The sequence below is a fragment of the Natator depressus genome, chromosome 20 (genome assembly GCF_965152275.1).
Source record: "Natator depressus isolate rNatDep1 chromosome 20, rNatDep2.hap1, whole genome shotgun sequence".
Taxonomy (NCBI): Eukaryota; Metazoa; Chordata; order Testudines; family Cheloniidae; genus Natator; species Natator depressus.
In genome coordinates, this window is record NC_134253.1 from 17,323,547 (window position 1) to 17,385,425 (window position 61,879).

At 53.0% G+C, this 61,879-nt stretch overlaps 1 protein-coding gene across 4 annotated transcripts; it reads left to right on the forward strand.

Annotated features, from left to right (window-relative positions):
- Nucleotides 1–433: 433 nt before the first annotated feature.
- On the forward strand, nucleotides 434–21,383 carry LOC141974821 (ultra-long-chain fatty acid omega-hydroxylase-like). 4 transcript variants are annotated; one of them, XM_074934811.1, is made up of 13 exons: nucleotides 434–495; nucleotides 2,684–2,939; nucleotides 4,323–4,467; nucleotides 11,702–11,755; nucleotides 13,794–13,921; nucleotides 15,108–15,229; nucleotides 16,597–16,864; nucleotides 17,501–17,567; nucleotides 17,996–18,125; nucleotides 18,592–18,725; nucleotides 18,857–18,921; nucleotides 19,422–19,504; nucleotides 19,833–21,383. In XM_074934811.1, the coding sequence occupies exons 2-13, from the start codon at nucleotides 2,685–2,687 to the stop codon at nucleotides 20,035–20,037; spliced, it is 1,656 nt and encodes a 551-aa protein (XP_074790912.1). In that variant the 5' UTR covers nucleotides 434–495; nucleotide 2,684; the 3' UTR covers nucleotides 20,038–21,383. The 4 variants fall into 4 exon arrangements, with proteins under 4 accessions (XP_074790912.1, XP_074790911.1, XP_074790913.1 ...); XM_074934810.1 differs by lacking the exon at nucleotides 434–495 and adding an exon at nucleotides 734–966; XM_074934812.1 differs by lacking the exon at nucleotides 434–495 and adding an exon at nucleotides 734–966 and having other exon boundaries at nucleotides 2,684–2,906.
- Nucleotides 21,384–61,879: the final 40,496 nt, after the last annotated feature.

Genomic DNA, 61,879 nt, shown 5'->3' on the forward strand with positions numbered 1-61,879 from the left:
GGCTTTCCCCTCCCGCTTCCGGCCAGCTGCAGAGGCCCTGAGCACCAGGCTGGGCTCCCTGCCCCCTCGCCAGAGGGACAAGGGCCCCTGGCTGGCACCAGCATAGCGCTGCGGCCTCTGGAGTCGCTATGGGGAGAGCTGGGGAGGGGCAGCGGCACAGGTGCCCCCCGGGTGGAACCGGGCAGACAAATCAGCTGGTGATACAAGAGCAGAGGTGGTTCCCGGGCCCTGCGGGCTGGGGTGTGAGCTGCAGTCCCCGCTCTCTGGAGCTGGCGGGCTGGGCTCTGCCGGTGCTGGAGCCAAGCGACGGCCCCGGGCTGCGGCCGCTCGGAGCCACACCCCGACCCGCGCGGACCCCCGATAGGGGGCGATCGTGTCCCAGCCTGGAGCCCATCACCCACGGAGCCGAGCCGAGCCCCTCCTCTGGCCCCGCCTGGCTATGAAGGCCGCTCCCGGAGCTTAGCCCGTGAGTCCCAGCGTCCGTGCCCGGCCCAGGTGAGCGGAGCGCCTGGTTCGTCCCCTGCCCGGGCTGGGCTGGGCTCTGCATGGTCCAGACCCCCGCTCGGTGTCAGCGGGGCTTCCCGTGAGCCGGGATCCTGGCAGCAGCGAATGCCCCGGGCTGGGAGGGGGAGCCGGGAGCCGGGGGTGGGGGGCAGGGGGCGGGGGCCTGTTGGCGGGGCGGCAGCAGAGGTGCCCCATAACTGTTGAGGGCGCGGAGCGATGCAAAGGCTCTGGGGCACGCAGCGGGGCTCGGGGCAGGCGCGCCGGAGACAAAGGCGTTTTGGTTTCCGGAGCGGCTTTGCACGCCGTGCTATGGAGTCTCAGCTGGGGACCGGTCTTGCAGGCAGCTGCTTGAGGTTACAGCCCACCGCGACGGGGAAGTCCCTCCTTGGCTGCACCAGACTTGTCAGGCTGTAGGACCCAAGGGAAAGGCTGCTGCAGCTGGTGTCCAGGGAGCTCTGGCAGGTAAGGAAGCCAGGGCCTGGGGAAGACCGGCTTTGTGGTAGGTAGACAGGTGGGGAATGGCCGTTGTGCCCCCCAGGAGAGCCCAGCCCCAGCTGTGTGATGGGGGGAGACGGGCAGGAGCTGGAGGCTCCGGGAGTAAAAGCTTGGAGCCAGCTGTGTGCAGGAGGGTCCGGGAGAGGCTCTAGCTGGGCGGGAACCGCCCTGAGCCTGCAGGCAGCTGGGGCAAGGTCCAGCTCTGTGCGGCAGCCTTGAGCCATCTCTGTGCAGGGGGAAGGGCAGGAAAGGAGCTAGCTGTGCCAGGGAGGTGCTGGGCACGGAGGGCTAGAGCCAGCTGTATGCGGAGGGAGCAGGAGCCGGGAAGAGGTGCGAGCACTAGCCACTCTGCAGCATGGTCGAGGGAGCCAGCACCCTGCTGCCAAGTACCTTGCCCTGCCCGCCCAGGGGAAGCTCATGGCAGTTTTGCAGAGCCCAGGCCTGTGTGAGGAGGGGGAGAAGTTGGCAGCGAGTCTCATACACCAGCCAGCCCCAGCCTGTGCCCTGGGGAAGAGCCAGTTGGCTCCGGTGGATATAAGCCCTGGTAGAAGTCTTGGGGGGAGAGGGGGACATGTGACCCTGTGTGACCCCCCCCCCCACACACACGCTGCCTCTGGGGAGCAGAAAGAGCTATTGGCTGTGTGGGGGAGCGCGGGGGGTTAGGAGCAGGAAGGGTTATTGGCTGGCTAAGGGGGCTGGGTTCTCTCCTGGCTCACACACAAAATCATAGAAGATTAGGGTTGGAAGAGACCTCGGGAGGTCATCTAGTCCAACCCCCTGCTCAAAGTAGGACCAACCCCAACTAAATCATCCCAGCCAAGGCTTTGTCAAGCTGGGCCTTAAAAACCTTGAAGGATGGAGATTCCACCATCTCCCTAGAGAACCCATTCCAGTGCTTTACCACCCCCCTTAGTGAAATAGTGTTTCTTAATATCCAGCCTAGACCTCCCCCACTGCAACTTGAGACCATTGCTTCTTGTTCTGTCATCTGCTACCACTGAGAACAGCCGAGCTCCATCCTCTTTAGAATCCCCCTTCGGGTAGTTGAAGGCTGCTATCAAAACCCCCCTCACTCTTCTCTTCTGCAGACTAAACAAGCCCAGTTCCCTCAGCCTCTCCGCGTAAGTCAGGTGCCCCAGCCCTCTAATCATTTTCATTGCCCGCCGCTGGACTCTCTCAAATTTGTCCACATCCTTTCTGAGGTGGGGGGCCCAAAACTGGATGCAGTACTCCAGGTGTGGCCTCACCAGTGCCGAATAGAGGGGAATAATCACTTCCCTCGATCTGCTGGCAGTGCTTCTACTAATGCACCTGCTGGCAGTGCTCCTACCAATATGCCGTTGGCCTTCTTGGCAACAAGGGCACACTGCTGACTCATATCCAGCTTCTCATCCACTGTAATCCCCAGGTCCTTTTCTGCAGAACTGCTGCTTAGCCAGTTGGTTCCCTAGCCTGTAGCGGTGCATGGGATTCCTCCTTCCTAAGTGCAGGACTCTGCACTTGTCCTTGTTGAACCTCATCAGATTTCCTTTGGCCCAATCCTCCAATTAGTCTAGGTCACTCTGGACCCTTCCCTACCCTCCAGCGTATCTACCTCTCAGCAGCTCAGTAACGTACATACAGCTTGTAACAAAGGAACCCAGTGGCAGTTCACCCGCGGTTACAGCCCGGTCTTTCCCCACAGGATGCTACTGCTCACGGACTGGGTGCTGGAGCTGCTGAGCATGGAGCGGACCCCCTTCTGCGCCTACACCGTCTCCGCCCTGCTCCTTGCTCTGCTGGCCCTGCTCTTCCGCACCCTCCTGCAACTTGGGAGATCCTGGCACCGCTACTATGTGACCTGCCAGCGGCTGCGCTGCTTCCCGGAGCCCCCACGTCGCAACTGGCTGCTGGGACACTTGGGGACGGTAGGTGTCATGTCCCGTGGGGGCGAGAAGGGGGTGAGTGTCTTCTCTCCCCTCTTACTCCTTGTTGCCACTGACACGTGGCTTGACCCCTGCTGGGAGGAGCCACCCTTGCCCACCCCAAGGGAGGGGCTGGTAGAATAGCCCCTGAGAGGGCTGGGGGCAGGTGACCCTGCTGGTTCAAGCCTCTCCCTCTCTCCCAGGTGAAGGGCTTTGGCCCCAGCTGGTGCTGGCAAGGGGAGCATGGCATGGCAGGTTGCTCAGGGCGCCGTGCTCACTGCAGCTGCATGACACATGGGAATGGGGTTGGGACCGAGCAGGGGTAGGAGACGAGGGTCCTGGGACAGCTCCACCAGGTTCTCAGCACACGCCCTGTCTGGCACCAGAGTGAGCAGCGTCTGAACTCAGTCAGACTTCCTGACCCAACAAGGCGGGCCTGAGCTGGAGGCAGAGGCATTGGCCACACTGCTGCTCCCCATCCTGCTGTGGGTGGGGCCCTTCCTATGGTTGCTGGCTCTGATGCACCCCCGATACGGCAGGGCCCTGGGATCCATCTCTGGCACTGGATGGGGCAGGTGGGATGCCGGCCCACATGCAGAGTGAGACAGGGGTGCAAATGGCCCCCTAACCACTCAGTGCCCTGCACTCAAATGCCACATTCTCCAGGCAGGGCCCCAGGCTCAGCGTGGGATGTGCCCTGGTGGGTGTCTCTGGGTGCTGGTGCCCAGACACTTGCCCAGTGGCAGGGGCTCTAAGGGAACCAATCCATAGAAGCATCTCTGCTCACCACTGGCCCCTGCCATGCTCCCTGGCCCAGCCCCGTGACACCCCTGCCAGCCAGCTGCACCCCAATGGCTCTGCCTGCATTGGTGGTAAGTGGCCCCTGGGCCTGTTCGGCCGCCTTTGCTGTGGAGCAGGGAGGGTTATAAAGCCCCTGGCAGGATGGCCCCACCTGGGGTAGCTTTGGCAAGGGCATAGCCAATCACCATGTGCTGTGACATCGGGCATTGCAGGAACTCTGCCCCTCAGAGCACAGAGGGACCTAGGGGACCCAACTGGCTGCTTGGAGTGAGGCATGTTTGGCCTCAGAGCAGCCACCAGCGCAGTGAGGGGAGATAGGGTTGGTGTCAGAGGGTCCCTGACACTAGGGGTCGGGTCAGTGTGTAGGTCCCTGGGGAGAGGGGCAGTCTCGGAAATGTATTGCCTGCTCCGGGGAGCATCCCCCAAGATGGATGGGATGTGAGCACTGGGCAGGAGTGAGGGTCTTGACAGATACACTTGGTGAGGCATTGCCCACGGCAGTCCTGCCTCTGATCACAGGATCCGATTCTGCCCCTGCCTGGCATGCACTGACTTGCTCAGGAGTCCCGGGTAAGATTGGGTCCCTCCTATATTAACTCTGCCCCGTCCCTCCTGCAGTTCATACCTGGTGAGGAGGGGCTGAGCCTGGTGTCCCAAACAGTGGCTACATTCTCCCAGGCCTTTGTGACATGGATGGGGCCCTTCCTGCCAGTCCTGTGCCTGGTGCACCCTGATTTCCTCAAGCCGATCACAACAGCCTCAGGTACGCTGACTTCTGGGGGTGGTGGTGAGGCTCTGAGGGTATGTCCGTACAGCACATAGACACCTGTAGCTGGCTCGGGCTCAGACTGTGGGGCTGTTACCCTGCAGTGTAGATATTCCAGCTGGAGCCTGGCCTCTGGGACCTCCTCCCTGTGGGGTCCCAGATCTTGGGCTCCAGTTGAGCCCAAATGTCTATATCTCAGATTTACAGCCCTGAGTCCGAGTCAGCTGACATGGGCAGGTCACGGGTGTCTACATGCACTATAGACACAACTTGTGGGGCCAGAGATGGGAAACACCAGCTGGGCCCCTCTAGCCCGTGACCTCGGAACCTAAGCAGGACTGGCCCCAGCAATCTGTTCTCCAGGGCCCTGGCCAGGCTAGCTGTGAACATCCCAAGGGACAGGGCTCCCAGCCAGGCCCTTACCCCCAGTGTGACATCATGGTGGTATGAAGGCTTTGCTGACTTCCCCAGGGCAGGGCTGGGAGCCAGTCACCTGAGACCCTGCAGAGCAGCCCGACCAGAGCCCTGGGGAAGGCACCAGAGGGGACAATCCGCCTGGGGAGCTAATGGCCGTCTCCCTGCAATAGCTCCCCAGGGTCCGCACTGTCCAGCCTGGGTTTCCCTCTGCTCCAGGTCAACCCCCCAGCCCCATGGGTTACAACCCTCGTGTTCTCATACATAATCAGTGCAGGCCCCTTGGCTCAACTGACTCGCTCCTCTGCCCGGGTGAACCAATCCTTCCCTGCCACCTTGGCTGCTCTCCCCTGCGTTCTGCACTGTGTGGGCCCAGCAGCCTCTTCTGGCCTTGACCCCTGGGATTGGGTTACTGTCCAGGGGGCCCAGAGCTGAATGCAGGGTGGGTCAGGCCAGGAGGGACCATTCTGCTCCTCTAATCTGACTGCCAGTTTCACACAAGGCAGAGACCCTCCCCAGAGCTCCCTTCAGCCAGCCCCGAGCTCCTGGCTGTGCTGGAGGGAGCGTTGCAAAGGGACATTATCTTTGAAAACTCGTGGCGAACGGGGGAAGTCCCAGATGACTGGAAAAAGGCTAATGTAGTGCCAATCTTTAAAAAAGGGAAGAAGGAGGATTCTGGCCAGTTAGCCTCACCTCAGTCCCCGGAAAAATCATGGAGCAGGTCCTCAAGGAATCAATCCTGAAGCACTTACACGAGAGGAAAGTGATCAGGAACAGTCAGCATGGATTCACCAAGGGAAGGTCATACCTGACTAATCTAATCGCCTTCTATGATGAGATTACTGATTCTGTGGATGAAGGGAAAGCAGTGGATGTATTGTTTCTTGACTTTAGCAAAGCTTTTGACACGGTCTCCCACAGTATTCTTGTCAGCAAGTTAAAGAAGTATGGGCTGGATGAATGTACTATAAGGTGGGTAGCAAGTTGGCTAGATTGTCGGGCTCAACGGGTAGTGATCAATGGCTCCATGTCTAGTTGGCAGCCGGTGTCAAGTGGAGTGCCCCAGGGGTCGGTCCTGGGGCCGGTTTTGTTCAATATCTTCATAAATGATCTGGAGGATGGTGTGGATTGCCCTCTCAGCAAATTTGCGGATGATACTAAACTGGGAGGACTGGTAGATACGATACAGAGGGACCTAGACAAATTGGAGGATTGGGCCAAAAGAAACCTGATGAGGTTCAATAAGGATAAGTGCAGGGTCCTGCACTTAGGACGGAAGAACCCAATGCACAGCTACAGACTAGGGACCGAATGGCTAGGCAGCAGTTCTGCGGAAAAGGACCTAGGGGTGACAGTGGACGAGAAGCTGGATATGAGTCAGCAGTGTGCCCTTGTTGCCAAGAAGGCCAATGGCATTTTGGGATGTATAAGTAGGGACATAGCGAGCAGATCGAGGGACGTGATCGTTCCCCTCTATTCGACATTGGTGAGGCCTCATCTGGAGTACTGTGTCCAGTTTTGGGCCCCACACTACAAGAAGGATGTGGATAAATTGGAGAGAGTCCAGCGAAGGGCAACAAAAATGATTAGGGGTCTGGAACACATGACTTATGAGGAGAGGCTGAGGGAACTGGGATTGTTTAGTCTGCAGAAGAGAAGAATGAGGGGGGATTTGATAGCTGCTTTCAACTACCTGAGAGGTGGTTCCAGAGAGGATGGTTCTAGACTATTCTCAGTGGTAGAAGATGACAGGACAAGGAGTAATGGTCTCAAGTTGCAGTGGGGGAGGTTTAGGTTGGATATTAGGAAAAACTTTTTCACTAGGAGGGTGGTGAAACACTGGAATGCGTTACCTAGGGAGGTGGTAGAATCTCCTTCCTTGGAAGTTTTTAAGGTCAGGCTTGACAAAGCCTTGGCTGGGATGATTTGATTGGGGATTGGTCCTGCTTTGAGCAGGGGGTTGGACTAGATGACCTCCTGAGGTCCCTTCCAACCCTGATATTCTATGATTCTATGACAGCCCATCTCCGTGTAAAGACTCCCAGGGATGGCAAAGCCCCTGTGTCCCTGGGCCAGCTGTTCCCAGGGCTCGATCCCCTCCCTGTTAAACACTTGCACTGTGTTGCCAGTCTGAGTTCGTTCCTGCTGGATCTGACTCTGCCGCTGTCTGCTGGATGGCAGAGCCGTCTGCTGCCAGGCATCCCTGCCCATGGAGGGGCTGGTAGCTGGGATCTAGGCACCTCTTTTCCTGCTCTTGAAGAAATTAAATCCATTGGGCTCCTGTAGCCTCCCCCAGAGAGGCAGGTTTCCCAGAGCTTGAGGTGTTCTGGTGGCTCCTCCCAGACCCCTCCCCAGCTGTCGCTGTGCTATTTGAGGTGGGGGCACATTGGAGGGAGGGGCTATTGCCTCCCTGCTCCGTTGTGGGACAGCTCTGCCCAGGCAGCCCCAGGAAGCTTCAGCCTGTCTCTGGGGCCGTGCTGCAATGGAAACCCTGTCGGACAGGCTGGGCTGCGCAGCTCTACAGAATCCCCTTTTTCCCCCCGGGCGGTTCTGGATCCGCCCTGGAGTATAGGCTGCCTTAGTCCAGCTCCTCCAGCTCCCTTGATGTGACTGCTCTTGCTGCAGGCCACTGTCTGCACCAGCTCACCCTGGGCAAAGGCCGTCAACGTGCTCTGTGCAGGGAGGCAGGGGAATAAAATGGGGCCATGTAGCTGCGGGGGCCAGGTGTTTGGGGGGGGGGGGTCTACCTTGTGTCCTAGTTTGTACCAGTTCCTGTCTGGCTCTTGAGAGATTGTGTCATTTGCTGCTTTGGGGAGTCCAGCCCAGCCCCTGCCACTCTCTGGATCCAGGGGCACCCAGAAGGCTGCCATAAGGGGATGGGCAGAGTCCCACTGGGGTGTGGGCGAGGAGTGCAGGAGCAGGCAGAACGGCTCCAGGTGCTGCAGCCTGCGAGCTATTCCCTGGCACCTTTGCAAGCGGGGGAGTGGCGCCCCTGCAGCATAGCCGCCCCTGGTGCTGCCGGAGAGCCATGGACTGTCCCTCACCCCATCCAGGCCACTGAGCACGATCGGCTCCTCTCCTGGGCACAGGGCACGTGGACTGGCTGTCTCCGGCATGGAGAGCCAAAGGTCCATAGGGGGGACTGAGGCTCTCGGCTCCAGCAGCACAGTGCCTGTGGCTCCTGGGAACAGCAGCAGGAGAGACCCAGCCATGCAGGGCAGGCCTAAGGCAGCACCCAGCAGGAGCTGCTGCACAGCCAAGACCCCTCCAGCCCGGGCAGGGTGATGGCTCGGGACAGACTGGGCAGCAGGGCCAAGGGGCACTGCCTGGCTGAATTCCTCAGGGGCAGCAAGCAGAGCCACCTCCCCACTGGGGACCTGTGTCATCAGTGGTCTTGCAGGAGCAGCTGGGGCCCCTGCGGGGGAGAGGGGAGACATGCACACACTCCAGAGGCAAGGGAGTGAAGGCCAGCAATGATCAGTGACGTGGGGAGCTCGTGCTGGCCCTGTCCCCTCCCTGCCGGCCAGGGAGAGTGGCCCCGGCCAGGGCCAGTTGCCCAGTGCTCTGGTGTCTCTTGTAGCGCCAGTCACCCCCGGGGCTGAGAGGAGCCAGTGGGTGCAGCAGAGGGTGAGGGTTCTGTGCAGCTGGGCCCCCCAGCACCGCCAGCGCAGGCCCCTCTCTGGTGAGCGAGTTGCTGGAGCTGTGCGCTGCAGGGGGACGAGCGATGAGCTGAAGCCAGACTCCGAAGGAATCCAGCCCCCAGCCTGGTCGGTGCTCCCTGGCCTGGGGGCTCCTGCTCCAGCCTCTTCTGCCCCCTTGCGGAGGGGACATCTCTGTCCCCGTTAACGTACTGCTGCCACTCTTCCCAATTAGCCCTGCTCCAAGTGGCGGCTGGGCCCGCAGGGCCAAGGGCACGTGGAGCTATGCTGGGGCTTGTTTGCTCATCCCTGAACTGCTGCCCTGCAGGGTGGTTGAGAAGTGACTCTGGAAGTTTCACCAGGGCCCTGAGTCCAGAGCTAAAGCAACAAATAGAAATGCTGCCCCTCCCCGCCAGCCTGGCATCCAGCCCCACCCCGCCAGCCCTTTGCATGACTCGCTGTGCCCAGGAACCCAGTGCAGTGTGCGGGAACTATGTAAACAATCCCGTTGCTGATGCAGCAGCGGGAACAGAGTCCAGCTCCCTCCCCCAGTGCCAGGCGGGCTTGGCAGGACACAGAGAGGGGAGGTCTGGCTTTAGTCCTCAAAGCCAGCAGCTGGGTCTGAGCAATGAGCGTTGCTCCCTGGAGCAGAGTTGGATGTCACGGGGCCAGGACAGAGGTGCTTCGGGGCTCAGGAGCCCTCAGTCTCCTGCTCAGCTCAGCTGGATAGCAGAGAAGCGCAGGGCGGGGATGCAGTGCTGGGGCTGTGTGAATGCATGTAGCCAGTTCATGCCGGGGCTGAGGGCTCATGCTCGCTGCCCACTGAGCCCCCGGGTTCACCTCTGCACGGAGAATGGCTGGGAGCCGTGTTTGCAATAACACAGGGAGCCCCAAGTGGCCCCATCCAACCGACTGCCAGGTGAGGGCAGCCCCCCCTCCCCCATTAGAAATGAAGCCAGAGGCGCTCTGAGAGCAGGCAGCAGTGATTCTGTTGGGGAGCTGCCGCTCCTGCAGTGGGTTGAGTCGGGCGCTGGGCCCAGCATGTCACCCTGGCCGGAGACGTGGCCGGAGTCCCAGCTGGCCCGTGGCTAACCCATGGCTCCTCGTTGTAGGGTCAGAACACGGAGGAGGGGATGCAGTGCGTAGATGAGCTCGTCGGGCGCTACAGCCACTCCTGCCTTTGGTGGTTTGGGCCCTGGTTTCCCATTCTCCGGCTCTTCCACCCAGAGGCCGTTAAACCTGTGTTGCTGGAGTCAGGTAGTGAGGGTGGCCCCAGCGCCAGGAGTTTGTGTGCCTGTCTGTCTCTCTGTCTGTCCTGGGGCTCAGGAGGGTTGGATTCCCAGCAGGCGCCTGGAGCTCTCGATGTTACGTGTGCTGCACCCGCCATGACGGGACCTCTGGGGACATGGGCCCAGTGGTGAGAGGGCAGCTGCTCCCTAGAAAAGCCCCCGGCCAGGAGGACTGGCTGCTGAGACCAGCCCTCCTCCACGTGGCTGAGGAGGAAGCTGTTTGGCTGTCGGGGCTGGGGGAAGGTATCGGGTCTTGGGCCGAGCTCAGCTCGGCAGGTGACTGTTCATTGGGCTGCTTGTCTGGCTGGGTGCTGCCAACCCAGGGTCCTTAGTGAGTCCCCCTGGCCCCAGAGGAGTTAGGGCAGAGGCTGTAGCCATCCCTTAGCATCCTGAGAGGAGCACATCCCGCTGGCTGAAGCCCAGCAGGAGCTGCTGTCAGCCTCTGGGCCAGTGACCCATGGGAGCAAAGGTTCATTGAAGCCCTGCCGGCATCCCTGGCTGGTGATAGGCGAGTGGGGGATCTGATAGCAAACAGCTGGCTCAGGGACATCTTACGCCCTTCATCAGCTCAGTCCATGGTCCCAAAGGGGGCACGGCAGGGTTGTGGGATGAAGGGGACAATGAGGGAGGTGGTCCGGGGGAGAAACAGGTCAGGGGGAGTCATAAGGACCAAATGGCCGATGTTCTTGGGGGGGCCTATGGGGAGCAGCAGAGAGTGTGAGGCTGATACTGTTGTGGGGGTGCATGGCCGTGAGGCTAGTGGGATGTTGGGGGTGGGGGAATCTGGAGAATGGTGCAGAGAGGGGGTGGTCCTGGGGCTAGTGGTGCAGAGGGGGCAGTTTCTGCCCCTGTTGTCTCTGGCTGACCCAGGGAGAGGAGCAGCTGTGGCCAGCTCAGTCTCAGGGAGCTGGGCCTGCCAAGCCACCTTTGCCCGTCTCCCGTGCCACCCACGCGAGTGCCAGCCATTCGCACAGCCCTGCGAGGTAGGGAGTCACTGAGGTACAGAGGGGGCAGGGGACTCACACAGCATGTCCATGTAAGAGACAGGAATAGAACCCAGGAGTCCTGGCTCCCAGCCCCCTCCAGACCCTGCTGTAGCCACAGGATCCCCACTCTGCTCACAGAGCCAGGGAATACAGCTAATAAGGGAGTTTTAAAGATGCCAAGCTCTCTATTGTGAAGGCCCCACGTGACTGCCAAGCTCACGCGGTCCGTGGGTCACAGGCACTGCCCCAGGAGGAGTCTCTGTCGCGCTGCAGGCCCGGCCCAGGCTGCGGATGCTGCTTGCCCCCCGTGTCCTCCACTCGCTCAGAGCAGAGCCTGCTCTGTGTGAGGGGCCTGGTGGCTCAGCGCCTGGTCCCTGTCGTGTGGCTCCTTCACGCTGTTCACTGAGCCTGTCCTGTTGCCCCAGCAGCCGCCCTCCTGGCTGCTAGGGTGGAGCCTGGAGCAGGGTGTCCAGCAGGGTTCTGCCTTGTCTGATGGGGGCTGCTTTCACAGGGCGATGCGCCAAGGCTCCTTAGGAAACAGCCTGTGGAGCAGGCGGGCACTGGACAGACCCACATTCCTGCAGCTGCCCCTTTCCAGACCAAAAGGGGGCCCGTAGGTGCTGCAGCTCCAGCCGGGGCTCCGATAACAGTAGTCCTGCACTCCTTCCCTGTGTCCTATGCCGTGTATGTGTGTGTGAGCGCTAACGCCAGGGTGCACCCCATTACCGCCCCCCGTGCCGTGTGTGTCTGAGCACTAACACCGGGCTGCGCCCATCTCTGTTCCACTCTGCCGTGTGTGTGTGTCTCAGCACTAAACCCCAGATGTGCCGCATCTCTGCACCCCCGAGCCATGTGTGTCTCGGCACTAACCCCTGGGCCTGCCCGTCTCTGGTCTCCCCCACAGTTGCCATCGCACCCAAGGACTACCTGTTCTACGGCTTCCTGAAGCCCTGGCTGGGTGAGTGCCCTTTCTTCTGGGCTTGGATCTGCTGTGCTTGGTGTCATGGGGCCCGAACCCCAGGGGAGGGGCTTGTGGGGAATGGAGGGTGTGATGTTCCCCTCTGGTGTTATCTGGACCGATGATCAGCTAGGTCACTCCAATCCTTGACTCTGGGAGCCAGCCTTACCCTGCTCTGCTGTGACAACCCCCACTCCGGGGCTGTTCACGCACAGCCCCTGGCATGTAAGCTGCTCCTTGGTCTGTGCAACCGAGTGACACTAGCCAATATCTCTGGTTCCAGACACAACCCTAGGAACCTCCGTCTTGCAGTGTCCAGTTATGTCCGCTGCAAGCTTATGAGACTTCATCAATTTAACAAAGAAATTGATATTTACCAGGCTTGTTCTCCCAAGGGGAGTCTCTGACACACTTCAAACCAAATGCACTGCGTCAGGTAGAATAAACAAAGAGATTTATTGACTACAAAGATAGATTTAAGTGATTTATAAGTCAAAGCAAAACAAGTCGGATTTGGTCAAATGAAATGAAAGCAAAACTCATTCTAAGCTGATCTTAACACTTTTAGTGTCCTTACAAATTTAGATGCTTCTCACCACAGGCTAGCTGGTTGTCCTTCAGCCAGGCTCTCCCCTTTGATCAGCGCTTCAGTGGCTTGGTGAGGTCTGTAGATGGAGGTGGAAGAGAGAAGAAGACCATGGCAAACATCTCTCCCTTTTATCATGTTCTTTCTTCCCTCTTGGCTATGCCCCCCCACCCTGACCCTTCAGCGTCAGGTGAGCATTACCTCATCGCAGTCCCTGACTGACCAAGGGAAGGGGGATGGCTCACCAAGTTCCTACACCAAAGGCTCTTAAGCAAAGTAAGCTATCGTGGGATAAGAGGGAAGGTCCTTTCTGGATCAGTAACTGGTTAAAAGACTGGAAACAAAGGGTGGGAATAAATGGTCAGTTTTCAGAATGGAGAGAGGTAATAGTGGTGTCCCCCAGGGATCTGTACTGGGACCAGTCCCATTCAACATATTCATAAATGATCTGGAAAAGTGGGTAAACAGGTGACAGAATTTACAGATGATACAAAACCACTCAGGATAAGTCCAAAGCAGACTGCAAAGAGTTTCAAAAGGATCTCTCCAAACTGGGTGACTGGGCAACAAAATGGCAGATGAAATTCAATGCTTGATAAATGCAAAGTAACGCACATTGGAAAACATAATCCCAACTATACATAAATAATGATGGGGCCTGAATCAGCTGTTACCACTCAAGAAAGAGATCTTGGAGTCATTGTGGATAGTTATCTGAAAACATTCACACAATGTGCTGCGGCAGTCAGAGAAGCGAACTGAATGTTGGGAACCATTAGAAAAGGGAGAGATACTAATGCAGAAAAATATCATATTGTCTCTATATAAATGCATGGTACCCCCACATCTTGAATACTGCATGCAAGTGTGGTTGCGCCATCTCAAAAAAGATATATTGGACGTGGAAAAGGTTCATAAAAGGGCAACAAAAATGATTAGGGGTATGGAACAGGTTCCATATGAGGAAAGATTTTTCAGCTTGGAAAAGAGACGACAAAGGAGGGATATGGCCACTGTTGGCAGACAGGACACTGGGCTGGATGGACCATTGGGCTGATCCAGTCTGTCCATTCTTATGTCAGTGTGGAGCTGGAGCTACTCGTGCCATAGCCGTGAGCACCAGCACATGGGTGTGCCCAGGATCACACACACACGCCTTCACGTGCGCACGTACCTCTATGCACATACCACCATGCACCTGCACGTACACACACGCATGCACCTGCATGTTCATGCCCACATGTGCCCCCACAAACACACACACATATGCTTCACTCACACCCCCACCCATGCATGCATTGCACACGTGCACGCACTCTCGTGCCTGCCCAACATGCACCAGGGAGGTTGATTCTCGCTGAGCACCCCAGCTGGCTGAGACCCAGCAGGCTGGAGGGGGCCTGGGCTGCGGGATCTCTGCCAGGGCTCTGAGCTGAGTGCCTGTCATCTCAGGGGACGGTTTGCTGCTGAGCAATGGTCCGAAATGGGTGCGGCACCGGCGCATGCTGACGCCAGCCTTCCACTTCGACATCCTGAAGCCCTACGTGAAGATCTTCAGCCAGAGCACTGACATCATGCATGTGAGTAACCCCCTCCTGTCATGGCACCAAATCCATGCCTGTGCCTCTGGCCCCTCCCACGGCGCACACTGCCCTGGCACCCGCCAGCCTGCCCAGGACCCTCCCCCGCCCACGGCACACACTGCCCTGGCACCCGCCAGCCTGCCCGGGACCCTCCCCCCCCCACGGCACACACTGCCCTGGCACCCGCCAGCCTGCCCGGGACCCTCCCCCCCCCACGGCACACACTGCCCTGGCACCCTTCAAATCCCAGCCTGCCCGGGACCCTCCCCCCCCACGGCACACAGTGCCCTGGCACCATGCCACCCCCCAGCCTGCCCGTGTACCCTCCCCCCAATGGCACACACTGCCCTGGCACCTGCCAGCCTGCCTGGGACCCTCCCCCCCAAGGCATATGCTACCTTGGCATCTGCCAGCCTGCCTGGGACCCTCCCCCCCACGGCACACACTGCCCTGGCACCCTTCAACAGCCTGCCCGTGACCCTCCCCCCAATGGCACATGCTGCCCTGCCACCCCCAGCCTGCCCGTGACCCTCCCCCCATGGCACACACTGCCCTGGCACCATGCCACCCCCCAGCCTGCCCGTGTACTCTCCCCCCAATAGCACACAGTGCCCTGGCACCTGCCAGCCTGCCTGGGACCCTCCCCCCCATGGCACATGCTACCCTGGCACCTGCCAGCCTGCCTGGGACCCTCCCCCCCACGGCACACACTGCCCTGGCACCCTGCAAACCCCAGCCTGCCCATGACCCTGCCCCCATGGCACACACTGCCCTGGCACCCTGCCACCCCCAGCCTGCCCGTGACCCTCCCCCCTTGGCACACACTGCACTAGTGCCTTCCTCCCTTGGCATATGTGGAACCAGCAGCCTGCCCTCCCCATGCCTCCCCCACACCCTATGCAATATGCTGTACCATCACTACACTGTGCCTCTGGCCCTGCACCGCCCCCCAAGCATATACTGCACCAATACCCTGCCCACCCACCCGCCTGCCCACTGCTCTTTCACCTGCCCCCACCACATGCCCAGCCCTGTCACTGCACCAGTCCACTAGCCTCCTCCCCTGTCTGTTTGCCTGTCTCTGACGCTGGCTGACCCGCATTGCATGGGCACTGGGCTCCGCAGTGCTGTCCCTGCAGGCAGCTGCTCGGGGGCGGCTCTCACGGGCACTGTTCCCCCACAGGCCAAGTGGCGCCGGCTGGTGGCGTCAGGCTCCACCTCCCTGGACATGTTTGGTCAGATCAGCCTCATGGCCCTGGACAGTTTGCAGAAATGCGTCTTCGGCTACAACAGCAACTGCCAGGAGTGAGTGACGCGGGGGCAGCTCCCCCAGCAGGGCCCCGCGCTGACCCGAGGGTGGGAGCCCCCTCACTGGGGGAGGTCAGAGTGGGGAGAATGGGCTGCAGGGTCCCTCCCTCCCTCCCTTCCTGGCCTGGCCCCAGTGAGCCTGGCCAGATTCACGGAATGGGTCCCTGAACTGGAGATCCCAGGGAGGGGAGGGTGTTACTGCAGGCCTGGGCAGGGGCTCTCCAGTGGGGTGTCTGGAGGCATTGGGGGGTTGCTATAGTGGCTGCGCCAGGCCCTGGTCAGCACTGGGGGTGGAGCTCCTTCAGCTCACTGCGCGGAGGCTGGTGCTTGGTGCTTGCACTCGCAGGTCTGTCTGCTAACGCCTGTGGGGTCGGCATGGCTGTGCTGTGACTCTCTTGGGGGATGATCCTGCTGTTGCATGCCTCTCGCTGCCAGGAAGCTCCTCACCTCAGTCCCATCACCCCAGAACCCTCCTGCCCCCAGTTTATACATGTACTGCAGGGCCCTCGTCGGCAGCTTGTACCTGTTTTACTGCACTGGTGCACTTACAGACATGAGTATAATTCTTGAGGTTCAGATTTATAGCCGAGATGGAGAGCTTTGTAGAGGCAAAGAGTTCTTTCAGAAATAGTCCATTGGTTATAGTCAAGTGTTTATATTCAGGGCGGTCCAGTCAGAACTGGGATCTCAGTCCTTGTGGCTTAGGCTTCCCCTGTGTGAAGCCTCAAGCAGATCTGAGATAAACAGGATCAGGACCCAAGGGTCTTTTATACAACTCCAGGCCTTCTTTGACAGGCCGGAGTCCTTAGGCCAACAAAAGGCAATCGGGGCGACTTTGAAGTAGGTCCATCACCGGTAATTAGCTACACGAAGTAACACAAGGCAGTTGCCGGTTTTTCCACCAGTCGCAGATGATTGGCTATACATTTCAAAGAGAGAGGAATACAGCGACGATATCCTGCGTTTACAGTTCATTGATGTTCTTTTGATCTCTGAATTAACCGAATACAGCATGGACAAGGACTGTTTGATTACATTGTTGACCTCTACTAATATGTACGTAAATACCCAAAACCACAAACGTAATCTCCCCATATGTTTTTAAGGGTTCAATCTGAGTCATTTGTCCTGCAGGATGCTTAACCCTTTCTGGTCATTTGTCACCGTCCCACATTGGCTGAGCCGCAGCAGCAGTCAGAGGCACCCAAGCTTGGTCCCTTCCCCGCCGGCTGGCCCGGAGATCCCGTGGCTGGGAGATCACGCCATCGCTCTGTGGCGAGGCCCAGCCCGCGGGGATCCCCCAGCTCTGATCAGGGCGCCCCCGCCCCGGCCTGTCAGGCACATGCTGGCCTGTTGTGTTGCAGGACACCCAGTGACTACATTGCAGCCATCCTGGAGCTCAGCTCCCTGGTGGTGCGACGCCAGCACCGCCTGCTCCTGCACTGCGACTTCCTGTACCGCCTGTCACCCGACGGGCGGCGCTTCCGGCGTGCCTGCGACACCGTGCACCGCTTCACGGCCGACGTGGTGCAGCGGCGCCACCAGGCCCTGAGCCGCCTGGGCAGGGAGGCCTGGCTCAAATCCAAGCAGGGCAGGACGGTGGACTTCATTGACATCCTGCTCCTGGCCAAGGTAACATGGTGGGGGGGCCTGCCCCATGGGGGTGGGGGGAAGTCACGGATGTCCTGCGATTGGCCAAGGGGACATGGGGGGGCCTGCCCCATGGGGGTGGGGGGAGGTCACGGATGTCCTGCGATTGGCCAAGGGGACACAGCAGGAGATCATGCCCTCGGGAGCGTGGGGGTTCGTTGACGTCCAGGGCAGGGCCTGGAGTTCCCATTTGGCACTGCCAGAGAGTCCTGGGGAGCCAGGTGGAAGGTGCTGTGTGATGTCTGTCACACCAGGACTTGCCCCCCGGCCCAGCTCTCTGGGGCGGCCCAGCCAGAGCTGCCTTCCCAGCATGCTCAGCGTGGAGCGATATGAACTGCACTTGGCGACATGGGGCTGGCACCTCTGGGGAGCTCTAACACCAGAGCCAGGCTGGGCATGGGGGAAGGGGGGAGCCCACCTTGGGGCCTGGGGCTGTGGGGTAGGGCAGGGACTGCCTCTTTCCCCGGGCTGGGTGGAGGGAAGATGGCCAAGCTCACTCCACCCCAAGATGTCCCATCCTCCCAGGATCTGAAATGGGGGAGGCGTGGGCCGGTGGGGCTGGGGTCCCTGAGTCACGGGGAGCCAGGTTACCCGTCCAGCAGTGTGTGCTTTGTGCAGGATGAGGACGGCCAGGACCTGTCAGACGAGGACATTGCAGCTGAGGCCGACACCTTCATGTTTGAGGGTGAGGAGCCCCCCTGGAGAGGAGGTGGGGGGCTCTCCTGCTGACCTCACAGCCTCATGTGGGAGGATGGGGCCTCCGCAGATGACATGGCTCTGGGGGGAGGGCAGGAGAGCTGGGTTCAGTCCCTGGCTCTGAGTGACCTGGGTGTGCCTTTCTGTGAAATGGGGCTAAGACAGATCTGCCCCTGGGCACTGCCAGACAGTCCCAGCAACGGAGGAGGTGGTGGTAGTGGAGACAGATGCTCAGAGTCACCCCATTTGCCCCGCAGGCACGAGGGGCCTGGAGTTCCCAGATGGCGCTGCCAGAGAGTCATGGTGAGGAAGGCCCCGGAGGAGGTGCTGGCAGGGGGAGGGTCCCTCCAGCCCCGGACTCTCCATGGTCCCTCTCTGCCCCCGCGGCTCTCACGCTGCGCTGGCCTCTCTCTGCAGGCCACGACACCACAGCCAGCGGCCTCTCCTGGGTGCTGTATAACCTGGCCTGTCACCCCGAGTACCAGGAGCGCTGCCGGGAGGAGATCAAGGACTTAATGCGGGACAAGGAATCGGAGGAGGTTGAATGGTGAGATGGCTGCTTCAGCTGCAGTGCTGGCACTGTCCAGTGCAGTGCTGACCCCCAGTACCCCCACTTCCACACCCTTTAGTTCCAGCACAGCCCCCACCCCACCTGTGAGGGTTAGCCCAGCTGCTGCCCTCCCCTCCCCACCAGTCTATGCCTAGCACTGGGGTCCCTTCACCTCTGCCAGCCCCACAAGCTGGAGGGCTTCCCCTGCAAGATGGGCCTAGGCTGCTCCCCAGTGCCCGAGGGCCCTGCCGCTCTGGGTTTTGCATGTCCCGCCCTGGATGCCCAAGGACCCTGCCACTCAGATGTGCATGCTCCTCCCCCTCATCACAGTGTTGTTTGTCCCCACAATGCCAGCTCCATGCCTATGCGAGTCTGTCCCAGCCCCATTGTCTGGCTCATGGGCTCACACTGGGCCCCTCATGCATCCACCTCTGGGGCCAGCGCTAAGCTCTGCTCTCTGCAGGGAGGACCTGTCCCAGATGCCCTTCTCCACCATGTGCATCAAGGAGAGTCTGCGCCTGCACCCGCCCGTCACGGCTGTGTCCCGGCGCTGCACCGAGGACATCAAACTGCCTGACGGACGTGTCCTACCCAAAGGTACCAGCCTTCTTCCCTGCCCCCCAGCCAGGGGCATGGCACCGGAACTGGGCCCATAACCCCTGTGGCGCACAACCCCTCCCCTCCTTCTCCCTTTCCTCTCTCTAATGAGGCAGTTTCCTCTCTGGCAGGGAACGTCTGTCTGATCAGTATCTATGGGACACATCACAATCCTGCTGTCTGGCCGGAGCCCCAGGTACCACTGGTCACTCTGTTCTGCCCCTTTGGCTCTACTCCACCCCACGGCCACCTTCAGCGTGGCACCAGGGGGCGCTGTGCTGCAGAGAGTGGGATTGCGGGGCTTGGTAGGGGCACTGTCCCCTCGGAGTCATTGCTGACCCAATGCCCCAGCGTGGCACTAGGGGGTGCTGAAGTGCCATCAAAGTAGCAGCTTCCTATTCCCAGTGACCCTCCCCAGAGAGGAAGCTCCTCCTCCCCCCCCAGCTCGCCTAGAGGGGAGTGAGGGTTGCACCCCCATTCACACTGGGTGGGGCTGGGTCACTGAGTGCTGGGTGGAGGCAGAACCATCCCCGCTGCCAGCACATGGCCCCAGTCGGAAGCTCACTCCTGGGGAGCCTGGTGCCCAAGCTGCACCCGGAGAGGGGCTGCCTTTGCTCCCCCTTGGCTCAGGGACCAGCCCCACACCCCACCCTTCACCCTCGCTCCCCTCACCGTGCCTTGTGGTTGCTGCTCCAGGTCTATAACCCACACCGCTTCGACCCAGAGAACTCCAAGAACCAGCCCCCACTGGCCTTCATGCCCTTCTCTGCTGGACCCAGGTAACCTGCCTGCCGGGCTCAGAGCCCCTCGCCGCACGAACTGCCCCCTCCCCCAACCCCAGCTGCCCACCAGCAAGCGGCTCCCTGGCTGCAGTGAAGAATTGTGGGATACGCAGGAGGTGGCCTCTGGTCAGGGTTGGGGTCAGCTGTTATTGCTGAGGATCTGTCCCTTCTCCCACAGGGGGGTGGGCTCCCCTCAGCATCTGTCTGTCCCTGCAGGCAGTGGGCTTTGGGGTGTCTGTCTGTCCCTGCTCCCCCATCCCTGCCCTCACATGGGGTGTGGTTTCCAGGCGAAGAGCACCGGCTGACACCCCTGGCTTTCTCGCAGGAACTGCATCGGGCAGAACTTCGCCATGGCAGAGATGAAGGTGGTGCTGGCGCTGACCCTGCTGCGCTTCGCCCTGCGGCTGGACGAGAGCAGGCCTGTGCGGCGCAAGCCCGAGCTGATCCTGCGCAGCGAGAATGGGCTGTGGCTGCACCTGGAGCCGCTGGGGCCCAGCCGTGAGAGCCGGCCCCCCGCACCGCGCTCCTAGGGCCGTGCACTCCGGCCCGCTGCGGGGATCCAGCCTGCTCCGCACAGCTCAGGGGCCTGCTGAGTGGAGGACCAGGTGGGGATCATGGTGGGGCCAGCTCTCTCCTCTAATCTAGACCAGCCCTCTGTACCAAAGGAGGCGCTGTGGGGTCCAGGCATGGGGCCCCTCAGGTGCTGCAGGCTCCTTTCAGACACCAGCTGCTTAGCCCTCCCCTACCTGCCCCTGGGAGGCAGGGTGACAAGTGCCTCTCCCCAGCCCCTCTGGATGCCCACGGCCACCTGGTGACTCAATGTCAGAGCTAGAAATGGAGCCAAGCAGCCTGGCTCCCGGCCCTGCCCGCTCACAGCCTGGGCGACCACTTGGCCTGCGTTCCCTGCTCCCACTGGCCAGAGGCAGGGTGCCAAGCTGTCTGGCCACTAGTCTAGGATGTGGGAGACCCATGTTCAATTCCCCGCTCTACCACAGGCTCCCTGTGTGGCCTTGGGAAAGTCACTCAGCCTGTGGCCCTCTACTCCCATCAGTGCAATGGGGCTAATGGCCCTGCCCACAGGGGATGAGGGTAAATGCAGTTGGGGGGGTGAAGTGCCACATACTTATGGTGGGGCATCTAAGAAGACGTGGTCAATAACCCTAAATGCTATGGGCTTGTTAGTGGATCAGCCCCTGCTTTCTCGCCAGCCCACCTGTGCCCCGATGCTGCTGTCTGGAGCTGAGGGTCTGGTCTGTCTCTCACTCCTCTTCCCCGGAGGGTAGGCATCTTCCCTCCTGCTCTGTCCTGCTCCCCCCACTCCTGCACTCATCAATCCACCTGCCTGGCCTGGGGCATGAACAGCTGAGAGGCCTGCGGGCAGGTGGCTCGGTGCTCTGGCCGATCTTCCTGAAGGGCCCCCAGTGGCCCAGGTGAGCGCTGGCAAAGGCCATTTCTCACTCTGCTGTAGGTGGCTTTGGGGTGGGCTAGCGATCCAGGGGGCAGCTGCCCAGCAATCGCAACCTGCTGCCTGCAGTCACCTGGGGGAGTTGGGGCAGGGAAGCCTTTGTTACTCACACACACATACAATTCCCCATTGTGTGTGTGTTTATCGCCAGACCGTGCCCGGGAGGGCTGGCTGCAGACCCAGCAGGGACCCACTCCCTCCCACAGGGAACTCATGGCTCAAAGAGACAAACAATGGTTGAGAGAGCGAGCAGGGGGCCATATGTGGCCGCTGGGGCAGATGGACCTGGAGCTGGGGGACAGTTGGTTTCATGATATTTCTAAGTTGGTTCTGGAGCATGGCGAAGTCCAAGGCCCCTGCTGCAGGGTCGAGGCCACGAGGCTTTGGGATCTGGCCTCGGGATTTCAGGATCTGGCCACTGAGCTTTGGGTTCTGTCCCCCGGCCACATGGCGGCAGGCTCCAGCCCCAGGCCCACCCCCCCCCCGCCATCTCCCCAGTCCCTGCTGCCTCCTCGAGCCCCAGACTTCAACCGCGTGCTCCATTCCTTGGCCACAGGGCTTCAGGCCCCAGGATCTGGCCACGGGTCTTCTGGCTCTGGTCCCCAGCTGTGAGGCAGCAAGCGCCAGCCCCAGGCTCACCAACCCCCCCTTTGCCCAAGCCCACTCTGCCTCCTCCAGCCCCGGGTTTTTGGGCTCTCTGGCTCTGGCTCCTGGCCATGCAGCAGCAGGTGCAGGCCCCCAGCTCCCCCCTCTCCACCATCAACTCTGGCCCCTGCTGCCACTCCCACCCCCACAGTCCCACATTGCCTCCACCAGCTCCCTATTCATTCCACCCAGTGCCCTGGGCCCCCACTGCTTCCATATCCATCTCCCCATCCAGGGTTTAATTTGTCTCCGGGCTTGCCAGGGCTGTGTAAGTGCTGTGAAAAGTGATATTTGTATGTTTGGTAATGTCACTTTTCACAGCAGACTTAGTAGCTAGCTGGGAGGCTGTGAAAAGTGATATTAACATACAAGTATCACTTTTCACGGCAGCAGATTTACTAGCTCGCAAGGCTAAAAATAACGAAAGCAACCAAAAAAGCAAAAGAAACTACAACAAAAAAGACAAGAACATGCAAAGCACGTTTGTTTGCGTTTCTATTCTGTTTAGGGCCAGTAAAGAATAGAGAAAACTGTACTTTATTTTTATTATTCAGTCTGCAAAAAAACCCCAAACCCTACGTAAATAAATTACACTGATTTGGACGTGTGTGTATGTGCATATTTGTTTGTTTTTTTCTTAAAGTTAATTAAGTAAGTATTTTAGGAACAAGTGTCAGAGTGGCCACCAGCAAGAGTCACTGCCGCTGGCGAGGGGCCCCTGCGTAACGGTCAGGCTTAAGAAAATTGGGGGAGATGAAAGAACTGCTTGTTGACCTGTGAACGACTGATTCTTGTAACATCGGTGTTGTCCAAAGTCGCAGTGAACACCTTTGTGTAGTGATATCTAGCCGTATTCATTTTCTATGTGGAAAAATTGAGTAGTTTATTTAGACATCATGGACTGGTTTGCTTCATTAATAATGCGTTGTGTAAAGAGTGAATGGAGTCTTTGTATTAATACATTTTGATACATTTGTGTTTTAATGGGGTGGGGGCCCAAATGTTCTTTGTGCCCAGGGCCTCAATAAATTTTAACCCACCTCTGCCTGCTGTGACCCCTAGGCTAGCGCCCAGTCACTGGCAGGGAAACTCTGGGCAACTGAGCGGGGCGAGGGGCAGCAAGGGCCCAGGTCTCAGTGCCCAGTTCTGTGTGTTATCACCACCCCCTTGTAAGAAAGCAGCCTTTGACGGGACACTACAGAGAGTATCAATTCAGGACAAATTGCTTAGAGCAGGGCAGTCACAGCCCAAGGCTGGGGGTCCTTTACTACTAAGGCCCACGAAACCAGCCAAACGGAGAGGACTTCAGTTTTATCCCACTGGCTAACCAGAAGTCAGACACTCCAGTTTCCCAGTATTACCACCAGCACCGCTCCTTATGGGGATGAATGGTTATAAAAACCAATACCCCAGTAACAGGAAAAAGGTTCTCCCGATCCCAAAGGGCCAAGCCCCGGACCCAGGTCAATGTACCAGTCAGATCTTACCCACAAATCACACTGTTGCCAATCCTTTAGAATCTAAAATCTAAAGGTTTATTCATAAAAAGAAAGAAATATAGATGAGAGTTAAAATTGGTCAAATGGAATCAAATACATACAACAATTGCAAAGTTCTTAGTTCAGGCTTGATGGGATTACTGCTGATTTAAACCAATCAAGTCTCTGGACTACAAACATCCCAGCTTGGATGGGTTGTTCGGTCCTTTGTTCAGAGCTTCAGGTTCAAGCACAGTTCCTCCAGAGGTCAGAAGCAGGACTGAAGACAAAATGGAGGGGTTTCCAGGGCCTTTTATATCCTCTGCCATGTGGAAGGACTCATTTGTTCTTTCTGTGGAAAATCACAGCAACAAGATGGAGTTTGGAGTCATGTGGGCAAGTACATGTCCATGCATGACTCAGTTTGCCGCCAGCAGCCATTGCTCACATGCTACCTTGAACGTTCCCAGGAAGGCTCCTCAGATGTGGATTGGAGTCTCCCAAGGTCCATTGTCAGTTAAGTGTTTCCTGATTGGACACTTACGCAGAACAGTCCTTTCTCAAGAAGCCAACTGAATGCTTCACTGATGCTACTTAGAATCAAACACATTGAGATACAAGTACATAGCCAATATTCATAACTTCAAATACAAAAATGATACACACATACAGACAGCATAATCATAACCAGCAACTTACAACCCTTTCATAGACACCTTACTAGACCTCTGTACAAGATTTGGTGCAACTATAGGACCTTGGTTGCAACAATGATCTATACTGTCACAGTTCATGTCAATAACGTCACACCCCTCGTCTTCTCTGCCTGCTGGGTGTGACAGCAGCATCCATATGGAGTAACGCCATCTGCAGCAGGGAACCTTGGTCCTGGTTGCCCAGCGCACCAGGACCGGCAGCTCCAGGCATTTGAACCGGCCAATGGGGTGGTGCTAAAATAACCCAGTGGCTGAAAAATAAAACCAGAATAACAGAAATCCTGTGTGTAGCTGCTTCTAAACCATGTGGGTAGGAGCCCAGCCCCAGCTATGCTGCCTGGGCAAAAGGGCCAGGGATTAGCCCCTGGCCCCGCCCATGTGAGCCTACTGGGGTGTGGGGTGGCACTCACTTTGATGATGGGTTACACAGCTATTTACTAGACAGCAGCAGGATATTGGGGCTCAGGAGTCTTGGGTTTTGCCTCTGTCTTGGGGAGGAGAGACAGTGGTCACAGCCAATGGCTGGGCGGCAGGACTCCTGGGTTCTATTTCTGGCTCTGGGAGGGGAATGGGATCTAATGGGTTATAGAGTCATAGATTTCAAGGCCAGAAGGAAACACTCTGCTCAGTCAGTCTGTCCTGCATAGCACAGCCAGAGATCTTTTAGACAGAGACCTTCTCAGAATACATTAAAGTGGCAGTTATTCTAATACTTAGATTCACCAAGCCAGCAACAAAACAGCTTCCCCAATACCTTACTGGTTACCCAGAAGCCAGAAATACAGTTCCCTTATAGCAACCCAGCCTTCAGCTCCCACCCAGACAGCCAAGTCAAATATGATGAGGATTACTGAAAATCTTAGTTAATTATATAAAAAGTTCTACCAGTCCCAAAGGATCGGACACATTACCCACCAAGTTAATGAATATTTCAGATCTTACCTAAATCCACGCTTACAGCCGATTCTTATCAACTAAACTAAAATTTATTAAAAAAGAAAGGAGAGAGTATCGGGTAGAGATCATTACACATACAGATATGAATAGAGTTCTTAGATCAGTTTCATAGTAGAGATGGTGAGCTTTAGAGTTGAAAAAAGTACTTTCAGAATTAGTCCATGTGTGGCAGTCCAATGTCCAATATCAGGGTGATTCAGGTGGGACTGGAGACATCATTCTTGTGACTCAAACTTCCCCTGATGAAGCTTAAGCAGATCAGAGATGATAGGATCAGGGCCCTAGAGTTCTTTTTATAGTTTTCTAGCAGCCTCTTGACAGCGTGCAGTCCTTGGGTGAACAATAGGCAATTATCCCAGCTTTGAAGGAGACCTCCTATTTCCTAAGCATCACCGATAATTAGCTACATGGATTAACATAAGGCAACTGCCCATCTTCAGCCATTTACAGGTAGTTTACCACAACCTTCAAAGAGAAATAAGGACGATGATATTACTACATTCACAATTCATCTAAATGTTAACATTTCCTTTTGATCTCTGAATTAACAGAATCCAGCGATAGACAGGAACCATTTGCTTACATTGTCAAACTCTAACAATATGTAAACAGACAAAAAACACAATCATTATCTACTACTATGTCTTTAAAGGTTGAATCTGGGTCAACCAGCCTGCTAGTTGTGTAACCCTTTCTGGCCCTGTGTCACAAACCTAATACCTGGTTTAACAACACTAACACCCAGGCGAGCCAGACTGGTTCCAGCTATGTCTTTGTTAGGGTTCAGTTGAGGCCTAGGGGCCTTGACATGAGCTGGCACCTGGTCTGCCAGCTTCACAGTCTCTATTCCTAGTCTGGGTGATCCCCTGTCTGTTGTAAAGTTCCTTTCTTTACCTCCAAGAGGTTTTGATTACTTGCAGTTCTCTCTGATGGTTTTCCATGGATAGTCTTGGGATGGAGCAAGGCTGGACAACTGAGCCTTGCATTACATCACTGGCCAACCAGGGCAGGTACAACTCTCTCCTGCTTAAACAGGCCGTCACTGAGACATATTATCCCCTGGTGACTGACTTTTACTCCACGTTTATAAAGCATGCTGTCAATATTAATACATTATTCCTTAAATATTACCTGTACATATGTATGTCTTGTAATGAGTATGAATCTTGACAAGTTCTGAGCTTTCTGTAGATACCTTATACGTTACTGTTTATGGAGCAATATCCTGCAAGTCCTGGTTGGCGTAGAGAGTTTGTCAGGTCAGAGGTGAGAGATGTGTGCAAAGAACAGGGGACCCTTTGCCAAGGAGTCTCTATGTCACACCTCCCCTTTCGTTATTACCACCCCTTGGTGCTGCTCATGTAATTCCACTAGCAGCCTTTTCTGTAAGCTTTCGGGTATTATCACTAATGGGCGCCATGGCAAACGACCATTGTCCATGGATAACTCCACTTTCCTGAAATAGCAAGGGCCAGGTTGCTCTTTGATTGTGTGATTTGGCCACCCTGAAAGTGCTTAGTGCATCACCTTAACTAAAGCGGGGTCTGGGGTTGTTTCCAGAGCAATTTCCTTAGCTGTAATAGGGCGGTGAGCCAAGAGACTGTACACACAGGGTTTTCCTCTCTGCTTCCCTGTGTAAAGACACACATGGGACAGCGCCTCTGATGGGGTATGATGCACACCCTACGATAGGCAGCCGAGACCTCAGCCCATCTCTGACGCTCAGCTGCCTCTATCAGTGGAACCCCTGCCTCTGGGCCTAGGGTTTATGATCAGTGATGAGGGCAAACATTTGTCGAAACAGGTCCTCATGGAGTTTCATTACCCCCAAAATGGTGCCGAAAGCCTCTTTTTCTATCTGTGAATAGTTTCTCTCAGCCTTTGAGAACATTCTGGAGTGAATGCTCTGGGGTTTTCACTCCCATCTTCACCAGTGTGTGCAGTGGCAGCCCCAGCGCCTACAGACGAGGCCTCACTCACAGACCAGTGCTAGGGGATCCCGGACTGAAATGTTCCAGGAGCCTGGAATGACTCCGATTCTTTTTTGCGGCCTCAAAACCCTTGTTTTCCTTTTCTGTCCAAACTGGCTTCATATTTGTCCATAACAGCGCGGACATCGGACTGCTTAATGTGGCTCCATTTGGAAGTAGCCTTCCATAGCAGTTTAACGGGGCCAGAAACAATCTAAGGTCCAAGACATTCTGTGCTACTGGTGCATTCTCAGTGGCTTCTCTTTTAACGGGTTTACCCTTCGCCACCTCCACAATGCTCCAAGTGAGTAACCTGATTTTGAAACACTTATCTTTGCAAAAATATAGCATTAGAGTTAACAATCTCTGTAGAACCTCCTCTATCCCTTCTGAATTCCTCTGTTATCAATAGGTCATCAAAATAACCGTCCTCACCATTCACCCCCTGCCGTGCCTGACCGTTACTCTTCGATACACAGCAGGTGCACTAGCTCCCCGCAAGGGGATCATAAGGTCAGCTTTCACACCCAATGGCCCCTTATGTGGCTTCAAGGTCAGATATTTTTTGATCGGGTTCCAGCACGCCCTGCTGGTAGGCTTGAGACAAGTCTAGCCTGGGAAACATCACTCCTGCTGCCAGTTCTGCAAATAAATCTTGTAGTTTAGCAATTGGATATTGGGCCACTTTCAGCCCGGAGTTTATGGTGATGTTATAGTCCCCACAAATTCTTCTGCTGCCATCACTCTTTGGGGTACACACAACTGGGGCAGCCCATTCAATGATCTTGACCTTACACCATTTTGCAATTCCTCCATTTGGTTTTCTGCTGCCTATTGCAGAGCATATGGCACAGGTCTCTGTCACCAATCCACAGGACCGGAGCTATGAGCCCAGCTTTGCAACAGCCTCTGGGAGAACTCCTTATCATAGAATCATAGAATCATAGAATATCAGGGTTGGAAGGGACCCCAGAAGGTCATCTAGTCCAACCCCCTGCTCGAAGCAGGACCAATTCCCAGTTAAATCATCCCAGCCAGGGCTTTGTCAAGCCTGACCTTAAAAACCTCTAAGGAAGGAGATTCTACCACCTCCCTAGGTAACGCATTCCAGTGTTTCACCACCCTCTTAGTGAAAAAGTTTTTCCTAATATCCAATCTAAACCTCCCCCATTGCAACTTGAGACCATTACTCCTCGTTCTGTCATCTGCTACCATTGAGAACAGTCTAGAGCCATCCTCTTTGGAACCCCCTTTCAGGTAGTTGAAAGCAGCTATCAAATCCCCCCTCATTCTTCTCTCACCCTGAATAGTAGCTGGCCTGAGCACACGCATCCAGCATTGGAGCCAGGTTACTCCTGGGTGAACGGCCCTCCCTAGGGGACTGGTGCTGGCCCTGGCCCTCCAACAGCCTTTCCCATGTGTTCCCTGGCCGGCCAGGGCTCTGTTGGCGTCCCCTTTCCCTGAGACCACAGAGCTCTGCCTTGGCCAGAGAAGGTTAAGCTGCCCCTGTGTATTACCACTTTGCCTGCCCTGCCTGTTTTTCCAAGCTGCAGCAAGCGAGTTCCTGGTGAGGTCCTGGTGTGCAGCGAGAATGTCCTGCTGGAGCCATTTCAGCCCAGGGTCTGCGCCCGCATGGGGTGCTGGGGCAGGGCAGCATTGGCAGGAGAGGTTGCAGGGGCAGCACTGGCTTTTGCTACTCTGATGGAATTGGGGGGGGGGGTAGGGGTGCGGGGGGGGGGTTGTCCCTCTTGGAGGGAATGAGTGAGTCTGTCTTATCACCCCCTCCTCTCTAGGGACTGGCACCCTTCTTGGACATCCTTCCTCATCTGCCCCAGGCAACACACGGCCTGGGTGGCCTTAACTGGCCTCTCCCTGCCTATGATCTATCTCAGGGGTGGCCACCCTGTGGCTCCAGATCCACATGCGGCTCGTCAGAGGTTAATATGTGGCTCGTTGTATCGGCACCAACTCCAGGGCTGGAGCTACTGGCGCCAACTTTCCAGTGTGCTACAGGGTGCTCACTGCTCAACTCCGGGCTCTGTCCCAGCCCCCAGCCCCCAGCCCCCAGCCCCCAGCCCCACTCCACTCCTTCCCCCAAGGCCCCCGCCCCTTCCCCGGAGTCTGCCGCGCCCTTGCTCCTCCTCCCCCCTCCCCCGCGAGCCTTCTGCACGCCACAGAACAGTGGATCGCGGCGGGCGGGAGGCACAGGGATGGAGAGTTAGGCGTTGATCGGCGGTGCTGCTGGCGGCTGGGAGACACTGGGGGGCGGGGGGGGGGGGAGCTGACGGGGGACTGCTGACGTGTTACTGTGGCTCTTTGACAAGGCACATTAGTAAATTCTGGCTCCTTCTCAGGCTGGTCACCCCGGTCTATCTGCACAGGAGCGAGGAGATTGCTCCCTAGCCAGGTGGAGAGAGGCACAGTTTTACGCAAGCTGGCACGCGAACAATAGCAGTGTGGCCCCAGTGTGCGGGTGGCCGCCAGAGTACAATCCCGCTCACCCCCAGGGAACATACTCAGGTGGGAGTCAACCGGCTGCCGTGGCCGGGCTGCCATTGGAAGCAGGAGAACTCCTGTGTACCTGTCTGCCCATGCTGGGAGGCAGCCCCTGCATCTCAGTACAGGCCTGACCCCCAGTGCCCAGCCCTGTCCTGAGCTGGAAATTGCCCACTTCCACAGTGCGAACTGGGACTCTCTCCTCCACACCCCACACTCTGCACGGCTGGCAGGGGCTTGGGGTCTGAGTCATGGTGCCTGTGTTCTTGGGCAAAGCATCTCCGGTCTGTGTCTGGTGATAGACAAGGAGGTGACTTGGAGGGCAGGTGCAGAGGGCCCATCTGCCCTGGAATGGGGCAGGGACACCCCTGGCTCAGGAGGTGAGTGGGCAGGGTCTGGACTCTGCCTGGGACCTTTCTCCTTGGCAGATGTCAAGCAGCAACACTCCTGCCCCAAACAGTGGGACTAGCACTGGTGGGGAGCCGCACAGGACCAGCTGCTCCCCAGGTGTGTCTGCAGTTCAGGTCAAGGGCAGTAGGGTGAGGATCAGTGAGGGAAGGGCCAGCCCCATGTTCCCCGTGACCTGTGCTCCCAGCCAGGAGGTAACAGGGTGGCTGGGAGGGTGCTGTCTTGGGGAGGTGGGGTGGGGGGAATGGGGCCCTCTGTGAGGGAGGGAAACTATTGGGAGGGTGAGGAAGGAGATCTGTGGTGCTGGGGGGTCATGGGAGCTGGGCATGGTGGACCCTGGCTTCCCCCAAAGGGCACAGCATAAAGGTCTCTGCTTGTTCTCAGGCACCTTTCTGGGACGGCCTGGGACCAGGGCTGGGAGCAGACAAGGGGCAGAGTGAGTCCGAGCCCCAGGATGAGCAGGAGGTCTAGTTCCTTGCTGGGGCCCCTGGCAGTTTGTCCTCCGCAGCCTGGCAGTCGCTGGAGCGAGCAAGTTCCCAGCCTCTCAACCCATCGTGCTACCCCTGCCACCCACGTTCAGAGAGCTCCCCCTTCTGGTGCTGACCACTGACTGGACAAGGACCTGAAGAGACCCTCCCCACCAGCACCATTTCCTGGGGGCTGGGGACACTTCCCTAGTGCAGGGCACCTTGGCTGGCATCCCAGTGAGAGTCCTCCCCAGGACCCCCACTTGCCCCAGCAGGGTGCCCCTCCCCTCTGACTTGGGAATGTTAAATCCAGCATCCAGGTCATGTTCCAGCTCCAAGGATCCCCCATCTCCCATGGGTACCTTCTTCCCAGATGTGGTCCTGGGTTTGGCAGAAGCCTCTCCAGAGCCCAGCGGCCCTTTGGGGTGTGTCTGGGAAGGTGTGGCCTCCTGGGGCCTGCCCAGGACACAGTGTCCCAGGATTGCTGGAGACTTGCCCTCCACTTCAACGTCCTTTCTACTTCTGCACTGTTATGTGCCCCTTGAACAGCTGTCAGCCTCACTGCAGTGGTGGCTGCATTTCAGTGGTGGGCCAGTGGTCCCCGCACACACTGCACACTCAGCAAAGCGTGTTGGGATGGAAGGTGCTATAGAGAGACCTTTATGCCCAGATGTTGTGGGGAGCAGCCATTGGGCTGGGCCCATGGGCTTTGATGGCAGCATCAGCCTGCCTGCTGGCGCTGAGGCTCTGTCTGCATCTCTCTCCACACAGGATGCAGCGTTTACAGCCGTGCTGCCCAATCTTAAGCTCTTTGTGGAAGATCAGCTCCAGACCAGCATGGTGAGGAGGGGGGCTGGGGGAGTTATGCCTTGGAGTTGGGGCCAGGTGTGGTGTCTCCTGGAGGGATTGTGTTCCTGGGGGATATGGAGCAGTGTAGTGGTCCCTCTCATGGGCAGTGGAAGTGCTGGCCCGCTGTCATAGCAGACGGTCCCGGGCCCAAGGCAGCACAGCTCCTGGTGGGATGGGAGGCTCTGGTACTTGCCCAGGAGGTGGGTGGAGGGGCTGATGGGGTCAGACACTGTTCTTGGACTGGGGGAGGGGCTGGGAAAGAATTTCCCCCTGGTTTGAGCTGTGGGGAGCCTGCTGGCTTTCAGTTCCTCTAGTGCTGCGTGTGGCTGCCCTGCCCCGCTCACATTGGTCCCTCCGCCAGCAGGGGTGGGGTGTGTGGCAGGCGGGAGTAGTCACTAGCCGAAGGGCAGGCTGCGGGGGGTTCTCCCTCCTCTCCCAAGACCTGGCCAGGGGCAGCCTTGCTGATGGAGCAGCCAACCCAGCTACTGTACAGCCCGGGCACCCTGCAGTGCAGCCTCCCTCCCTGTGGTGTGGCCCATGCAGTCGCAGCCTGTGCAGGTCAGGTGCTTGGCTTGTGGTGCTGCACTATGTGCTGGGACCGGTTGTTCCTAATTCACAGGGTCTGGGGTCTGTGCCGCGCCCTTTGCAGAGCATCCTGGGGTGAGCCCTGTAATGCGTCAGATCCCAGGGGTCACATTGTCTCCGCAGGGCAAGCCACACAGCCTCAGCACCTCTGAGCCTGGGCCTCTGGGCTCCAGCGTCCCCTGCTGCTCACAGTGAGCTCATGTTTGGGGACATTTTCCCTGTCAGGGATTGCTGCATAAGCTAGTACCTGCAGTGACACTGTGCGGCCTTTCCAGAGCGGGGGTAGTTACTAATCCCCTGCAATAGGGTGTTGGGGACCCTTAGGTTAGCATGAGACAGGTGAGCATGGGACAGTTTGTCTTGGTGGGAGCCAGGGCTGTGCCACATCCTGATCCTTTGAGCTCCATCCTCGTGGTCTCCCCATTTGGAGTCTCTGCTCCCAGAAGCACCCTGCAGCCATCTGTTCCCTTGGTCTCCGGCCAGGCTGAATGCCCATGCCCAGCCTGCCTCAGCTTAACTGTGAACGGCCCAGTCCTTGGGGCTCTGTGGTCTCTTTGGGATCCTACACCACAGGGCAGGTGTGACAAAATGGGAATTTTTGGTAATATTGTGGAGTCCCGCTTGCCTCAGTTTCCCTTATATTTTGCATGGCTACCCAGTGGGGGAAAAGGATTGTTTGCTCTCAGGGCAGACTGAGAGACATGAGGGGGAGGGGGAGGGGTGTGTGTGTGTGTCCTTGCTGTCTGAAGGGACCGAAGTGGTCATTAGACAGGACTGGCTGAGGCCGACCCATATCAGTGGAAAACTCCGGTCACCAGGACATGGATAACTGGCAACCAGTGCCCCACCGCCTCTGAGCAGGGAAGCTGAGCAGAGACCCTGGCTCGAGACCAAAGGACTGGGTGGTAGGAGGTGGGGGGAAAAGAGTACGCTTCTGGAAGAGGCTGGGAGCTCTCACTGCTTGGCCCAAGGAAGGAAGTCAGAGACAGCTGGCATGGCATTGCTCTGGGCTAGCGGGAACTGCCTGTGCTTTAACGCTTATGGTGAAGCGAGCATTTCCCATGCTGGGTTCCAGCTGCCGAATCAACCCGCCTGGGTGAGTGTCTCTGGTGCATTGGTCCCTGCGGAGTGGACTCTACCAGGAATCTCTCCATTGGACTCGCTGAGCAGATCTCAAGGGGTGAAGCCGGAGTGCTGCCAGCACCGCAGCAGTTCGGCCTCAGGAGGGGGTGAGGCTCCGTGGCCTGCCCTGGAGGAACCTTGGCAGCAGAGGTGACATGTGGGGGTATCATGCCATATGCCCTGTGGGCTGCAGCACGGCCTCCCAGTCACTCACTGTGCCTTCTTCAGTGCCATGCAGGGCCACTTCCCAGCTCAGAACCAGCTCCTGCCTGCCCCCCGCCCACCCTCCTCTGCCAGCCCCACCTTTGGCCGCAGGCTCCTGGTCCTGCCTGGCCTTTGGCCGTGGGATCCAGATTCCCATGCTCTATTCCTGGCTCCGGGATGGACTCCGTGAGGTTGGACACTGGTGTTGGTGCAGCCCCGGCGCACACACGTGCCCACACAACTGCAGGAGGTTAAATGCCAAGGCTTCCCTGCTTCTCTCTCCCTGAGTCATCCTCCCTGTCACAGAGCTACAGGGTCTAGCCTATGCCTACCCCCCTGGACCCAGTCCCTTGGGACTGACCCCTTCAGTGTGATGGGTCCCAAGGACCACACAGTTACACAGGGTAGGCCCAAAACGTGGTCCTTGGGTGCCAGCCCTGCCTGTCTGCAGGAAATTTGGCTGAGCCAGAGTGACGGGTTGGATCACAGAAACCCCCTTGGGGTTGCCAATTGATGTGCCAAGACTACTTCTGCCCCTGCTTTCCTGCCCTGGCAGCTTGGGACTTCAGTGCCCTACCCGGTTTGAGCCAGACCTACTAGCCTGCTGCAAACCCAGACCCAGGTCTGAACCACGTCCCCTAACAGCTGTAGGTTCAATTGAAAACAGGTTAGGAAGTGTTCCTGTCTTTAACACTCAGATGCTCAACTCCCAACGGGGTCCAAACCCCAAATAAATCCATTTTACCCTGTATAAAGCTCATACAAGGTAAACTCATTAATTGTCCGCCCTCTATAACACGGATAGAGAGATACGCACAGCTGTTTGCCCCCCCACATACTAATACATACTCCAGGTTTATTAATAAAGTAAAAAGTGATTTTATTAAATACAGAAAGTAGGATTTAAGTGGTTCCAAGTCGTAGCAGACAGAACAAAGTGAATTACCAAGTAAAATAAAATAAAACATGCAAATCTATCTCTAATACAGTAATACAACTAAATACAGATAAAATCTCACCCTCAGAGATGTTTCAATAAGTCTCCTGGCTAGAGTGAGGAGGGTGGGACTGGGCATCAGGACTCCTGGGTTCTCTTCCAAGCTCGGAGAGGGCTTGTGGGTTAAAACAGAGAGCCAGGATGCCTGGGTTCTGTACCTCTCCAGGTGCCTCTCTCTTGGATGCCAGGCAGCCCTTGGCTGGGAGGGCAAAGGACTCCCCTACCTGGTCTCTACTGTGGCCTGTGTGTTCTTCTCTAGGTGGAAGCCCTGACCCGGCAAACCCGAGCCACCACCCTCCATGCCGAGAGAGACATAGAGCTGGCCAAGCTGCCCGAGGGCACCTTGAACAATATTAAGTGCAGATACTTCCTGCAGGGAGGGATGGGAACAGCCCATCCCCATGCCTCAGCTGGCCACGCTGTGGGTGCTGCTGTCCAGGCAAGGGCAGGCCGGGGTGGGGGCAAGTTGTGGTGATGCAGGAGCTCTGTCCTCTTGGGGAGAAAGCTGCTCAAGAGCTAGGCCTGAGAATCACACCACCACCACGAGGAGGCAGGTCTACATGACTGGGGACTCCCCTACTAAGAAGAACAGACAGGCCTGTCACCAGAGCTGATCCGGAGCACAGGATGAGCTGTCTGCCAGGAGCTAAGATTCAGGATGTGGATCTGAGGCTGAAGAGGATCCTAATGGGAGCAGGAAAGAATCCACTGATTGTCCCTCATGTGGGAACAAATGACACTAGATTCTCGCATCAAGGGAGACTGTGCCAGGCTAGGGAAGATGCTTAAGGAAATGGAGGCTTCGGTGATCTTCCGTGGGATTCTCCCCTCCCTAGAGGAGGAGAGTGAAGGCAAGACGAGATGATCAACAGAGGACTCAGGCAGTGGTGCTAGGAGGAGGGCTTTGGGATGTTTGACTGCTGGGAGGCATTCACGAGCAGAGGACTGTTCTCATGGGATGGACCGAAACCTGAGTAGGGAAGGAAATAGCCTTTTGGGATGGAGTTGGTGCAACTGGTTAAAAGAGCTTTAAACTAGGAACTCACAGGAGATGGTTGGGAGATGCTCATGTAATCTCCATGCCTGATTCTAATATTGACCAGAAGGAAAAAATCAAGAAGGACGGACACAGCAATGGAGAAAGGACCAGCAGTGGGTAGGAGAATGGACATTTAGAGGAAGGACAGTGCCGATACCATTCAGGAAGGCGATATTGGAAGCAGAATGACTGTACCCAATTGGGCGAGGAATGTGGGTGAAGCCAAGCAGCAGCAATTAAGATGCCTGTACACCAATGCAAGGAGGCTGGGTAACAAAACGGAGGAACTAGAGCGACTGATACAGGAAGTGAAACCAGATGCTCTAGGGATAACAGAAACCTGGTGGAATAGGCATGACTGGAGTACAGGGATTGAAGGGTATGTGCTGTTCACGAAAGACAGAAACAAAGGCAAAAAAGAAAACCCTTGAGTCATCAGTTTACCCATAAACAAATCTAGTGTTCTCCCTTGAACTATTGTATTTTCTCTACAAAACCCCCTACCTATGCCCAAGTAAGGGTTCTGATGTATAGACCCAAACTCTGCATCAGTTCCACTGGGATTCCATCTCCTGACTGATCGTGCTGGGGGCTCTGCCTGTCTCCAGCACTCAGGACCCTGAGCTACCACCATCACCTGGGAACCCTGCCGAGTTCAAGCCTCATGGAGTGGGTGAGATTCCCCCCCCTCGCCCCTCCGTTTTCTTTTCTTCCTCAGGTATTAACCTTTCAAATGTAACTGTTATGTTTGTTTAGCCCTCCTTGTGTAGTTATCACTATTATTCAATAAACAACTTTTATGGTTCAGCTGGTTGCCTCTCTCTCTCTCTCTCTCTCTCTGAATTTTACTCTTTGGTGTTTTCCCCTTCCCCCCATTTACTCTGCAGCAACCCTTCTTTTACCTAAGCTAAAGATCCCGGTAGCGCCCAAAAATACTGTGGGGTTTGCTCATGAAGTGGGTTACTACCAGTACAATTGTAACGTGAAAGTGGGATAGGGATGTGTTAAACTTGGGGCACATAAGGGGGATGGGAAGCTGGAAGTGCTGCGTAACCCAGCCCAGTGAGCACAGGGACATACGAGAGGATCAGCTGGAGAGGGCTGATGGACCTGGTCCGCTCAGACTTGCTCTGCTAGTGTGTGCGTGTGTGCGCGCTCGCTCATCTAGTTCTAGGGCTGGAGGGACCCAGCCCTGGGGAACCGAGGTCCTGCAGGGTAGCTCCATTGGGAGGGCACTTGCAGAAGGAAGGAGTAGAGCTCCATAGGAACACACAAGTGACATAAGCAGCACAGTAATAGAATTACAGAACCCCTCCCTCCCCAGAAGAGTAACCCTAATCAATGAGCCTACCAGATGTGCCTGTTACTTTGGGGTCACAGCATGCAAAAAGCCTTTTTCCTTCCTCATGAAAGTTGGATCCAAGGCACGGTGGTTAATGATGCTGGGAGATTACTTTAGGTGGAAAAACTGCTGTAATAGTTGATTTTAGCCTGTTAATGTTAAATTTAGACTAAGAAGTGTGTTATGATTTTCATTTTGTATGTAACCAGTTCTGTTTCCATTATCCTGACTCAGTCCCTCTTAACCTTTGATAATAACTTTAGGATTATTCCACTCTACATATATCTCAGTGCTGCGAGGTTATCAAAGATCTGATCCTGAGCTGTACCAATCACACTGTTTGGATTCTGTTCCCTTGGGGACAGCTAACCTGGTAATTTCTGTGAGTGTCCTATGACTGTAACCTGATGCTACTGGGGGACACTTTCAGAGAGGCTTGGGGGCTGTGGTGCAACTACTGTTACCGTGCAAGGCAGAGCAAGGGCTGGCAGAGCCCTGTGGAGATTGGTAGGATGGCTAACAGACTGGTGATATTATGCTTGACTAGATATCAGCTCCCTGAGAAAATCTTCCTCTCGCTGGATGGGTAACAAGGTGACTCAGAGCCCTGGGCAAGCCAAGAAAGCTGCACACATACCCCTGTCACCTGCTTTCCCTCCTCCAGATGCCTCTTTATCTTAACATATTTGAGGTTTGGCTAAGGACTGTTCTAAAGAGGACCCTGATCAACTTCTTCTCCATGTGCACTGGAAGTAGGAATCAGCTTAATCTGCAGCAAGGGAGATTTAGGATAGATATTAGGAAAAACTTTCTAACTATAAAGATAGTTCATCTCTGGAACTTGCTTCAAAGGGAGGTTGTGTAATCCCCATCTGTCAAGGTTCCTTCCCCACTCTGAACTCTAGGGTACAGATGTGGGAACCTGCATGAAAAACCCCCTAAGCTCATTTTCACCAGTTTAGGTTAAAACTTCCCCAAGGTACAAACTATTTTACCTTTTGCCCCTGGACCTTATTGCTGCAACCACCATGCGTCTAACAAATATACAACAGGGAAAGAGCCTGCTTGGAAACGTCTTTGCCCCCAAAATCCTCCCAAACCCTACAGCCCCTTTCCTGGGGAAGGCTTGATAAAAATCCTCACCAATTTGCATAGGTGAACACAGACCCAAACCCTTGGATCTTAAGAACAAGGTAAAACCAATCAGGTTCTTAAAAGAAGAATTTTAATTGAAGAAAAAAATAAAAGAATCACCTCTGTAAAATCAGGATGGTAAATACCTTACAGGGTAATCAGATTCAAAACATAGAGAATCCCTCTAGGCAGAACCTTAAGTTACAAAAAGACACAAAAACAGGAATATACATTCCATTCAGCACAACTTATTTCATCAGCCATTTAAACAAAACAGAATCTAACGCACATCTAGCTAGATTGCTTACTGACTTTTTACAGGAGTTCTGACCTGCATTCCTGCTCTGGTCCGGGCAAAGGCCACACAGAGACCAAGAGAACCCTTTGTTTTCCGCCCCACCCTCCAGCTTTGAAAGTATCTTGTCTCCTCACTGGTCATTTTGGTCAGGTGCCAGCGAGGTTATCTTTAGCTTCTTAACCCTTTACAGGTGAAAGGGTTTTTTCCTCTGGCCAGGAGGGATTTAAAGGTGGTTAGCCTTCCCTTTATATTTATGACACCATCATTGGAAGTTTTTAAGAACCCATTAGACAAAGAACTGTAAGGGAGTCTAAGTATAGTGCTGGACTGGGATGATCTTTCTAGGACCCTTCCAGCCCTACATTTCTAGGATTCTCTGAACTGTGGAGTTTAACTGGTGAGCCCTACAGTGAACTGACCCTTCAGCCTTCACCCAGCTCTAGTCCAATGTGAATTATTAACAAAATGAGCTGGTCCCTGATATGGAGAAGTCACAAGACCAGTCAGCACAGCAGGACATACCCTATCAGAGATACCCAGTGACAGTCGTTCCCTTGTAGTGCAGTGGGGGAAGTTAGGGAATCCTATGGGTCCTCTCTGATAAAGTCTTGCAGTATACAAACAGGGACTTGGCTTAGAAAAGCAGAGATGCCTTCCCACACACACTATTAAAGGCACCTATCCTAAGTCTGTAAGTAAACAGATGCAGTTCACAGATAGCCTTCTGACCCAGAAATAGGCTAGACAGGAGGGAGGCTAACTCACCAGAACACAGTCCGTGCCACTTACAAGCCAGAATTCATCAGCAACACTGAATTCCCAGAAAAACAAAGAAGAGAATATGATTAAGAACCAGACCCCAGATCACGAACTATAGAGATTAGATCTAGCTTTGTGAGGATCCCGAAAGAGTGGTTAGAGACCCCAGAGAGGCACTGAGGTCTTCTTCCATCTCCGTGGAGAACGGGCAAGGGAAGAAGCCCGCACATCATGGTTACAGTGGACAGGCAGGAAGCCCCAATTTCTCTGAAAGAAGAAATCAGGCCTCTGAGCAATTGAAGCAGATACTTTAAACAGTTTCGTAGGAAATGTGTGCACAGTAAATACAAAGTCTGGGGCTGGGTTATTTACATCTGACCTTGTTTGTGAGATACATGGCCAGCACCTGAAAAAGAAATGTGAAGAGTCATCAGTCTTTTGTAGAGTGCCCCTTACTACACATAAACAGAGTGGAGAATACTAGGGAACAATAATATGATGACATGGACCGGGAATAAGCTGCTAGATACGGTATAGAAAGCAATCACCAGAACAGGAAAGACTACAAGATTAGGAGAACCCATATTACTTAATATTGTGGCTTTTGAATGAGCAGAATGTGTCAATTCAACAGGGGTCTCTATTGATTTCCTTCCAATATCCAACTGTTAGAGGAACATTGTCTCCCCATTGAGAGCTGCAAGCAATAACATCCCAGACTCCCTCTGCCTTTCGCCCTCCTCTGCTAACTGAGGAATCCTCACAGGCCCTGAACCCAGGGGGCCAGTAAACTGGAGAATGAGGTGGTGATGGAGACTAGAAACCTGACCATTCAGTGACCTTTTTATATGGAGGTGGAGGATCACAGTAGCTAACTTGGGAGGATGAGTTATATCTGCTGAGTGCCTTCTCTGAAGGGCAGAGCATCCTTATCTCCCAACAACATCAGTGGGAGTTTGAGAACACTCAGCAACTCATAGGATTGGGCAATACAAATACAAAGGCTTTGGTTGACTAAAGTTAAGCACTAAAATCTGCAGTTAGATGCCTAAATACCCATTATAGCCACCTGCAGTGGTGTTGATTAGGGCACCTAAATCAATGGGGGCTGTGGGAAGCGGTGCGGGGGTGAGGGATGTGCTGGCCACGGCTTTCTGCAGCCCCCATTGGCCTGCAGCGGGGAACCGCGGCCAGTGGGATCCGCGATCAGCCAAACCTGCGGACATGGCAGGTAAACAAACTGGCCCGGCCCGCCAGGGGGCTTACCCTGGGGGGCTGCGTGCCAAACGTTGCCGACCCCGGTACTACAGCAATCTCCCGTGCAGCAATGGCTGTTACAAGACAGCATCATTTAGAACAACCCAGAGTCTAAAGCGCGGGTGTATTTGAGGATCTGGGCCCGTACTTGGCTGTTTCTATAGTAATGACCCCTGAGCAAGCAGTGTAATGTACATGCTTATCACTGAGCTTGTCCAGAGGCTGCACGTCCATCAGAATGACTAGATGTCCTGATGTGTAATAAAAACACTTTGAGTCATAAAAAAAATCAACCCAGCCTACTTTACAGGGCCTGATCCTTCTCTCCCTTACAGCATCTGAGCAGTAGGATAATGGCTAATACGGGCCAGTATTATGGTTGTTGTATTATATTTATAAAAAGTATAACACTGGCCAGTATTATAGTTGCTGTATTGTGTTATAAAACAACAACAAAAAAATAGAAAAATAAAAAATACAAATTAATGTTTTTAATTAATTTGGGGGAAAGAATTTACAGCACAGTACAAGAATTTAAAACATTGAAAACATTCCTTTCTTTCTCTCCAGGATTATAGTCTCTTTTGTTCCAATTTTGGGTAGTGGGAGCGAGTAGTATAAGGGCCCTACCATCAATCAAACATTAACCCCACCTCTTGACCCCGTAAGCCCTGCACACAGGTCACTGGAAGTCCCACCTCATGGGAGTATTACTTCCGGGGTCAAGGCGGACACATGTCTGGAAGCAAGGTGTGTCATGTGACCCCTGTAAGAACTCCTCCCACTGTCCTCTGCTGATCAGGATGGATTTTGCCCCGTCAGGAACACCTCAAGAGAAGATTTGACCAATCAGGGGGAGTTCCGGGGTTTGTGTGACCCCTCTAAGAGCTCCTCCCACTGCCCTCTACCAATCAGGAGGTGTTTCAGCCGCTGGGGACCACCCCGAGAGGAGATTTGTCCAATTGGGGGGAATTCTGGGGTGGGGTGACCCGTCAGGAAGTGGCTCATGTGACCCCTCTAAGAACTCCTCCCACCACCCTCTACCAATCCCAATGGGTTTTGGCCACAGAGGACAGCCCCGAAAGGAGATTCGACCAAAATAGGGTGGGTTCTGGGACGGGGTCAACCGCCCAGAAGAGGGGCGTGTGACCCCTCTAAGGACTCCTTCCAACGCCCTCTGCCAATCAGAGTGCAGCACCATCACCTCATAAGTCCCAGCGCTGGGAAGAGGAGGCCATCTCTTACCAAGAAGACGTGTTTTAGAAATTTTGGAAAGGCTGAGAGGAAATGTGGACTCTTTTACCACCCCTGTGAGAACTTAGGACTTTGTTTTAGCCCTGAGGACCTTTGGAGTTGTGTGGAGAAAGCACTACAGCAGCGACAGTTCTGAAGAGGATGAGAGAGAAGCCAAGGGGATTCCTTTGGCCCAGCCATTGATGGATATGCCAGAATCCGAACCTGAAGCCCAACTGCTCATGAGACACCTCCATGAGCATGGTGGCCTCTCGTCATCTGTCACCCTGGAGGAGGAAGGCTATTATGGCTCGAGGGAGGCACTGGCAGACAAGGTGAATGGAAAAGACGTAGCTCAGGTAAATGAATGACTAAGAAGCGACGGTCGATGATTGGGTGTAATGGGGTTAGGAACCAGGGGTTGTGTAAATCTAAAAACAAACAGTGGGAACTTACACTTGTTTCTTGTCTGAAAATCTCTCGACAGCTTGACGATGCCTTTCTAGAAGACCCGGAGGCCCTGGATGGCGTTGCATCAAGCAGCGAAGGTGAACCAGGCCCACCTTGTGTTTGCTCAACACCGCTAGAAATTGTTGAAGATGACTCCGAGGGGGATGGCTATGAGGAGTTTAGGAGAAGGCTTGGCATGGAACTCGCTGAGCCAGTGCCACGTCACGAGCGTAAAAATGTTATGCGGACTATTGTACGCGTTGCTGTTTATGCTGTTCTTCATCACTGTCTTAGGGAAAAGCTTTTTGAAAATTGTGAGGGCTGGGTCATAGATGCCCCAGCCCAATGGCACCATGACTGTGACTTGGACTTCAATGGCTAGAAACTGCAAGCTCTGGGGCCTGTGTGCTGAGCTGTGTTTGGAAAGCTTATTGAACACTATTATTGCCATAGGTTATGTTATGCAACGTCTGTGCCTAACCAAAGAACATTTAGCGCAAGGGGTGACCTTGAGAAATGCTGTGCAATTCAGTGGAGGCCCTGACTGTGTTTTAAAGAAAATGTCCAAACCAGAAGATGCCTGCTTACAGCGTTACATTGACTGTCTGGTCCACACAAAAAGTGACAGAACCCTGCTTAAGAAAAAGACTATTTGTAAGAAATCTAAAAGGATTAATTTAGAGAATGATGAGGGGACAAACATGCAATACAAAACTTGGTCACTGTACATTTTAAAAAAATCGAATGAAAAGGGCTTTGTGATTATCTGTGTTTCTGTTAGAAGGTCTCTGGCCCTTAAGTGAGCTAAAAGTTTTTATGGAGCATCTGGGTTTGTTTTCAAGAAGCTGTATGACTTTTAAATTAAAAAAATGGTTTGTGAGAACCTAGGTCTTGTGTCTTTGTGTAAAAGAGACCCATTTACAGCAAAAAGCTGTGAAGTGGGAGGGGAACAAATCCTAAAAATGTGTTTACAGTGTAACCCTTCTGCCCAGAGTTGGCAACAACAGGGGCTAGGTTCAGTATCTAGGAGTTCCATTCCAGTAACACAATGCAAAACCAGGTCAAGCCTCCACCAGTGGGGCACTGAAGCTCCCCTATGACAAGTTGAAATCACTGAATACTGTGTTAAGTAGTAGGGGGCCTCAGAGCTGGGGCACCATGAACCCAAAGTGAATTCAGCTCTGCAGTCTGTAACCAAACTCTTAATAGAATCAAAATTATCTCTGACATTACACAATGGAGAGAAAGTGCAATTGGTGTTTGGGGCCCTCAGAAGGGGGCTCACACCACTAGGCACAAACCTTCAAACTCTCTCAATTCACTGGCTTTTGGAATCCTTGTCCCTTGCCTAGCGAGTGCTACTTAGTTGATGGCGAGTCCCTCCGTCATAAAAGGCCAAGGACAGTTCCACTGTCCTTGATTCACATAATCAGGATAACGACACTTTATTCTTCCTGCCCCAATAACAGAGAAACTGGGGATCCCACAGCAGCCAAAGTGAGCATTTGGGCTCCTGTGGGCTCATGCTAGGCGGGGTGGGTGTGCCTGTGCAAACGAGATCAGCTCCTGAAGTCCTTTTCCACAACTCACCACCAGATGTCAGGGTAGAGCTCATCCTGCCTCTGCTGACAACACGAAAACAAAACAGGGATGGTTCAGACATGTGTTTGAGTACAACAGAGTTGACTCATCCTGTTGAACTGAATGGTTTTAACCACACCCCCACTGAATAGCGAAGGTAACTGTGATTCCTTACCCTTGTTGCTATAGGGATAAATTTGATGGGTGTGCACCCATAGTAAGGGAGGTGGGTGGGTGAGTTCGGATTAATATGAAATGAAATAAAACCTCAGGAATTCGCAGATGCTATTGGGCAGTTTAAAATATAATCCCTGGAGTTGGTAGAGCACTACTGGACAGTTTAAAGGACCCAGGAACTGGGAGAACTCTATTGGACAGTTTAAATATGACCCAGGAGTTGTTTGAATGCTATGGGTCACTCTTTCTAGCAATTCAAAGCCATTAAAAGTTTAAAATACTATATTTACCAAAAAACCCCAACCAACCAACCAAAAAACCCCACCACACACACACACACACACGGGTCTAACCCAAAACTGAAATGTTTGAAGGGTTCACAAACCTTCACCATGCTTTAGAACAAGCATTTGCTCGAAAGACAAACAAACATTTAAAAGCTGTGGGTGCTTATTATGGTTGTGATACAACCATTTTATTTCAACCCCCCACCCCAAACTTTAAGCATGAAAGAAACATGTTTAAAAAAACAAGCCCCAAAGACATTTACTGAGATCTGCAAAGGGTCCCATGCGCCCTGTTTTTAACTCTGAAAATATATATTCTATTATATCACTCGTTGGCCATGCTGTCTTAGTAAATAATGGTGCCTATGTTTATTGCAGAGTGATCTGTTTAGCATGGAACCAGTAACTTTAAATTGCATTTCATCACCGGGCCAAGGTAAAAACCATTTTAACTGTAGTTTTGCTTAATAACTTCAGGTATTACACAGGTTGGATAGGGATTTGGGGGTAATACTAACTAACATTTTTGCTTGTTCTTTAATCCAAAGGCCCAAACACACACACGGGGGGGGGGCGTAACTTTCTGCAATTGGCTTTTAAATGCATGTGGGTTTATTGAAAAGTATTTTGTTGCAAACTGTGTTTTAAAGACAGGTTTCAGAGTAACAGCCGTGTTAGTCTGTATTTGCAAAAAGAAAAGGAGTACTTGTGGCACCCTAGAGACTAACCAATTTATTTGAGCATAAGCTTTCGTGAGCTACAGCTCACTTCATCGGATGCATACTGTGGAAAATACAGAAGATGTTTTTGTACACACAAACCATGGAAAAATGGGTGTTTATCACTACAAAAGGTTTTCTCTCCCCCCCCACCCTACTCTCCTGCTGGTAATAGCTTATCTAAAGTGATCACTCTCCTTACAATGTGTATGATAACCAAGGTGGGCCATTTCCAGCACAAATCCAGGTTTCCTTACAATGTAAGTGATCACTTTAGATAAGCTATTACCAACAGGAGAGTGGGTTTTTCTTTTCTTTTTTGGGGGGGGGGGAGAAAACCTGGATTTTTCTTTTTTTTTACTTTTCTTTTTGTGCTTTGAACTCTCTCTCTCTCTCTGTATGTGTAAAAAAACCATAGGTGGGTTTTTTTTAAAGTATATGGCTGCAAACTGATGGTAATGGTGTGTTTCAAACTAACAGGGTGTTTTTTTAATGTGCAAAATGTGTTTTAAACTGGATTTTAAAAGTTGATTTTAAAAGCAGTTTGGTTTTTATTTTGCAAAATGAGGTGTATTTAAAAAAATGTTTGCGGGTTTGTTGTTTTTTATTTTAAAGTGGTAGAAATAAACTCAAAACTCCTCTTTGTTGTACAGCCTGAAATGGATTATTTTGTTTTAAAGCTCTGACTTTTTAAATAGAAAAACACCCTAATGAATATTTTATTTTTAAGTTTACAAGACAGTTTCATGTGATTTACAATAATAATAATCATAATAATATTGTCTGCTCCAGAGTACGGTCAAAACATGAGAGACCCTTAGACCAGAGGGTAAACAAGCTTAAAAGAAAAAGAAAAGAGACAGCTGAAAAGAAAAATTCACCAGATGGATGGATGAAGCCCAGTAAATATACTGTGTTTGTGAGGTTATGAGGTTTTGTATTTTAAGTAAATACATCGGTGTGGGTGAGAAAGATGGTAAAGTTAAGTTTTGTTATATGTTCCTTCCCCCCTAATCGGGTATGTGCAGTTCTCCTGACAATGCTGTAGTCAGAGCTACAGAGACACCTCCACCAGACCAGCCAAAGAACCAGAAATCTGCTTTGAGACCTTTAACAACTCAAAACAGCACAAGAGTGCAGATGAAGCATCAGGGCAGTCCAAACCTCAAATACGTCAAACCCAAGGACAAAAGACTCTGGTAAAAACCAACCACGCAAACACAACTCCAGTTCCTCAGCGGCGACCTCCACACCAAGCCCTGAGAAAACCGTGAGTGAAAACGCCCACCTACGATGCTTCATTCAGAAGACCGAGGGACGCTGTATTCTCGGGGGTTCTAAAAGAACGGTATTCTAAAAAGGTTTGGGGAAAATATAATGCTTCGTTCAGAATACCGGTGAACGGTGTATCTTCAGGGGGTCTAAAAGAAAGGAGGGCTGGAAAGCACATCAACAAAGCAAAAGCTTTGGTGGGTGACTTTTTGAAAAATACTTCAATTTTTGGCTCTGCGCAGGCGTGACTAGTCGTGGAAAGGGGCCTGGGCAAAAGGGGCAGCCTCAAGGATACACATCAGCTCAGGTGTAAACAAAAGGGGGGACAGCGCTTGGTGGACAAACAAATGGCTGCCAAAAAGTTCCAGGCCAGGGTCGCTGTAAAAATTTTAAAAAGGGCTAAAGAGGTAATGGGGAGGGGGGGACAAAAAGAGATGCCCTCGACTGGAGGCTCTCAAACTGGCATGTCTGAAAATGGGGAGGTGGAATCAGACTCTCACACAGAGTCTGGTTTCGAAAATTCCCCAGAGGGCTCTCTAGAATGATGGGTCCCCATCTCCTCCCAATGACCCTCACAGAGGCGCCTCAGAGTCTGACTCTCAAATAGCACCTGATGTAGAAGATGCCGCTGATGGTCCCGTAGAGGAACCCCCAAGTAACCCTGAAAATGCACAGGTGTGTATGGAGAGAGTGAGAAGTTGGCAACGTGAATTACCTAGATTTGGGGGGTCGGTGTATTGTGAGGAATTTCATTTTGTCAATCTTGAGCGAATAAATTAAGCTCAGCAGGTTGTTGAAGCCATACACAGGGGGATACAGTTAGTTCTCGATGACGTTAATGGTAGGGTAGGCCTTGATGATTATGTTCAGTTACTTTTAGAGAGCCGTAATTTAACTAACCCATTGTTTTCGGTCTGAAGAACTAGGGATGAGCTGTCTGCTGAGGATTTCTTCAATCAGACCTCAAAGCTGCTACAGAGCAATAGAGCTGCATGTCAATGGGACATTGCACCTCGTTGTGACAGTTGTAAAAAAACAGGGGTGGGGGCCGCTCGTAGAGTTTTAAATTCTATCCTCAGTAGTCAAATAATCCATAAAAAAGAGACAATGTTTAGTAGACCTGACTTACACCGGAACCCATCTGTGTTTTGTACATAGGCTCTTGGCCGTCATGTCCGACCATAAACCTACGGACGCGGAATCGTTAGCAGGGGCGAGAAAGTTGCATGAGAAACTGGGCTGGTCGGATAAAAAAAGATTATGCTCAGTGACGTAGCAATGTCTGAACAGCATTTAGGAGTCAACATACAGGTGGTGCTGTATGCGGCGAAAGGGGCTTTTTTAAAACGGGGGGGGCAGTGTACCCCAAGACTTATTTCATCCTGTTGCACGATGAGCATTACTATGGGGTTCTGGTTGTGAAAAAGTTGTTGGGAGCAAAAAATTATGGTGAGTTTTGCCCCACAGTGCACAGTCACGGCCACTCTTGCAGGTCCAGCTGCTGCCTCTGCTTGAGCGTAACATGCTCAGACAGCGTGGACATGCAGCTGAGGTGTCCTCGCCGTAGACTGTATTGTCAGTCCAGAGAGCGTTTAGACAGACACATCGACTGGGCATCGACAGAACAAGCTGAATGCCTGTCTAAAACGTTGTCCGATAAGGGACAAGTGGCACAGGTGTAAAGGGAGGCGCTGTAAGCAGGGTCAGGGTTTGATCGCTGGTGATGTAGACGGTCACCTCGGTTTTATGGACAGGCTTAGAAAGCCCGAATCTTCAGAAAAGTGTATTTGTTATGATTCCGAATACACACAGGAGACTGGGTTGCACACTCCCAATTGTATTTTTGCTGTGTCCCTCAAGCCGGAAAAGTCCTGGGAATTTAAGGGTGATGAGTGTCTATGTTTGTTCAGATCTTTATTGGCAAAGAGTTCCAGGTCTACACGTTCCAGGCGCACAATTCCAAAGGTTACGATGCATACTTCATCATTAGCCAGTTACTGAAGGAAAAGATGTGCCTAGAACTGATCACTCAGGGTAGTAAGCTAATGTGTCTGGAAGTTAAGGCCCTGGGCATACGTTTTATAGACTCTTTAAACTTCTTGCCCATGAAGCTTGGTAAGCTCCTGCAGGTGATGGGGTTTGAAGGGTGCAAAGGGTATTTTCCACATTTTTTGAACACTTTAGAAAATCAAAATGACGTGGGGCCTATGCCTGGTGTGGAGCACTATGGTGTAGAAAGCATGATGCCCAGGGAAAAAGCAGAGTTTCTCGACTGGTAGCAGGCCCACAGGTAGGAGACTGTGACAGGTTTCAGTCGGTCCTCTGAGCCCCTAGGGGCGATGGAGAGCTATGATCCCACTGGCAGGCCTCAGTCACACCTTTCGGGCGCTGGGGAATTAGTGGGGAAGGTGCGCCGGCCCGAGTCTGCAGCGCGCCCCTCAGGCAGGGAGGGCGCCGGCCCGAGTCTGCAGCGCGCCCCTCAGGCAGGGAGGGCGCCGGCCCGAGTCTGCAGCGCGCCCCTCAGGCAGGGAGGGCGCCGGCCCGAGTCTGCAGCGCGCCCCTCAGGCAGGGAGGGCGCCGGCCCGAGTCTGCAGCGCGCCCCTCAGGCAGGGAGGGCGCCGGCCCGAGTCTGCAGCACACAGTTCTGCTACCCAAGGCAGGCTGGCCGGGGTAGGGGAACTCAGGCCCACCCGACTCCACTGCGTTCCAGAACCCTGGGCCCGGTCAGTGGCGGGAGGCGAAGGTCCTGCCGCTGGGTCAGCGGGGCCGTCCGTGCCCGCTGACCAAACACACCCACCCCACAGTGCAGTTCTGCCCCTGGGCTACTTCCTACCCGGTCTCTCCTGCGGGTCTCTCCGGTCCCTCCAGCTCGTCCGGGTATTCCACTGCTTGGAGCTCCAGCTCTCCCTCTGTGTCGGACTCACGCCGGCCCGGGCTGCAGCCGAGCCCCTCCAGGTCCTCCGGGTATTCAGCGGCTGGCAGTCCTGGTTGCCACAGGCCTTCCTCCCAGTCCGGTTCCTCCTTGCCCAGGGCCTCACCTGGGTCAGCAGCAGGATCGCGAGGGAGCAGCCTGCGTCTGTCTCCCTCCCTGGTGCTCTCCTCACTGGGCAAAGGGCCCCGCCCTTTGTACTTCCTGTCCCACCCCTCCCCTTCCGGGGATTGGCGGAAGCTTGGCCTGGCCCCGCCCACTCAGGCTGAGAGGGTGGCTCTTTACCCTCTGGTTCGGAGGGGAGCCACCCTGGCTCCCTACAGAGACTTGCAGAAAGAGCTCGCGTATTACTGTCAGCAGGATGTCAACATTTTGAGACAGCCTTGTATCCTATACAGAAAAGAGATTATGAAAATGATGGAGAAGGGAGATCTAGTAGAGAGAGAACCTGGTAAATTCACCGAGATAAAACCGTGTATAGATCCATTCTGGTACATAACACTGGCATCTGTCTGCATGGCTATGTACAGGTTTATGTTTTTGGAGCCTAACACGGTAGCTCTTCTCCCTCCAGACAATGATCACAGGCAGAAAAAGATATTCGACCCCATCTATTCAGTGGCTGTTGTACACCTCTCACAAAGAAACTATACAAATACGGCATGCTTTACAGGGTGGGGAACTACAGGTAGGCTCCTACTCTTTAGACGGTTATGCCAGTGTTGACAGGGTACACACAGCCTTAGAGTTTAACGGGTGTTCTTTTCCACAGTTGTGTCACCTGTCATTGTGAAAAAGCACAAAACCCTATGACGGGGACAACTTTTGGGTTTCTTTATTACAAGACGCAGATCAAGACCGACTATCTGAAACCACTTGGTTTTATAGTGAGGACTCTTTGGGAGCAAGAGTGGGAAGTGATGAAAGAAACAGACAGGGAGCTTGCAGGTTTTTTAAACTGAGCCCAGTTGCCCTAGCCTCTCGTGCCTAGGGATGCTCTTTTTGGGGGGAGGACAAACGCTATGCGCCTATATTAGAAACTTAACTCCGGGGAAGAAATCCACTATTATGACTTTACAAGCTTCTACCCTTTTGTAAAGAAAACCAAAGAATACCCTATCGGACACCCCGATATAGTTTATGACAAATTTGGACCCCTTGCAAATTATTTTGGAATTGCAAAAGTTAAAGTGTACCCCACACAAGGCTTCTTTTTCCCATTGTCACCTGTCAGAGTGGGTGGCAAGCTTATGTTCCCGCTATGCCGAACCTGTGCGGAAACCGCGCAACGTGCATCCATACTGACGAGGAGGGGGCCATCCTGGGGACTTGGTGCACGGTGGAATTGAACGTGGCCATAGCGAAGGGGTACGTGGTGGCAAAAATATATGAAATCTGGCTTTTTAATGAAAAATCTGATGAACTCTTTTCAGAGTACATCAAATGACACCTCCGCCAGAAACAAGAGGCTTCAGGGTATCCCAGCTGGTGCACAGATGAAGAAAAACAAAATAAGTACATGAACGATTTCTATCAGAAAGAAGGCGTGCGTTTGTGCCAACACAAGATCAGGTTTAACCCCGCTAAACGCCAAATCGCTAAACTGTTTCTAAATTCCCTCATGAGCGAGATCCCGCCAGATCAACACATCACCGAGTTTGTGTCGGCAGGCCCGAAAACATACAGGTATAAGCTGTCGGGAGGAAAGGCCTGTATGAAAGTCAAAGGTATTTTGACTCCCCCCAATTGGTGAAATCTCCTCTCGGGGTGGTCCCCAGTGGCTGAAACCCCTACTGATTGGTAGAGGGTGGTGGGAGGAATTCTTAGAGGGGTCACACGAACCACTTCCAGACAGGTCACCCTGCCCCAGAACTCCCCCGATTGGTCAAATCTTCTCTTGGGGCGTTCCTATCAGGGCGAAACCCATCCCGATTGGTAGAGGAGAATGGGAGGAGTTCTTAGAGGGGTCACATGACACAGATTGCTTCCGGTCATTTGTCCGCCTTGAACCTGGAAGTAATACCTCATGGCTTGGGACTTCCAGTGACTGGTGGGCAGGGCTTACGGGGGCCAAGGGTGGGGTTAACGTTTGATTGACAGTAGGGCCCTTATACTACTGGAGCGCCTTGTTCTGTTTGTCTCTGTTCCGCTTCATTCCCCAAGCACTCGGCCAGGACAGATGTCACTTATGACCTCAGTTGCCACCAGCTGGACAGAGGGACTTGGGTCTTTCTCGAGGACCTGGAGAGCTGAAATGACAGAGGACAACATGTTAGTGAACAGACTGTCAAATCACAGCTAAGCGTGGTCACAGAATCTTGAAGTACCAGAGCAGAATGATCACATGGTAAAATGTGAAACTGGGCTCAGTCCTTCTATTGAGATGGAAAATACATGAGAGATGAATAAGCCTCACTTTTCATATTGTCACCTGTGCCTGAAATAGCTGGAGACTTATTACCTCTGAATACCACGCTACAGAAGCTCTCCAATACAAAGAAAGCTTCAGGTTCCTCCATTGGCTCCCTTCCGTGCTCCCAACAAGCGGGGAGACCCTGACTCGACCAGAAGGTCATCCACTCTGCTGTAAATGGAAGAAGGTCCATTGTTTCAATAGCTTCCACTTTTCAGTTTATTTTCCATCTCTAACCCTGGAATTGAACAGAGGCCAGGTCCAAGCTGGTTTGTGCAGGATACAGGGCACCTACTGGAAGAAAAATTGCTGGTGGGAAATTTGGGGTAGCAGAAAGTGGCTCCAACTTCTCCTCACCTGGGGAGTCCACAGAGAGCCAATAAAGCCCAAAGAGTGGATAGCACTGGCTGTGGAGGGGGCCTTGCCAGGACAACCAGGAGATACACGGACTCACATCACACCCTCTGCAGCTTCCTCCTTCAGGGGAAATTAAAGCTGACTTTCGACTGGGCAAGAGTGAATTTGTCCTTTGATGTGTGGCTGATGCACTTTGCACCAGTGGTATCGGTTACTGCTGCTTGTCAGCTAAATTCCTTTAGAACTCACGGATGAGCAGAACTTCAGCTGTATTTATTACTTACACATCAGCAGATGTTCCAGGTCCAGCCATTTCATATGCTGCCTGTCTGTGTGTTCCAGGATGATGCCTAAATACACAATGGAAAACAAACAACAATAAAACCTTCCCTTGTTGAGTGCAAAGTGATATTAGCAGCCCCTAGACAGGTCTTTGGCCTCTCCTACTGTGGGCCTAAGGGTGAGCTGTGGGCAAGAGGACGCTAGAGCAGTTTAGAGTCCACACTGAAGAGAATGAGAAAAAATTCTTTTTTTTTTTTTAAAAAAAAGTCGTTTACACAAAACCCATTTGCTTTAAAGCGTCTGTGTTCCTCTTGCCACTGCTGTCACTTATTGGAGACATACTAAGCTAGTGTCTTGGTCTAGTGGTCTGAGCAAAGGACTGGGGCCAGGAATAAGTGAGTTCTAAGCAGGGATCCCACAAGGTGACTGATAGGTGAGACTTAGGCCACAATGCCTGCCTGTCTCACCTGGGTATGCTTGGGAGAAGAGGGCACACGGCCAAAGCGGAGGAACCTTTTGCCTCCTTGACAAGGTGGTGTGGCCAGGAACCTGAAACAGCAGGCACTGAGGGCAGGTGGGCTGCATGCCTCCCAATCATGAAGTAATAGTGAAGAGCACTGAGCAACACTGTGGGTGGGTCTGCACTTTGAGCGAGGGGGATCACTCCCAGTTCAATGGGACAGGCCCACACTAGCTCGGACAGCGCTCACATGCTAAAATTAGAATGTAGCTAAAGAAGCATGAGCAGTGGGAGGAGCTAGCCACCTTGAGAATCGACTTTGGGGTTTGGATGGGCTCATACTTGGGGTGGTTAAACCTCCTGCTGCTCCTGCCATCGCAACTACTCTCTATTTTTAGCACTCAGGGCTAGTGCGGGTATGTCTCATCAAGCTGGGAATTAGACTCCCAGCTCCAAGTGTAAACATGCCCTATGAGACAGTGTCCCAGCCTCTACTTCTAAATGACTGCACCGTGCTTTCCCTGCAACAATCCCGAAGCACTTTATAGCAAGTCATGATTTCCTCCGACCACCACACTGGAGAGGTAGGGATATTAACCTCCCCATTTATGTATGGGATGCTGAGGCACAGAGAGATTAGTGGCAGCTCAGTGCTGCACAGTGGGATTTTTTTCTCTCCCCCTCAATGGGAATACCAAAAGGGACACTGGGCATCATCTCTCACCAGCTAACTTGGCTGCAACTGCCCGGATTTCTTCCCAGCTGCTACAGAAGTACTTGATGGTGCTTTTGTACAAGTTCTCCAGCAGCTCAGCATTCTCTTTGGCCTAGAGGAAATCAGGGACACATGAGCTCTCTCTGGCTAGAAGTGCCCTTTGACTGCCAGCACATGCTTTTATGAGCCACAGGTAAATCAGAGAAAGAACAGGTGACTGGGTGGACGTGGGAAAAATGGGGATCTGTGGCAGATTTACATTTCCCATCACCCTCAGTCATATATCCCACTCTGACCGTTATTTCCATTACCCATCACACATCCCCCCCACACCTCTACACCACCACACGCCACTCCAGTCAAGAATCTCAGACACTTCAACAGCTCACTCACAAGGTGTCTGCAAATGTCCACCTGGAGCTCTTCAGGCTTCAGCTCGGCTGTGCCATCAAGGTGTTCATTAATTGCAGTTTGGAGCCTCTTCAGTCCCAAAAACGGGACACTGAGGTGAAACGTAGCTCTGCATTCCTGAAAAAAAGAAAGCGCGTCACACCATTTAATTGTTCCCTACTGAGTGCTATGGTCATTCAAAGGGAACTCATCTGCTTGACTGCTCATCTATTCCAGGATAAAAAGGGATTCATCTGGATGTAATTGGCAGAAAACATGCAGGAATGACTAATAGAGGGGAGAGCTTCCACTGAAACCTGGAGGTAGCATCAATGTCTTTTTGGAACAGATCTACCTATGAAAGCTGCTTCACCAGGTCTCTCTTCTGTTCTGGGGAGGCAGGGGGCTGGGGTGCAGAGACAGACAGGAATAGAGAGCTGTCGGGCTCAGACCCATGACCTATCCTGGATTCTGGTGAGGCAGCCATGGAGCAACCTGGCGGGAACTGACTCAGCAGGAGGGCAATGAACTGAGGGGAGAATTTGGGCCTCCACAGCAGGAAGGAATAGCAGAGCTCCCCTGGCATTGGGAGGAAGATTCCTTTGGCTTAGTAAATAAGTCACTCTCGGTCTTACCACTGAAACCCTGGGGTTCGGGTCTTGCAGGTGCAGCAGAAGTGTGACCCAGCTCTGTCTAACCTGCTTGGCGAAACAGGCCTTCCATTTTCTTTTTGTCAGGTAGGCCAGGATGCCAAATAGGACAAAGGCCAATAAACGAAGAGCATCTTCCTCCTACAGCCAAGAAAGCCCCACAAGTTAGTAACTAAGGGACAATCACATCACGTACTTCGCACAGCCATCTCTTCTACGCTCAAGTCGAGGGATTCCAACTACAGCTAGTCGGAAACACTTTCATGAACCAATTTTTCATTCGAATTTGCTGATTCATCAAACTATTTTAGTGAGAGTTCCATTTTGATGAAATTCCTCCAGAAGCCAGGCAGGGGTCCTTAGAAACCTGCCTGCTGTCTTGCCAGTGCACTCATCCAGCTCCTTGGCAGCCAATCTAGCAGGCTGACTGGGATCGTGGGCTTCCAAACCCCCAGCGTCTGGGACCCTGGCTCTCAAATTTGCAACTCCCTGGCACCTCTAGCTCCCACAGTTTCCTGGGTTCCCAGCACCGGGATAGTCTGAGAGCAGACTGCCCGGACCCAAGGCTTTCAATAGAGCTCGGCTGAGAATAGTAATGCTGTTTCACAAAGAGTTTTGAAGTTTGGGGAGAGGGATTCCCACAAATAGGAACAAAACCAAAATTTGAAATCTCAAAATTCTCTGCAAAACGGAATCATTCCAACCCTCTCACATAAAAATGGTATAGAGCAGGCCCAACACTCTCTATTGTACCTTGGAACCGCCTTTTCATGGTTATCTAGCTACCTAATCTAGTATTCAGACTTTCTTTGAGGTTCTCAGTGGCAAGAAAGAAGAACAGAAGGGGGAGACTGTGGGAGCAGGGATGTCATCCCCATCCTCCTAATGTTCTCCTCCTCCGTAAAACACCTCTCTTCCCTGGGGCCGAAACATCTCTTCACTCTGACATGAGCAATGCCCAGGGAGTAAATGGAGTCTAATCAAGATCGGTTGAACTGGGGCTGGAGAGTTCTGGTCACATACGTTGTCAAAGTAGGTCCGGATCTGTTGGGTGAGGTCTCTGAAGGAAGAACCTATGTCCTTCTCTTTCAGCTCCTTCAGGACTTTGGCCACTGCTTTCATGCTCTCGCCAATGACTTCAGAACTGAAAGGGTCACTTAAGGCCCTGATCAGTATGACCATAAGAAACTTCTTGTGCTTTTTCACCTGGACAAACATACGACATTAAAGAACACTTATCACTGATCACACTTCTAATACGTTTTCTTTAGCAGTTATGAAGCTGTGGGAATTTCATCTCCCACTCCCACCCCCCCGGAGACCTATAGCTATATTTCAGACCAGGTTCCAGCTACAATGAGCCAAACTCGGTGCCATAATACACCTGTGTCATCCTATTATTAGATTCCTAGTTACTTAGATTCCAAGGCCAAAAGGAACCCTTGTGATTATCCGATCGGACCTTCTGCATAACATAGAACTTCCCCGAAATAGTCTCTGTTGGAACTAGAGTGTATCTTTTAGAAAAACATCCAATCTTGATTTTAAAATTGCTAGTGACAGAGAATCCACTACAACCCTTGGTAAATTGTTCCAATGGTTAATTAAAATTACCATTAAAAATCAATGCCTTGTGACCAGTCTGAATTAGTCTAGCTTCATTTTCCCCCATTGAATCTTCTTATACCTTTGTTTGCTAATGGGAAGAACCCATTCTCAAAATGTGTTCCCCATGTGAGTAGTTATAGACTGTCCTCAAGTCACTCCTTAACCTTCTCTTTGTAAAGCTAAATAGATTGAGCTCCTTGAGTCTATCACTAGAGGTATCTTTTCCAATCCTTTGAGAATTCTTGGGACTCTTCTCTGAATCCTCTCTAATTTATCAGCATCCTTCTTGAATTGTGGACACCTGATCTGGACACAGCATTTCAGCAGTGCTCACATGAGCATCATATTCAGAGGGAAAAGAACTTCTTTACTCTTAGTCAAGATTCCTCTCTCTTTATGCCTCCAAGGATCATTTCAGCCCTTTTGGCCACAACTTCGCATAGGGACACCTTATATTCAACTGATTCTCTGCCATGACTCAAGTGCTTTTCAGCATCATTGCTTCTTGGGATAGAGTCTCTCATCCTGTAAGTATGGCCTGCATTTTTTGTTCCTAGATGTAGACATTTACACATGGTCATATTAAAGTGCACAGATTGTTTGCTTATGCCCAGCTTAGCAAAGGATCCAGCTTGCTCTGTATTGACTGCAAAGAGGTTACTCGGGTATGTGAGAGCAGAATTTGGCCTTGTGCATTTTGTGCAGCCTCTGTAAACTCCGAACAACTATTTCCCTTGGTTTCTCTAGTTATGCTGCATTCTAGTGAGTATTCTCTCTTACCTTCTCAGGCGTCCCATAGACTAAATTTCCCAGGCCTCTTACAGCCATCTGCCGGACAATGCTGTTCCTATCATGGGACCTTTCTTCCAAGATGTGTAAGACAGGCTTAAGGAACTTCTTCTCCCTGAGCATGGGATCACTCATTAGCTGAAAGAAAATCAACCTGTCCATCACAAGAGTGATGTAGTGGTGGGAGTCTGCTATAGACCACCGGACCAGGGGGATGAGGTGGATGAGGCTTTCTTCTGGCAACTCGCAGAAGCTACTAGATCGCACGCCCTGGTTCTCGTGGGTGACTTTAATTTTCCTGATATTTGCTGGGAGAGCAATACAGCGGTGCATAGACAATCCAGGAAGTTTTTGGAAAACGTAGGGGACAATTTCCTGGTGCAAGTGCTAGAGGAGCCAATTAGGGGGGGGGAGCTTTTCTTGACCTGCTGCTCACAAACAGGGAAGAATTAGTGGGGGAAGCAAAAGTGGATGGGAACCTGGGAGGCAGTGACCATGAGATGGTCGAGTTCAGGATCCTGACACAGGGAAGAAAGGTAAGCAGCAGGATACGGACCCTGGACTTCAGGAAAGCAGACTTCGACTCCCTCAGGGAGCGGATGGGTAGGATCCCCTGGGGGACTAACATGAAGGGGAAAGGAGTCCAGGAGAGCTGGCTGTATTTCAAGGAATCCCTGTTGAGGTTACAGGGACAAACCATCCCGATGAGTCGAAAGAATAGTAAATATGGCAGGCGACCAGCTTGGCTTAATGGTGAAATCCTAGCAGATCTTAAACATAAAAAAGAAGCTTACAAGAAGTGGAAGGTTGGACATATGACCAGGGAAGAGTATAAAAATATTGCTCGGGCATGTAGGAATGAAATCAGGAGGGCCAAATCGCACCTGGAGCTGCAGCTAGCAAGAGATGTCAAGAGTAACAAGAAGGGTTTCTTCAGGTATGTTGGCAACAAGAAGAAAGCCAAGGAAAGTGTGGGCCCCTTACTGAATGAGGGAGGCAACCTAGTGACAGAGGATGTGGAAAAAGCTAATGTGCTCAATGCTTTTTTTGCCTCTGTCTTCACTAACAAGGACAGCTCCCAGACTGCTGCGCTGGGCATCGCAACATGGGGAGTAGATGGCCAGCCCTCTGTGGAGAAAGAGGTGGTTAGGGACTATTTAGAAAAGCTGGATGTGCACAAGTCCATGGGGCCGGACGAGTTGCATCCGAGAGTGCTAAAGGAATTGGTGGATGTGATTGCAGAGCCATTGGCCATTATCTTTGAAAACTCGTGGCGAACGGGAGAAGTCCCAGATGACTGGAAAAAGGCTAATGTAGTGCCAATCTTTCAAAAAGGGAAGAAGGAGGATCCAGGGAACTACAGGCCAGTCAGCCTCACCTCAGTCCCCGGAAAAATCATGGAGCAGGTCCTCAAGGAATCAATCCTGAAGCACTTACACGAGAGGAAAGTGATCAGGAACAGTCAGCATGGATTCACCAAGGGAAGGTCATGCCTGACTAATCTAATCGCCTTCTATGATGAGATTACTGATTCTGTGGATGAAGGGAAAGCAGTGGATGTATTGTTTGTTGACTTTAGCAAAGCTTTTGACACAGTCTCCCACAGTATTCTTGTCAGCAAGTTAAAGAAGTGTGGGCTGGATGAATGTACTATAAGGTGGGTAGAAAGTTGGTTAGATTGTCGGGCTAAACGGGTAGTGATCAATGGCTCCATGTCTAGTTGGCAGCCGGTGTCAAGTGGAGTGCCCCAGGGGTCGGTCCTGGGGCCGGTTTTGTTCAATATCTTCATAAATGATCTGGAGGATGGTGTGGATTGCACTCTCAGCAAATTTGCGGATGATACTAAACTGGGGGGAGTGGTAGATACGCTGGAGGGCAGAGATAGGATACAGAGGGACCTAGACAAATTGGAGGATTGGGCCAAAAGAAATCTGATGAGGTTCAATAAGGATAAGTGCAGGGTCCTGCACTTAGGACGGAAGAACCCAATGCACAGCTACAGACTAGGGACCGAATGGCTAGGCAGCAGTTCTGCGGAAAAGGACCTAGGGGTGACAGTGGACGAGAAGCTGGATATGAGTCAACAGTGTGCCCTTGTTGCCAAGAAGGCCAATGGCATTTTGGGATGTATAAGTAGGGGCATAGCGAGCAGATCGAGGGACGTGATCGTTCCCCTCTATTTGACATTGGTGAGGCCTCATCTGGAGTACTGTGTCCAGTTTTGGGCCCCACACTACAAGAAGGATGTGGATAAATTGGAGAGAGTCCAGCAAAGGGCAACAAAAATGATTAGGGGTCTGGAACACATGACTTACGAGGAGAGGCTGAGGGAACTGGGATTGTTTAGTCTGCAGAAGAGAAGAATGAGGGGGGATTTGATAGCTGCTTTCAACTACCTGAGAGGTGGTTCCAGAGAGGATGGTTCTAGACTATTCTCAGTGGTAGAAGAGGACAGGACAAGGAGTAATGGTCTCAAGTTGCAGTGGGGGAGGTTTAGGTTGGATATTAGGAAAAACTTTTTCACTAGGAGGGTGGTGAAACACTGGAATGCGTTACCTAGGGAGGTGGTAGAATCTCCTTCCTTGGAAGTTTTTAAGGTCAGGCTTGACAAAGCCTTGGCTGGGATGATTTGATTGGGGATTGGTCCTGCTTTGAGCAGGGGGTTGGACTAGATGACCTCTTGAGGTCCCTTCCAACCCTGATATTCTATGATTAGCCCCAATAGGATCATTAAGATTGGGAATAGAATTTGAGCAGACATGTCATACACTAAACACAACAAGGAGTCCTCCTAGAGCCCCAGTCTTGTGGATACAGACAAATATGGCTACCCCTCTGATACTTGGCACATAATACACTGTAACTTTAGTATTCCACACAAATGAGAAAGGTCTACAAAACATGGAGCTTTCCTTTTGGGCACTAGAATAGGGATCCACTCACCTCTTGAGAGCCTCTTAGTGGCTGGGTATGGTATCACAGTCCTTTTCTCACCCCTGGTGCACCCTGCCAGCCGTCCTCAGTGAGTCTTCTGTGGCTCAGGCTTCTGGCTGAGTCCCAAAGTCCAAATGAACCCCTTCTGGGGTAGTCAAGAACAGTCCCATTGCCCTCACTAGGGTCTCCAGCCCCAACTCTGGATCCTTTACATTCTGCCCTTTGTTCAAGCTCTCCATTAGCATTGTCCCCTCCGGGGGGCTTATGCCACTGTCGGTGGTAGGGGAACCTGGGCCTGCCCCTAACTCTGGGTTCCAAACCGTGGATCCTATAAACAGGAGCTAGGCACTGCTTGATTTCAGTTCATTGTCGCTTCTTCCTAACGGCCACTTTTAGCTTCACCCTCACCTCAGGGTTAAAGTTCTTCGGGACTCTCTTCCTCCAAACCCAGCTTAAGTAAAGGCTGCCAGAATCAAACTCTGGCTGTCCCCTGAATTTCTGTGGCCAGAGAGCAGCGCCCTTTCTTGCCCCTCCAGTTCCTGCCAGGAACTGACCTGCTAAGGCCCTTCAGCTCCTTTTAGCCGAGCCTGATGGGCTCGGATTGGCTGCTTTCATGAGGCCTCTTTAGACAGACCCAGACTGGGGGCTCTTTTCCTGGGGCAGGGTGTAGTAGGACCATGGGGCCTCTTGTAAGGAGCCTCAAAGCCCAGGTACAGCCCATCACAGGCACAGAGAGATTGTTTTTCTTAGAACCAGATGAGCCCCAAAGATAGTTGCTTAGCGTAAGTGGGAAATATGATGCAGATGTTGCAGGAAGGCTGTGGAAAGGGAGGATGCTCCAGCAGGTATCACACTAGCCTAGGACTTAGGAGACCCAGGTTCCATTTCCTGCTCCCTCAAAGACTTCCTGTGTGACCTTGGGCAAGTCACTTAGCCCTTCTGTGCATCAGTTCCCTGCCTGTAAAATAGGAAACATAGTGCTTCCCTACCTCACAGGAGTGTGGTGGGGATACAGACATTAAAGAGTTTGGAGGTACTCAGATACTAGAGTAATGAGAACCTAAGATAGACATTAATGTAGTTGTAGGTTGCTTGGTCGGTAGCATTAGGACACTAGGTTCATTCAGAAGATCTGCTGAGCTAAACCAAAATCAGGAGCTGTTGGTTAGGATCAGCACTAGGACTTGGCAGAAGAGGTCCAGTCATCCAAACTCTGTCCGTATCTCTCTCAGCCAGCACCTGTGGTTGTGTAGCTAGTATAGGCAATGACGGCAATAAAAACCACAGAGAGGGAAGGACTCAGAAAGGTATCGTGAAGTTCCTGGTGAGGTTTCCATATAAAGGAGGACCTCTTCTACCGTCTAAAATGACAATTACTCCTATGAACTGAACTGTACAACTCCCGAAAGAAAGGCAGACAAGAGTCTAATGGTGAAACTGCTCTTCAGAGCCCTGTGTCTTACCTGGGCAAGGAAAGCTGTGCTGGTGACTCGGTGGTTTTCTGAGGGGGAATTCACCCAGGGAAGGAGGCTCTGTATGATCTCAGGTGTTATGAGTCCAGATCTTAGCAGAAGACTGGAAGACAAAAGAAACCGCTCATGGGCTAGATTGCACACTTCAAAAACTCAGCTGCTCTGAGCATACAGCTCTGATATCTAGGAGTGGGAGCTGTGTGTTTCCACCCAGGACACCCCCGCACCCCCTGCCCACAAAGCTGTAAACAGGAGGTTCCCTCTCAGCCACTCTATTGGCTACTGATTCCCAAGGATAAAATGATGCCTCCTACATCTCTTACCTCACCAGCAGACACACTCCCTCATGGTGAGTCTTGGGGTTTTCCACAAGAGTCCAAGTCCTCTGCTTCCTGAGCGCTCTCACCAGTCTCTCATTCCCACCCTTGAAAAGCACAGACTCTAATGCTTTGATAGAAAGCCTGGGGAAAGAGAGGCACAGAACTGCAGCAATCAGTAGGGAGGTGCAGCTTGAACAGAGAGTCAGGAAGCCCCGGTTACTTCTCAGGTCTGCTGTTCAATCGACAGTTCATCCATTGGCAATGTCCTGGACACCAGTGTCCCTGGAAGGACTTGATGCTGGGAGGTAAGTTTCAGTCTCATACATCTCATAGGACTAGTTTTGCTAGGGACAAAATTTTGCAGTCCTTTTTCTCTTTCTGCAAGCAGTATGGGCACTAGCAGAGTACAATGATATGGAAATGATACATGATCAGGACCCAAAAACAGGGGGCATAGAGTGTGGTGATCACTAATGGACATTTTGGGGTCATATCTCCAGATATGAGGTGACAGAGTGCTGAGGGTTTGCACTTGAGTCAGCACTCTGGTCACTATTCCTACTAATTCGGTTCCTCACAGAAGGCCTAATTGGATAGAGGTGTACCTGATTACGAGGTCAGATTGGGGCTAGTGAGTCAAGGTACCAATCATTCCATTAACAGGGAAACTGTATAAAAGGACATGGGCAGGAGCCCTTTGAGGGGAACAGACAGAGAAAGAAACTTGGGTGACCAGATGTCCTGATATTTGGGGCTTTATCTTACACAGGTGCCTATTCTCCTACCCCCACCCCCACTCCCGTCCTGATTTTTCACACTTGCTGTCTGGTCACCCTAAGAGAAACAGAAAGACAAAAAGCTAGGAGAGCCTGACAAAGTGAGGTCTCTGAGTGGAAACACTTTACCGCCCACCTGACTTTTGGAGAAGAGTTTAGAAAGTTGAGATACAATATAAAGGTGCTATGTATTGGTAGGAGGATTAAATAGACTTTTGCTTGTAAACACCAACGTATAAAGTCTCAACGCGGTGTGTTTGTGGAAGACGTGGGGGTGCAACACCCCTCTCTGTCACAGCTGGGGGCTCATCAGGGATTTCCCTGTTATCTATGCAAATGGAGAGCCTGTTGGAGAAGCCGGTGTAGAGGT

Excerpts from the sequence above, each read along its gene's own strand:
- LOC141974821 (XM_074934811.1), top strand. The coding sequence starts at position 2,685 with ATGCTACTGCTCACGGACTGGGTGCTGGAGCTGCTGAGCATGGAGCGG. Across the intron at positions 15,230-16,596 it reads TACAACAGCAACTGCCAGGA|GACACCCAGTGACTACATTG; the intron begins GTGAGTGACGCG and ends GTTGTGTTGCAG. Across the intron at positions 16,865-17,500 it reads ACATCCTGCTCCTGGCCAAG|GATGAGGACGGCCAGGACCT; the intron begins GTAACATGGTGG and ends TGCTTTGTGCAG.